Source organism: Lytechinus variegatus, chromosome 5 (assembly GCF_018143015.1).
Source record: "Lytechinus variegatus isolate NC3 chromosome 5, Lvar_3.0, whole genome shotgun sequence".
NCBI classification, from domain to species: domain Eukaryota; kingdom Metazoa; phylum Echinodermata; class Echinoidea; order Temnopleuroida; family Toxopneustidae; genus Lytechinus; species Lytechinus variegatus.
Window position 1 is genome coordinate 33,814,100 of NC_054744.1, and position 54,129 is coordinate 33,868,228.

The window sequence follows — 54,129 nt, forward strand, 5'->3', positions numbered from 1 at the left end:
ATGCCTTCCTATAGAAAGAACACATGATATACGGATAGATGTGATAAAAGAGGCAATTTAAGTGAAATATATACTAAAGTAATGGGGAGAGTTGTTCACAAGTGACATCACACATTTTGTCGCATTGCCAATTTGAGGATCTCCATAGCATTAGTGATTGTGATATTCAAATGCTCATAACTTTCTCATTATTTGTCCGATTTTTCTCAAACTTCCTTTGATCAGTTTCTTTGATTTTTTTCTGTTTTCACACACGCTATCTTATTCCAAAGGTTTCATTCTCCTTTAATGATTATTTCAAACACGTCCTCGTTCTCGAAACACACGGGAGACCCGATGACAATAGATCGTTTATCCTTGGCTTGACTGCTCATAAAGTTGCACAATTCATCAATATCCATTTTAATTTTTTTTGTAGATAGAAACTGTAATCATGGTAATTCGTCTTCGAAACATATATACAATATACGACTTTTGTAATACATTGCGATGATTTATTTCTGATGACATTACAACGAACACTGTAAAAGAGGTGCCAATTAAAAGATTGGCCAGTTATCATAACGTGTAACACCCCACAGTAAATGGCAGAATCGTACGGTTTGTTTATTAAAATTGTCCCCATCATACATGTTTTTATCACGAATAATTTAAGACTGAATTTATTTATGAGGAATTAACCCGATTATACTGAGCTTTCTGTTCATCACATTCTTCACTTCCGAGTCATCAGTCGTGGTGATTTGGAATAATGAAAGGATTATTAATAATGTACCTTTTATTATGTTTTATGGCATCGCATTTTGTAGGCGCCCATTACGACTGAATCAAAAACCCTTTTAATGGATTATCCTATTGCATGGCTGAAATAAACAGACATTAAGCGTGTTAAGGACGGTGGAAAAAGTAGAGCATTTCGACTGCTTCATTTAGAATAAGTCAATCTCATCCTGTTTTTGTGACGTGTTATCTCTTAACTGGCACAAATTCGATTGAAAGCACACTTAGTTTGAGTTATAAAAAGTAAGAAAATTACGGAGAAGGTTAAGCTCTCTCCCCTTTTTAGTTAGAACCCCCCCCCCCACCCCTAACTCTTAATCTATGTCCCCCTCGTACGTCTATCTCTTTCTTCTCTCTGCGCCTGTATTCGGATACCCATCATCATAATTTAGGATATAATGATGACAGTGTACATGGTGTAGCCTTGAATTAAAAACTAACGGTGTGCACAGACATTAGTATCAAATATCAGAAACCTTGTACAAATGGAGACATGGAGTCACCTAGTGCCATTTTGTGATGAAGAATTCTAAAAAGTTAATAAGCAAAAAAACAACTTTGATTTGTTATACAGTGCGTCCCACAAAAAAGGAAATCTGTTTTCAGATATAGATTTCACAATATTTATTATTGAATATGTTTTTTTTTACTAATACTCAGGGCAAGGGTGGAATCTATCAATCTAACATCTAATTTGAAACCAACACCTTAGCAAATTGTTCAAAATACTGAATCAGAAACGATTTGCGTAGAAACTCACGTGTAGATCTGAATCCTTTCTCGTTTCAGGGATCAGTGAGAGCATCTTAAATAATACAAATTAAAGAATGATTGAAGTATATGTATATGTAAATTCATAATCATATTAAGTCATTTGTCTTTAAAAGAGACATGGAAATTCCGGTTTCCTTTTTTCTTGGACGCACTGTACAATTCTCAACTTGATTACAAGTGGTCCTTTGATTTAGTGTGATCGTGATCTTCCGTGCTCGATGATGACGGGCCGTCGAGATAAACGACAATTTTACTCGGTTCCTGAGCACAAACGTCTGCATCGTCGATTGTATCATCAACGACATTGTCGTTGACATGTTTACCGGACGCTTGTTCATTGTGATGTGCATTGCTTGAATTCTTATCAGTGTCTTTGGATGATTGTGAATCCTGGCTAAACTGAGACAGGTGTGTCAGTTCATTCAATTCACCCGTCCCACGTTTGCTTTTCATACCGTGGTGCACACTATTTCCAACAACATCGTCTTCGACACGGCTCTCAAACCCAGACCGTTTCCCTTCGTCACCCCCCTGGTTTCGAATGGTCTCTGCAGCATCGTCCTTCACTTTGACCTCGACAACTTCAACGTCGTTGACCTCTTCCGGTATGTCTTCCTCGACGTCGGAACGGTCGTCCATGAGCTCTCGGTTCAGCAGCATGGCGGCCAGCTTGTCGTCTTCCTGGTGATTCAAGAACAGCCCTGGAGCTGATCGGACCCTTCCAGTGGGTCCCACTAAACCGATCTGACCCCCTGGGAATGCCTCCTTGGATCGCTTCAGGACCTGCTGCCGGTGAGGAAGTAGAGTCGCCACCTTGAGGATGCGTTTCTCCATTTCCTTGTAGCTCATCTGACGGGATCGCTTCCGTGTGCCCAGGAGACTGGGATTGAAGAGGAGAGTGTAAGCGAGCTGCCATCGCATTGTCGCTCGAGCGTGTGGAGATATGCTCTCTGGGCAATAAATTGGTATGAAAATTAGAAAAGAAAATTTCACAAGAAAACTTGTAAAGAAAGAGAGGGGAAGCTATGATATGAAGGGACAGGGATTGTAAAGTTAAGTTTGCTTCATCACCATGTTTATACTGTACATGCCGCTACAATACGACTTTAAAAGTAAGTAAACCGCATTACAGGGTAAAGATGCTGCAGTCACATCAACGAAACCGACTTTGAATATAAAATTATAATAGTATATATATTATTGAGCCTTAGGGGAGACCGGGGTTAGTTGGAACATGGGGTAAGTTGAAACATTGTACTTTTCTTTAACGCCTGTAAATAAATGTATGCAATACTGCCCTCAATTTATTGCAATAATGATTAAAAACTGTTGTATTATTAATATAAATAAATTGTGGGTAGTATTGCATAAATTTACTTTACAGGGGTTAAAGAAAATTACAAAGTTTCAACTTACCCCATGTTCCAACTAACCCCGGTCTCCCCTACATTGCGCACTTTCCACCTTGATAAGATGCTTAAGGCGCTTCAGAGCAGAACAAAAAAAAATTACATGTAATACAACATTGAACAATCTGACAATAATGTAGGTTGTTGTCTGTCAAAAAAGCACTCTATGTTTTCAGGATCGATGACAACTATGCCGTTCAAAATATTTAACGTAAGAGCTTGGTCGATAGGGAGTCCAATTCGTTGGTTTGACGCTTAGTGTATAGCTTCCAAGTTTAAGAAAAGGCCTTGGTCTATAAAATTAATGATCGTCTACACTCTTAAAATGTCAGGCAACATACTGTCCACACAACAATTATTTTAAAAATGTGTCTAACTCTGGGTAGTTTTTAACCAATACTGTGTGATTTTTACCCAAAGCATACATTATTGGTTTAATACTACCCAGAATTGGATTAAGAATCAACCAAAAGTTATTGTTGTTTAGACGATATGTTGCCAAACATTTTTAAGAGTGCATGATTCGGCATCTACTTGGAATCTATTTCAGATGTAAGGATATTAACCTTGAAAATGTTGGTATCATATGCAACTTATATAGTTCAAAAAGGAAAAACGGGATGGTAGTGAATATGTAACATAACGGTGACAAGCATGATATGATATAGATACAAACACAGCCATTCTATATTATTGATAAGTTTCAATATTAAAATGGACCCAACATGACGATGGACGCAAATACCAAGTGGCGCATAAAAACCTCTACATCAACCCAGAAATAATATTTCACTATAACCCCATTCTCTCGTTTTGCCCTTAAACGTGATATCTGCATATGAGTTGTTATGTTCTTTTACGGTGGTTGAATGATCGATCGTCATATTATTGCTGTAGACAAAAAAAGGCTGTGATTTGATTTCGATCACATTAAAAGCATTTTAGCTACAGTGGAAAAACGGCTTAAATAAATAGGGAATGTAAAGGTTAAGGTACATTGTGTTGAATGAATAAAATTGAAATTATTATTGAATTTATTTTAAACGGCAATTTATGTTTATAAATTCGAATCCCATCGCCCACATTCCCAAGGGAGCAGGCTGGTTTAAGCATGGGGAGGGGCACATCCTGGGGAGATGGAACTAAAGTGATATGGTCCGTATGGGGGTGCACATCTGGGGGAGATGGAACTAAATTTTGAAAAATCAGCTGTTGAAAGCAGAATTAAGAAGGGGTACAAATTTCGTTTTGCTTGCCAGTGTCGGAATTCCTCTGCCTCAGCGGGAGGGTGCACGTGCACCCACTGCACCCCCCCTGGTCCTACGCCCTTGATTCCCCACCCCCTTTTTCTATTCTCATTCCTATACCCTGTCTCAATCGCTTCTTCATAAATATTATTTTCGCAAGGTTTCAGAATACTAATACATCAGCAAATCAATCGATTGTGAAACAAAGGGCTCCCTTGCCCTCCCCTTTTTTTCTCTCTCTCTCCGCGACCAGGCCTCAGTAATTTTTGTAATTGGTGTGAATTTCGGAGTCCGGTTGACAGGTTAATTTTTTGCAGTTTAAAGAAGACTGCCTCTGTCCGTAGTATATTCTCATCCTGGTTGATAGCTTTTTCGAGCTCTAATCATCTCGTTCTTTCACGGCCTCATAAGCATTTCAAAGGCTTGAAAGATTAATTCATTTTATTCAGAACACATCTATACACAAGGACAATAATTGATAAGTGACAATTCAAAATCAATATTGTTTGATGTGACCTCATTTAAACCAAGAATAGATGGACATCCCGTGTTCAAACGCACGCACGGAATGAAATGAAAATTAGAATAAGAATATAGTGACCCTCTCGTCAAACGGAATGAAATTCCAATTCTTTCGCATTATGCAATTCGAGATGAGATTTGCTACCACGCGACGCCACATGGAATGGAAATAATTAAAATACCATATAAAATTGACCCGTCGAGTCGTAGTAAGTGTATCTCCAGTGTATCTTCATTTGCATCATTTTTTTCATTTTAACAATTAATAAAAGAATTGGGTACCCCTCAACACCCCCCCCCCCCCATACACGGAGAGTGTTTCATAAACATTTGTCATCTGAAAAGTTGTCAGATCTGATAACTTTCCTCTATTTTGATTGGCTAAGATGTACTCTTGCTTTAAGAATAGAGTACCGAAGTATGACGTCAGTTGCCATGTGTCAAGGTGGGCTGATTCTAAACAGCGTCGCACCTGACTATCGTCTGTACAGTTTGCAAATTACTTTAACTAGCCGGTAAAATAGGTTGCAAGCGATGAAATTCCGTTAGCTGTCATTTTCTCCTATGAGAAACACGCGCTTTCATTCGGCGGGTTCATTTGTTTAGAACCAAGCCGCCATGGCACCATAGCAACTGGGGTCATCGCTATATAGGAACTGCCAGATAGTTACTAATGACGGAGTTTTCGTAGCCACAAAGCAGACGATTTCTGGAACGTTGAGAATCTATTTTCAAAAGCTCTTCATGACAAAGAAGTCTTTATCGAAAATCAGTGAATGAAAATAGCAGTGTCACCCGTGACGCTGGACAAGCGATATATTTTCAATTTTTTGTCAGCACCGAAACTTAAAATGATCTGCTGTCCCGGTTCATCAATATGCGACAAAGACTTCTCAGCTGTTCATTGTCATTTGACGGACATTTCCGGTACATTTATTTTGTTCTTAAATCCGTCGAATATTGTGGAATCGAAAACTCCCTTATGAGACGATGAACCCAATTCAGTGAAGGTAACACAATAAATGAAATTCACTGTAATGTACGAGCAGATGATTCCAAGTGATGAGTCCTCGGCGTTTACGTTTGAGTGATTGAAAGAATAAATGAATGATTGCATGATCGGTGATGTCATAATGCTGTGCGTAGTGACGTCACAAATTCTGACGATTTCAATATGTGAGAGAGTGACTTACTGCCCAATGTGCTCGAAGTGTTATGTGTACTGCCATAGCTGACTATTCCAAACGAGTTTGTCTTTGAATTAGATCGATCTACATGCAAACATAATGACATCACAGTCATACAGAAAAGGGGAAAGAAAAGAGAGAAAGAGAAAGTTTAGCTAAATAAAGCAATAATAAAAAATGCAAGCAAAGGTGAGCAAAAGGCATTACGGCATGACATTGGGTTAAATTTGCGATGTAAAAAGAAAAGCTGGCTCTGACAGACCTAAAAATTAATGGTAAAACGTGTCCATAGGAAAAAAAGAAGAAAAAAAGGGTGAATATATATAAACATGTATACTGCTTTTCCAGATCATAACAATATAGTAAATCATAATGAAAGGATGTTTTTTAATGGTGGTAATTGCAATTTGCCAATCACTATTATCAACAACAACAACAACATCATCATCGTCGTCGTCATCATGTCATCATAATCACCGTCATCACCACCACCATTATTATCATAACTTGTTCATCTCCATCTTCATCATCATCACGATCACCACCATCACCACCACCACAATCATCATCATCTTTATCACCACCACTATCTTCATCATCATCATCATCATCATAATCACAATCATAATATTGGCACATACCGACATCATGCTCCACGAAGCTGTAAGACGCTGCCAGGTCGGAGGCTCCTCCCCTCCCCAGTTTGGCTCGCTTACGACTGATGATCCGGTTGACGAGTATCTGACAGAAGACGACGACCACGGGATGACTGTGCGCGTTGATCATGTTGAGATTGCCGATGTAGGCCTGGTATGCTAGAAGCACATTAAGAAGACAAAGGGATTGCATCAACGGCGATGAATTTGAAAATTTGGTGAAAAATATATGTATCGGAAGTTGTGATGGATTTAACTGCAACGATTTGCAGTGATAATGACGATGATGAAAATGATCATTGGCAGAAAAAGAAAAAACACGTGATGATTAAATTAACACAGTAGCTAAACTACGTTCATATCTTGTTAAGACCAATATTTACTGAATATGTAATGTTGCATTTTGTTCATGCTTTTATTTAAACTGAATTAATCTATCTTGTATTTAATTGTATTTAGTTGAAGGATGAAAATAAATTGATTTGAATTGATTTGAATTTAAGTTGAAGATGGACACTCTTAAAACGTGACGTGAAAAAACAGCGATGACAATGAAGGTGGTGGTAATGATCATAAGAATGATGATGATGATGATAATGATGATATCGCTGGTGATGATAATGAGGATGACGATGATAATGAGGAGGATAATGATGAGGAGGATGATGATGAGGACGATGATGATGATGATGATGATAGTGATGATATTGATGATATCGCTGGTGATGATAATGAGGATGACGATGATAATGAGGAGGAGGAGGAGGATGATGATGAGGATGATGGTGGTGGTGGTGGTGGTGGAGGTGGCAGTGGTGGCATTTATGACTGGTAAGTTGGTTGTGGTGAGATTGGTTTTGGCAATAATGAGGATGATAAAGATGATGATGGTAGTGGTATTGACGATAGTGATGCTGCTGGTAATGAGGAGGAGGAGGAGGATGTTGATGATGATAATAATAATAATAATTGGCATTTATATAGCGCTTTATCAATCTACGACTGTTCAAAGCGCTTCACAATTATTATTACCCGGTCACTGGATTCATAGCATTCCAAGCAGCCTGTAAGGCGCAAATTTGCCAAACCAACCACAATGACGGTTGTTTCCTACCGGTACCCAATTAGCACCTGGGTGAGAGTGGCAAAGTGTGGATTGACGCCTTGCCAAAGGGCGCTAGGCCATGGTGGGATTCGAACACACGACCCTCTGATTACAAGGCGAGAGTCAGAACCGCTACACCACTGCGCTTCCACAATGATGATGATGATGAAAGGAACGACGATGGTTGCATTGATGATTCTCTTGACAACGACGACGACGATGATGATGATGATTCAAACAATCATCTTACATTGGTCTAGATGTTCATATCCCCGCATCAAGATTGGACGATCAATACGACACAAGAGAAACACACCAACAAAAAGACCAGTCAAGATTCGAATCACACAGGACAACATCCCAACAATCACGTTGAGAAAAACCAAGAAGTAGGAGAAGATGTGGTAGAAATCCCTGCAAAAGACATAACGGGTAGTTTTCGCATTTACTACGGGAAAATTCTCTAAAACGCATCGATTCCTTTGAATATGCAAATAAAACCACAATGGAGTGTTGAGAGGCATTTGCCGAAAGTTGGTGGACTGGGCCAGCACATCATCCGAAGATTTGCACTGGACCAACGATTGCAAATACGTCGTTGTATATAGTCAAGAGATTCCGATGCTGTCCCCACCAACATTCGACATGTTCGATTAAGGCCTATCAGCTCTCCATTGTGATTTGGCTTGTATGTTCAATGGCATTGATGCGGCGTTGTAGATAGTGTTCTCCGGAGTAAATGCGAAAAGTCCAGAACACTAATTGACAAAGACTCAAGTTCAGGAGAGTGTTTCATGAAGATGTTTCGTCAGTGATGTCTCACTGACTATTGTTTTAAGATACTGAAATCCTTGCATCTGATTGGCTCAGAGCAAATTTGCCAGTAAAAATCCACAGATTGGGGATGCTCAGTAAACAGTCTCCTGGTTGTTAGTTCTAGTTAAAAATAAAATGGTTTGGAAATGTTATATACAAATTATTATGCAACAAAAACTATGATTGCTATAAATGTATGAAATCATCAATATGCTGATAACCCGAGACAACCTATAATATTGCATTGAGATGATAATATCAAAATATAATAATAAAGAAAAATGCAACTACAATATCAATAAGTTTTACATCTGATTCTGTTTACTCAGGAAAAGTAACAGAAATAATTCTCCTAGTTATCTACATGAACTGGAAACGATGATCCATTATTCAAACTGCCATTTATTGTTAAAATTGTTAATAGAGTATATTTCATTAACACTAATGAATAAAAGCTCAGGATAAAAAGGCGATAATTCCAGTTTACATATACATTCGCAGCTTTTATTCACAAACTTCCGGAAGTCACATTTATTAAAAGAGGTTCACCCCCCCCCCCCCCCTCAGTTCCATTAACGGTCCCTTGGCTTATCTTACCTGTGTTGAAGAGCCAGGGGCTTATCTTTGTCATTTTGATCTAACTTTGGCTGGAGAAAGACCCTTTTAGCCAGAAGAGGTTGACTACCAAACACCAGGAATGCAACTGCAAACAAAGGTCTGACGAAGGAATACAATTATTTCGAATAACTTTTATGTTTAAGGACGAAACTGAACAAACTGCATGTTAAAATTTATCGACTGAGTGCTGAATAAAACATGCATCTCTTAGTCATGCTAGTTTCAACTCGGATTATTGTTGAGCATACTGTTTCATTAACTTTGGTCAAGTTTGAATAAATAACTGATATTATGTAGGTATCTACTCTAGTCTTACTAAATATGTTACAAAACGAGATATTCGAAATATCAATCAGAAGGGAAAATAATCTAGACATCATTCTAAGATGCAGTGGGGGTAGTGAGCCAAAACAATATGGTGGACTCGACATGGCCAAAAGGAAAATAAATCTAAAAGGTGCGAGCGAACCAAAAAAAAAAACACTTTTTGATAACAAAAAACTCATCTTTTTTAGACGTCATATCTAGAAAGCATTATATTCAAATATTTTTATTTCTCATTCTTATTCACCCATTTTTTTACTCGGTCGCAAAAATTTGGGGGAGTCCATGGCCTCAGCAGCCCCCCCCCCTATATGAACGCCAGTGATAAGATGTTTTAACAAAGGCAAAAACGTCGAACTTACACGTCTTTTTTTTTCTTATATCGGTTTTAGACCTGCATCAATTGATAGAAATCGATTTGATATTTGGGGGTGAACCTGGTCTTTGATAAAAATTCGAATCCTACTTACACCACAACGTTGAGAAATCCAGAAATAAAAGCCCAAGCATTCTTGATAAGAGGGATGACCACAGCACCGCTTATCACGTATATCACCACGAACCACATTACGTTCATTATGACATAACCTGAAATAAATATATATTAATAATAATAATAATAACAATAATAATGACAATAATGATGATAATGATAATACTGATACTTATAATAATAATAATAATAATAATAATGATAATGATTATAATGATGATTACAATAATAGTAATAATAATAGTAATAATAATAATGATGATAATAATAGGCATTTATATAACGTCATCAATTTAGAAATATGCTATTCAGCATATTCAAGAAATTAATCCTGCCGGGTACCCATTCACGACACCTCATCTGGGTTGAGTGCAGCACAATGTTGATACATTTCTTGCTGAAGGAAATTACGCCATGGCTGGGATTTGAACCCACCACCCTCTGTCTCAAAGTCAGTGGACTAATCCATATATATATATATATATATATATATATATATATATATATATATATATATATATATATATATATATATATATATATATTATATATATATATATAGAGTAACAAAATATGCTGGAGATAAATGGTAATGCTTTCAAAGCCAATATAGTTTTTATTTACTCGAATTTTCGACGGACCTCCGTCTTCTTCAGGAGTATATACAATGTGAAAATTCGAGGAAATAAAAACTATATTGGCTTTGAAAGCATTACCATTTATCTCCAGCATATTTTGTTACTATAGTATTAGAGAAGCCAATACGTGAAACTTTAATATATATATATATATATATATATTTATAATGTATAACATATCAAACGCCATCTATATCTAAAGTCCTCTCTCATTAAACATGTTAAAGGGCAATGAAGTCCATCCCCAACATAACCTTGATTTTAATGGAAATAGTAAAAAAAAGTAGAAAAAACCTAGCATGAACATGATATCAATGAAAATTTAATCATACTTTGATGTAAAATATGTGAATTTTGACATTTTTCAGCATCGTGCTTGTTTGATTTTTCCCTATGTATTCGAATCAACTGTATGCTTGGGTGGACTTGCTTTTAAAATTAAAAGAAATTAAAGTATGTCACACATTCTTACACATTAACATAACCACGGGTTCAAAAAATATAGGTCAGTTATTTTTTAGAGTATCTTGACAATTGACAATATTTTTCCTTCCCCCGAAGCACATAGTTGCTGATTATAAATAATTTTGAAAAGGGCCTGATTCCATCAAACGCTGCTATTGTTAAAAATTTATATCTTATAAACAACAAAAAACGTTCAAATTGTATACCTGCCACTTTTCCTGGAATAATTTGATTTTGTTTGTTAGTTTGATTAAGTGACTTATGAAATCCTAATTTAAATCTGCATTATTCAATATCTGAAAGGATAATAAAGTAAATCATTCTGGCAAAAAATATTAATATGATATGTTTATTCTCACCTGACAAGTAATACGCAATTTGAAATCCACAATACTGCAAGCTGCCAGTCTGTGGAAGGAAAAAACAAAACACGAAAATGTAGAATATTTTCAATGCTAATACATATACAAATTCTTTTTACATTTTATTCGCTTCCACTCGCGTTCTTTGGCAAGGTATTTTATTTATCTGCATTTGCCACTCTCCACCCGGGGGTAGTAAATTGGTACCGCGATAGGAAGAAAATCTTTAAAATTAATGCAAGAGCACCCAATTAGGGTAGCCGTGCTAAAGCTTGGTTATTTTATGCGGTTCTTCAAAAAACATTATATTAAGCGCTATGTAAACATGATAAATGCTGCATGTCAGTACTAAAATGTACTGACAGACTATGAACAACGGGCCATTGTTAATAATTTGTATTCTCGTCGACAAGGGCCTTTTCACACGTAAATATTGAATCATCATTGTGTTGATGATTGCAATTCGTCCAATCATCGGACCTTTCACACGCTCACTCGAAAACTGATATTTGAATTCGAATTCTCGAGCGAAGGCGGTATGTGTCCTTGGTGACTTAAGGTCGGTCCCAGACGTAAATAATCATATCTGATTGATACACGTCTGACAAAACTCAAATACACACACACACACACTTGTCAATCAAAGCACTGCATAGATACAATGAGTGCATGACCATCATGACCATTGTATTATCTACGGAAGTGCTTGAAAGGACACGTGAGCTCCGCCCCGAAAGATGTTTTAGAGATCAAGCCTTTCACACGTAAAATTAGTACCGTAATTTGAGAGAAACTTAACTGAAATTCACCTCCGGAGTAGAATTTGAATTCATGATTGTGACTAGCTTCGTGATTTTATAGTTTGGTTTCACACGTGCTAAGAATTCTTCATTAGCCTTATTTTTCACTGGAATCATCATTCAAATCACGATTTTTTTATTACCGTGTGAACGGGCAGTAAAGTTGATTGTCATTTTAGATTTAAAATCATTTTAAAAGGATCTAATTGAAAAGTCTATATCAATCAAGGTTTGAGTAGAATTATAAGAAAGCCCATTCAGAGCCCCGCCCATAAATGTGTAAATTGTTAGAATTTGTCGCAATAGTTTATATCTATCTATACACAACAAAAAAAGTAAGTCCCCCCCTAAACAAACATCAATAATTTCCGAACCAATGCGAGTTTTTGATATATTTTTACATGAGCGTGTAGGTAATTTTATAAGCTACCCTATGAGTAAATGTTGTGGATGTATCTTACGTCATGCTTCAGTGAGCACCGTCAGAAGGCAAAAATGTCACTTTTCAAAAGTCACAAGCAAAATATCACGACTTTGATTCCATTGTATTGGAACTAATTCCACATTCTCATCATGAAAACTAGTCAGAAGGCTTGGAAAGGGTACTTTCTAAAAGACGATACAACTTTTTAAGCTAAATTTCACGGTTGAATAAACTCAAGTCCAAATTTGCTATAATTGGATTTTTACACATTTCTTTCAATAAAAAATGCTAGAATATGATGACAGTTATTTTGGGGAAGACTATCTCCAACAATATTCACCGTTTCACGGTTCAATGAACATTTATTGGAAACAAAAAATGCGATTTTCAAATATCGTAGCAAGTATTGCTTCATTTTTCTAACTGAAAATGATCTTTTCTCAACTTGTTTGTTATGTTCATGACCAATTTACATGCTTCAATGATTCAAAGGTGTCAAATTAAACATTTACGCTTGAATGAACATGTGGAATGTGATTAGCTCTTTTTTACGTTATTGGAAAAACTGCAATTTGTAACTATGGATATCTGTCACACAACTCCTTGCACAGTTCATTTGATTTGATTTTTATGAAAATCCCGATGTTTAATGCATCAGTGAGCACACAATATTCGAAAATTATGCAAATGAGAAGAAAGTTCAAGGCCTTGGCCCCGCTCTGTACCGAATCGAATGGTTATTTTGGTGTGCGCACATTTCGGATAGTGTTACTCTGAAGCCATGTGCGAAGTTTCATGAAATAACTGTTGGCAGAAGTAACAAAAACCGTCCATGAAACAAACCCTCATTTCATATTTGTTAAAATTTTGACTTCCTCTCTCATAGACTTGTGTACATTATGGGTGCATATGTTTAAGCATACGTAAACCCCTTATTCAATATGGTGGAACTTTTTTTCAAGACTGTCTTTAGCAATGCCGTTTGGCAGTAATGTTTATCAACATATGGGCAGAATTCTGTGCAAAAATGAAATCGATTTGTTTGTTTATGGATGAGTGAGCACGCATCAAAGTTGGAAAATTGGTATTTTCAATGTCACAGACTCATTTTAAAGGGTAATAAAGTGAATATTGGGGGCAAATTTGGTTTGAAAGGTGTCTTTAATTGCTGTTGTTTTTATCATTCATCATTTCTATCACCAAACACTTTCCGAACTTTAGCCATTTCATGGTTGAGCGAGCACATTCAAAAATTTAGGAATGAATACTCTTTATACTGCATAAATGTATTCTTTTCCTAACAATTTCTCAGGATCAGTTGAATGTATGGACAGATCAGTGGTGGATTCAGAATTTTAAATGGGGGAGGGGCCTATAATCGGGGGAGCCATCAACATTTTCAAATTTTAACATGATCTAACAAGTTGTAAAAGATAATACCCCCAAAACCCTATGATGACACGTCACAATACAGGGGCCGCAGAGCAGTTTTCAAAGTGGGGGGGGGGGCTGACCATGCCAAAAATCACAATCGTATTACATTTTTGTACTTGCTTATGGAAAAAAGTGGGGGGGGGCTGAAGCCCCCCAGCACCCCCCCCCCCCCGCCCTCCCCGCTTCCGCGGCCCCTGCAATACATCGTGCTCACTCAACCATGAACATACGATATCAAAATTTGGTCTGAAATGGTTAAATGATGGATAGTAAAACAGCATAACACTATAAAGTTCACCTAAAAACAATTTTTGCCCAACTTTGTATTTGCACAATCTGAAAAACGACTCTTGTGACTTTCAAAAATGGTCATTTTTAATTCAATCTTTAATTACTCATGCATGACTCAACCGATTAATCTCATTTTTCCCCAGGAGTTGCTTAATGAGTGTATAAATCCACCCATGAAATATCATATCTCAAAATAATTCGGTTCAAAAGTTACAGCAGTTTGATTTAGGGGGGACTTACTTTTTTTGTTGTGTATAATTTGATTTAGATTAAATTCATCCTCAATATCTGCAACTTACCATGCTCTTGACTGAATTTAGAGACGCATCTGGCAAGAATTTCCGATCTCCTTTGTACAGCCTCAAAACGTGTTTTCTGGATTAAAAATGATACAAAATACAAACAGGCCTGGATGAAAATGGCGAATAGCGAAAGGCGAGGGGGCCAACATGGGCGGGGTTTCTAAAAAGCGAGTGAGCTAAACAACAAGCCTTTTCAAAATGTAAAATGTTCTTGTAGAATTTGACAGACTGTTCAACAAATAATATCATGTTTAACCCTTTTTTACTTTCCTTTTCTTTCTTTTTCTGATTAAAAAAAATTATCATAGGACTATCGGGGGGAAGTGTCACTCCAAACCTTTAATGCCACTAATAAAGAGAGAGGAAAAAGAATATCCAAACACTTCTTATTCCAAAATGAAAAGATAGCGATTCGGCAACGGTGTCCTAATCGATACGATGTGAAAAAGATTTTTTGAGAGCTCTGCAACTCTACAAATTACATTTTTGTTGCAAAATTTATTCTGCACCTATGAGGGTTTAAAATTGATTTCTTTTTCAGAGTGTGCAATGGTATCCCTTTTTTGATTGTGTGTTATGATATCTTGTATCATTATTATTTCACCTATAGATTTGACTTACTAGATAACTACAAAATGTACACTCGAAAACAAAATAAATCTGTGCCTTAAATGACAACGTGATAAATACGCATTTTCATGTTAACAAATCTGTCATATATTCTATATTTTGTGAAAAATGATTTTGTACAATTCATACTAAAATGATATTTTGTAAGAATGGAAGAAAAAAATGTTTGAAAGAATGAATCCATGCATGCATGGATGGGTGAGTGAATGAATGAATGCGTGAATGAATAAATGAGTGAATGAGTGAATGAGTGAATGAATGAATGAATGGATGGATGGATGGATGGATCGATCGATCGATGGATGGATGGATGGATGGATCGATGAATGGGTGGATCGATGGACAAATGAATGAATGAATGAATGAATGAGTGAATGAGTGAATGAATGAGTGAATGAATGAATGGATGGATGGATGGATGGATCGATGGATGGATGGATCGATGGATGGATGGATGGATCGATGGATGGGTGGATCGATGGACAAATGAATGAATGAATGAATGGGTGGGTGGATGGAAGGATGAATAAATGAATGAATGAGTAAATAAATAAATTAATAACTAAAAAGAACATTAACAAGGTTTCAGCATGTTCCCATTTTTGTCTTCGCAATGGTAAAGGTGTTTTTTTGTTCTATTTGTACAAGTTAATAAATCTCCTACAACGAATAAACAAATAATACAAATACAGAAGATTAAAAGATTGTTTTACCTGAAGCAGACGAAGATATGTGCAATATACAAGAGAGAGATGGCGATAGACAACGCACAGGCTAGATACCAGGATACTGTTAACAAGTATAAATATGACCCTTTTATTTAATAACTTATAGTGATAGTTGGAATAATCTCAACGAAGAGAGAAAAGGGGAGAAAAAAACAGTTGAAGATAAGAGAGAACGACAATGGTAAAGCGCACAAATAAGTAGCACCCCCCCCCATGTATATAGTTTTAGTAAAACAAAAGATGGATTTGGTATGATTCAAAATAGAAAATTTGTCAATATGCATATGAGAAAAAGAAATGTCATTGTTCACAAAATGCATTATTTAAGTCAGATAGCGTTATATTTATGGCTTCATTACTTTTTAACAGCTTTTATTAAGGACACGGCACGCTGACTACTGCACTAGAAATAAGGTTTTGTTTTCAATGTTAGTATTTTGATTAAAATGATTCTTTGTTAGCATTGTAGAAAATGTTTAACAAAGTCAAGTATATAGGTCCGGTATCCGAACAATTGTTGGGGTGTCGTAAAGCTACATATATATGTTCTTCTGTTGTTAATATAAATTCATGATTCGATAAAAGGGTATACCATGAGCTGCTGTTTCGTAACGATCAAGAGCTAAATACGTCTGATTGGCTGTAGCAGGCGGGATATCTTCACTTATTACGAAGACGGTATACCATTCGCGAAACTTCTTGAATGCATTGCTAAGAGCTTGGTCCAAACCATACGTGGTCCGGATGGCGATCTGTTTTCAGATTGGAATAATAAAACAAAAATGAAAAGAAAGGCCACTAAACATGCTAAAGCAGATCGAAGTTTCTTTAGGTTCCCACATCACTATTCTGTTGTTGCCCCCTACTTTGTAAACTTGTATTTTACATTGTATATTGGTTGCAATAAATAACATTGAATAGAAATTATGATTGAGTATTGTTTTTATTATCTGCGCCCTGTGACATACAGAGTACCGAAGTAGGAAATTAATTTGAATTGAATTAAACTTTATAAATTGAATACAACAGGGAAATCAAGTGTGAAAATCAGAACCGTGATCAATCGATAATCTATGGAGTACCAAAGTGATGACGTCACAACAAACTTTTCACTTGTTTGCATTTCAGCGTTTTTTATAAAATATTATAAAATATTATGGAAGAGCATGATGAAAAAAAACCCACAACCCAAATATGGTGGGAATCGGTCCGTGGGGCCCCAAAATATGACCTCATGAATGCATAATCAGCACCACTGAAGTCAATGTGTATTGGTTTGTTCTAAATATACAATGACTACGACAGGGCTAATTATGTATTTATGAGGTCATATCTGAGGCCCCTATGGGCCGATCCTCACCAAATTTTGGAATTAGGGATTTTTTTCACCATGCTCTACCAGAATATGGTATCAAAAATGCTGAAATGCAACAAAAAGTTTGTTGTGACGTCATCACTTTGGTACTCCATAGATTATCGATTGGTCACGGTTCTGATATCCACAATTGATTTCGCTGTTTCATTCAATTTATCCAATTCAATTCTATTCAAATTGATTTCCTAAGTCTAAGGGGGGAAATCCGGTCTGGGATTTACAAATCAAAAGCATGTATTTAATGATTACGTTTAAAAATACAGACATATAAAGTGAAAATGACAACTATACAGAAATGGTGTATCATTTAAAGACAAAAATGCAATAGAAAAGTTGAATGTCACTCGCTATCGAGTGAATTCAATTCACTCTCTCGGATGAGTTAATTATATACTCGTTTTTTTATACTGTAGAGAGAAAGAAGAGAGTAAGAATTCTGGTCGGTCTGGGGCCTGTTGCATAAAACTTTTGCCACAAAAACAATTTCTGGGATATTAGCAGCAACTCTGGCAAACAAAATTATAGCATTAACACGTACGTAATACATTGAAAAATAATCTTGCAAAACAAAGTATGTCAGAGTTTTTATGTTGTGCAACTGCTGTATAAATAGCAATATGAAAAAATAAATATTCATTACGTCTCATATAATGGCGATATTTACCTGGTATTCACAAAGTACAGCAACAACAAATGTGCAAATGATTCGGGTTGGATAGATGAAGTTTTGTGTTGGTTCGTACCAGTGGTAGGCAATCATTTCCCATCTCTTTGTGTAGATCCTGAAGGAAATATTTGACATATATAGCAAATTCTGGTGATTATTGTTAAATTTAACTGTTTGCAGATTTATTTTACTTTCATTAGAATTTGAGTATATTTAGTTTGCTCAATAAAACTAAAGTAAAAAAAGTAGAAATCCGTGAACTATAATTATAGTAAAAGAAATTGTGTATCAAAGTTTAAAAAGGATTTTCGCCCTTTTTAATTTTGGCTCTCATCGTCAAATATTTATCAGTAATTTGTATTGTCAATCAACTATAGCACAGAGAGATGTGTAAAATCATTTGTCTGCAATCAGTTTCACATAAAAGACAGATCAGATTGGTAGATTATGACCTTGCAAATAAAAAAAAATGCAATGCCTCCAATGCATGTACTAAAAAATCATTCAGTTATAATATCAATTATAACTTTTTGAGGGGGTTGGTAGTGGAAATATGGAGTGCGTATCAAAAAAGGTTTACACTTTGAAAAAATCCTGTAAAATTATACATGTGTAATATCCTAAAGATTTTTCCATATTTTAACATTGGTACAGATCCATATAAGCAAATGACGATGTAACTGTCGAAAAATATTTCCGCTTGAGTGAGCACCACTTACTTTTTAAAAGTTAGTGAAAAATGATTTGCGCAGAACTTTCAAATACTTATGCTAATAAAAGTAGACCTTAATCATGAAGAACACGTGGAATTTAGCTAGTAATATTGATTTGAAGATATCCTTTACCTTTTAAACTTGTTTCCTTGCACAAAACACTTTGAAGAGTGCATTGCGCCCACCCCACCCCCACACACTTATGCCATCGTGACGATATTTGCTTTACACTGAGCTGTGATTTACATGAAACGGCTAAGGCTTGATTTTCATTTGGTTAATCATTGTCAAGTAATAAATGAAAAATGAAATGTAAACCCACTTTAAATGATAAAAACTTAGTGAAAAAATGCTGGAGATGTCTGATATAAACTTTTGTTTAGATTCAGTTATGTCCTCAGATCTAGATGGCACAAAAAGGGTAAAGTTTGTGCTTACTAGGTGTTGAAATTTCAATTTGGGTGGCAAAATTGTTCAAAAATGATTGAATGTATCCATTTTATTTCAATTGACTAAAGATGCAAGAAAAATGTATGATAAATGTTTTGCAGGTTAAGTTATATTTTGCCCTTTCCCCTTGAAACAGCGTGAAAACGAGAATTTCTGCTCAAACAGATTTATGCGAGCTTCACAAAAACGGACAGTGCTCACTCAAGTGTAACATTCTGTCAAAACTTTAACTTTCATTGGATAGATGAGACCCAAACCCAAGATTATATGTAAAGAAATTACCCATATATTGTGTTTTTTTTTAATTCCCTGAGCTTTTTCAAAGTGTAAACTTTTTTTGATACGCACTGTATATGTACATTAATGCCTGTGCATATATCAGAATACTCTTTCCCCTTGATTCTGGTAGTTTCAATGCCCTATAATTAAATCGCACGAGCAGGATGTCCACCCAGCTATGACAGTGCACCCCACGCAATGGGGGGGGGGGGCAAAATTGACCCCCCGCGCCCGTAAGGAGCGTTGCCCCTCCAAAAAAACAAAATGAATAAATAAATAAATAAATAAATAAATAAATAAATGAATGAATGAATAAATAAATAAATGAATAAATGAATGAATGAATAAATAAATAAATAAATAAATCAATAAATCAATCAATCAATAAATGAATAAATAAATTAATTAATTAATAAATAAAAATTAAAACTGAAAGAAAATGTATAGTAAATCCACTTCTGCAAACCAAAATAATGAACTTTGCGCCAACATTATTTGAACAATCTTGGCAGGGGCCGCGGGACCGGGGGGGGGGGGGCTAGGGGCTTCAGCCCCCCCCCCCCCCCCCACTTTTTCCAAAACCGTGTACAAAAACGTAAAAATGACCATATGATTGTGATTTTTAGCATGGTGAGCCCCCCCCCCCCCACTTTGAAAACCGTTCCGCGGCCCCTGCTTGGTGCCGCCACTGCCAGTTCCCCGAGTCTGTCTTGGATGTAAATCCGATACCTGGGAGGGAGCGGTGGTCGGAGGAGAGCTTGCACGTGCTGGGCTTGATAGGATTGCATCAATTTCTCTTCACTCTGAAAACAAAAACAAAATTGATGAATAACTGTTAAAATGAATTCCAAGTCAATCCATGTCAAGCTAATTCCGTGATAATACAAAACCGAAATCACAATAAAAAGGGTGGGTGATGCATTTTATACGTTGTACTTTTTAGGAGTAATAGCTCTTGATTTATTGGTAGTCTGAAAGCACAGACTCATATTTGACACTTCAACCAATAGCAGGTCTAGAGTGAAGACTAGACTCTCTGTGTCAGTCCAGGGACGTGAGAGGAAGACGTCCCTGGTCAGTCACAGTAGTGAATCTAGTCTCATTACTTCAGACTCAGTCTCCATTATGCAGTATGCAAATTGCGAAAAACAGGGGTCTGTGCCAGCAGACTAATCTTTTTGTGCCTTTCCCGGCCCATTTTTTTTTAAATTTCAGTTAAAATGGCTGTCATCCCCACTCCTCAACCCGATATACACTAACTGCCTTGCACTGTTTGCAAGGTAAGAATACGGCTTTAATATCGAACTAAATACTTATCCTTTATATATCTTCTTGCGACTTGATCTGTTAAGGCATTATTACATTCATGGTGATATCCGTGTTTTCCTGATCAATCGAATGTTATTTCCTTAACACATCGGTTGAAAAAAGTTCATCTATCATGTGTATCAAGATATCGACTTGGTTATGAATCTACTTCTTTTTTTATCTATATTTATGTATAATTTACCTTGCGCAATCATTCAGTCTTGGACTGCAATGAAATGCTTTTAACACAGCAAAAACTGTGGTGTTAACCGGTGTACATAAAGGACCACACCAGTTATTTTATACCGGTGTTAAATTGGTGGTGTTAGTTTTACACCTATAGGTGTTATTACAACACCTTTCGTTGTTATTTTACACTCTTTGGTGTTATGTCCAATCTCTAGGGTGTAATTTTAACACCTCAGGGTGTGGTCCTCTATTAACACCAATTGATATCAGTTTTAACACCACAGTTTTTACAGTGAATGTATCATTGAAGACAACTTTTTCAAGATTCAAGATATATTTATTTAATTATTGTATAGCTCGAAGGCTGAACTGCCATTGAATTCACAGTGAAGAAAAAGACATATAAATTGCACATAATTTCAACTTTAATAAAAAAATACACGTTCAATTTTAAAACAATTCAAATTTACAATAATTCAAATGTACAAAGTCAATTCCAATAAACAATTCAAATTTCAATCAACAATGATAATTACCATGCACAATAATAATGCTCATTATAGGAACTATTTTAGTAGAAAATAAAATAATATTTCATGAAATTGAGTGTGAAGCGGAATAAGAGTGATGATGGTTAGAATATAGGGAGGGGGCATAGAATAACAAAGCGTTGCTAAGCAGGTCATTGATGTGCAAGTAAATGGGGGTATTGAATTAATATCTGAAATAATTGTTTTCATTCATAGATTAACCGATTGGTTAATAAATAAAAAAAAGGGGGTGTGACTTGCCGATATCTTGGTGTTCTGTATCTTCTTCATGATTGATATGATGAGGAAGTAAAGAAACCTTATCATCAGAAGAAATGTGAAAATGAGTACCGGAAGTTGGATGATAACAGATTCGTATGGAAACCCCTGCAACAAATTGAGAGAAGAATATTAACCACCTCTTTATTTATCCCTCTCTCTTTCTCTCTCTCGCACTTTCTTTTCCTATATCTACCTACCTACCTACATATATATAATAACCTACCTATTTATCTAACTATCTGTCTCTTTTTCGCTTTCTCCCTTTTTAACTATTTGTCAATCTCTTTTTCTATCTTTTTATTCATCTCTCTTTCACTGTCGTACAGATACGGGTCGCTAGGTGGGTCATTGCCCAAACAAAGTTTCAGGGCCAAGACAAAAAAAGAGAAAATGAAAAAAAAATGTTCTTCTTCATTTTACTTAAATCATTAGTATACACTGTTAAAAAAAACCGTGATTTTACAGAAAAAAAGGAAAATTTTGCAAAAAGCAATAACAGAATCAATCTGTAAATTCATAAAACAGGAATTTTTATGCAATTTATCAGAACAGGTCCGCTTAAAAAGGGGAAAGGGTATTTTATTAAAGGAAATTTGTAAAATTCCATACACCAAATACCAAATTTCCTGTAAGATTACGCAATCTGGTAAGTTTAAAGGTGTTCTCGAGACTCTGCTGCAGGAACTTCTTTTATTTTAAGGATAAATTTTCTAACAGATTCTAACTGATTGTTTATCATCACCATATTGATGCCAGTATCACTATCATCATTATCATCATTGCATCGACACCACCACCACCATCATCGTCATCAACATTTTAGAATTGCCCTCCACTCTACGATCTAAAATAATCATTACACTTATAAATTGTCTATTCTTCTTTCTTAGAATAATTGATTCAATTGTTTTACCTTCCCGCCGTCAATATTGGGACAGGTGATAATGTGTGATAACTGAACAGAAAACCTGCAAAATATAAAAAGAAAAAAGAGAAAATGTAGCGAAGGATTGATGAAAAGTTTTCAAATTATTCGCAATCTTTCTACTTTCATTTTTCTTTGAGCTGTTCAATGAAACCTTGATAAACTTTACCATGATGTATTTTCAATCAAGGATGACAAATGGAAAATTTGTACATTCAATTAGAAACATAAGACCAAGTTCTGCCGTGTAATGGCCTGACAACAAAAAGGTATGAACTATACATATTTATGTCGACAAAAAGAGTTTACTCCGTATGACGTAATTTACCAGTTAGGTGTAAAATTGAGATAATCCTATAATAGCCATTTTACCTATTAAATTAATTTGCAAATTGATATTGATTTTTTTCCTCCAAAAATCAAAATTAATAAACTTTGAGTCGAGATACATGGGAAATAAAAGTGTATATTATAAAGGAAAAATATTTGCTTGTATTTTAAGATAAACCTGGTCGCCTCTCTAAAACAAAAAAGAACGATAGGGTCTTTCAAATTTATTATAACATTGTTGCTAGAATGTAACAGTTTGTTGATGACATTACTTTTTTATTGTTGGTTGTCTCCTTTATTTACAATTTATATTTTTTTAACGAAACGAGCATTTCTCAAAATGTAAAATATGAAATAAAATAAATAAAACATTGCTCTAAACAAGGTCAAACATTTCTTCATTGTAATATAAATTATGCCAACACGGTACATTATGCCCTATCCAACCCCCTCCTCACCCCCAATGAGAAGTAATGTTTGGTTTTATTTTTATTTTTTTTTTTGCAAGGGTGGCGCCAGGGTTTTCATTAGAATAGGCGCCTTTTTATTTATTTTTTTAATTCGGTTTTATGTAATTTTCTCATCTTGTCATCTTGTTTCAATATCATTCTTTCCTTCGTTCGTTCTTTCTTTATTGATTTCCCCCTCTTTCCCCTTCTTTAGTACCATCATTTGAAAAAATCATAAGCCACCCCCCATCCATCGGCGTCATAAGTCATGCAGATGAATTATAATGATTATCGTATTCGTATGACATGTATGTTCACATACCATATAGCTACGTAGATGAAACCAAGGAGGGATCCAACGAAAAGGGATGGCGAAGAGATGCAGGCGAAAAAGGGGAAAAGAACCGTGCCAAGCTCAATAGTCGCAACTGCCCCTAGGAATACTGAAACATGATAAATATCACAGGATTAGCTTTAAGAAACAGGAAGATCCGATTCTGATATTTTCCATTTTCGTCCGACAAGTTGTCAGATCTGACAATTTTCCTTGATTCTGATTGGCGGAGAGGCACTGTTATTATGGCAATTGTCGGCTAAAACAGGACTTGTCGGATAACAGCTACGTCTAACAACTCATTTCGTGAACGCTCTCCTGGTGTTGGTTTCGTTTTTCCAAACGACTGTGCGTCCCAGAAAAAAAAACGAAACCGAGATGAAGCGACGATTTATCATAACTTCATCACAAATACAATAGACAAATGACCTACCAATGTAAAGCTTATAATCTCCTCTTTCACCTGATATTACTTAAATTACTCCTCATGCACGCATGGTGAGCAAAAACAATTTGAAGAAAGGATACCAAAAACTCATTTGGCGGGTGTATCTGAATTTCAAAAAGAAAATCAAATGCCAACTTCAATATCTGCTTTTTCATTTGATACCTTAATCACAAAAATGGTCAAGAAGTAAAAAAAGTTATGTCCCCTCGAAACAATGCTTGTATTTCCACAATTTCATTAAATAAACGTGTTTTCACCGGTTTCCCACTAAGCTATCGTATGGTAAACAAAAGACTTAACGCATTGCTGATCGTCAACAAAACGGAGTGTCGAGTGAGTTTGAACGCAAGCATGTAAAATTTCTTTATTTTATGAAATTATTGAAATTCAAGCCTTATTTCAAATAACCAGAACTTTGTTATTTCTTGACCATTTTCTGTAATTGAGGTATCAAATTGAAAAGCAGATATTGAACTTTTTAAAAATGTGGTTTTCTGTTTGAAACCCAGATACAGCCGGCCCATGACTTTCTGGTTTCCCCTCTAAGTAATTTCAAATGAAAGAAGAGAATCTAAGCTTTACAATGGTAGGTCATTTGTCTATTGTATTTGTGATTAAGTTATGATAAATCATCGATAAATCTCGGTTTCGTTTTTTATATCTACAGTGAAATCCTTGGTTTTGATTGGCTCAGAAGTAGTGTAACTCAAGGTATCATTGACCATCATATACTGCAGTTACAATGGCTATACCGTCAAAAGATATTACGTTATTTGACTTATTTCCAATCATAATGATCGGTTGCAACTGATTAATGTGTGACTGTTCCCTTAATCTCTCATTCAGCATATTCAGTAGTTATGTACCAACCTTTGACTTGCCAGTTTTCATTTATTTATAATTCATCTTAAATATCATGACCATGTACTTGAGGAGATAATGGTAGGAAGTTGAACATGGAAAATGACAATCTAAACTGTTTTGCCTTTTCTTATCTTGCACTTATCATACTAAAACACAAGTTTGATCAGAGCTTAATCCGAAAACAAATGAAAATATAAGCGGAACTCAATGAAGAAAAACAAGTAAATATCTCAAGCAATGATGCTGTATTAATAGGTCAAGATCTCGTGACTGCTCATGTACACTCTTGAGATAGTTGGGCAAAAATGAAAAACTTTTAACCAACCCTGGGAACATAGTACTGTAGACACAACTATTGGTTAAAATCTACCCAAATTGGGTAATAAAACTGAGTAATAAATTCGCTCAGTTTGATAATAATTGCCCAGAATATATATATACAGTGCGTCCCACAAAAAACGAAACCGAGATTTAGAGATGATTTATCATATAGAATAGACAAATGACCAACCATATAAAGCTTAGAATCTCCTCTTTCATCTGAAATTACTTAGATTATTTCTCATTCACGCATGAGTGAGCAAAAACAATTTGAAAAGGGGATACCAAAAAGTCACTTGGCGAGCCGTATCTCGGTTTTCAAAAGAAAACCACCTTTTTAAAAAGTTCAATATCTGCTCTTTAATTTGATACCTCAATTATAGAAAATGGTCAAGAAATAACAAAGTTCTGGTTATTTGAAATTTCTGTGATTAAGGTATCAAATTAAAGAGCAGATATTGAACTTTTTCATGTTTTTAGTCATGTGATTTTCTTTTTGAAATTCAGATACCCCCCGCCAAATGAGTTGGCAGCCTATCTTCGAATTGTTTTTGCTCACCTATGCGTGAATGACAAATAATCTAAGTAATTTCAGATTCTAAGCTTTAAAATGGTAGGTAATTTGTCTATTATATTTATGATTAAGTGATGATAAATCATCTCCAAATCTCGGTTTCGTTTTTTCTGGGACGCACTGTATATTACCAACATACATTACCCAACACAGTGGACAGTATGTTGCCCAACATTTTAAGTGTGTAGCCCACAGCCCACAGCCCACAGTATATGGATTTAAAAACACATGAAACATCCCTATATGGATATAAAGAATTGAAGAAGGAAAAAAAATGATTTGTTTGGGAATTTATCTCATTTGCAGTGCCTATTTACAATATTATTTAGAAAAAATAGATATGTAGGACTTCCCCATATACCGACACTTTAGACTTCCCCATATACCGACTCTTTGGTCTGACCCACGTTCAGAAACAAATTGATTACACTCTAAAAACAAATCAGTCAAAAATGACTAGTTAATAGGGTCAGCTGAGTGCAACTGTTATTCTAGTCATATTTGACTATTTTCTAGTCAAATTTTACTAGAACAGAGTTATTTCTGACCAGAATATATGTCAGGAATATGACTATCAGTGATTGCCATCAACTGTTGCTCCCAGCTGACTACTGGTCAAGTCAATTTGACTGATTTGTTTTAAGAGTGCAGTTTTACCATGGCATGGTTTTACCAACCTTTTTCAGAGTGATACATAGCCCTTCATGAAACATTGCGTTTCTCTTTTTAAACTACTAAAAAAATACAACTTTACTAACTCCTTATTTCATCAGATTATAATATACTTGTGACGTCCTGTCGTGGTATATCAACAACAAAGATGAAGTATATAGAGCAAATGCATACTCTTAAAAAAAAGAAACGGAATCTTACTTTTGAGCCAAGGTTCCACTTGGCCTGTTTTGACATATAAACTGGTGTAATCCCCTGAGAAGAGATCGAAGATGATAGAGGCTGTGGCGCCGAAAGCCAAGGCGTGTGACCACCTATGCTCGTGGTCATCCAAGAGGTTGATTGGGCTAAGGGAAAGTATATTTTTGAAGAATAATATTTTCAAGGATAATCTATCTATTCATTTAATATCATAATCGTCATTCATGCGATCATTTATCCTATTTCCCCCATCAATGAACAGACAAAATAAAGTTTGTTACCTCCACGTCTGTGTGGCTCTCGATCCGATTCAATTAACCGATACTCAGATGCTGTCATACATTGAGCCCACAAAAAGAAAGTGATATTTTTAACAAAATATGAGTTATTGACGTTTCATGATTTTCCTGTCGTCTCCAACTCGACCAACATTGAATTTTAGGGCATACAATCCTGCTTATATAAAGACAACATTTATGACGCTGACGTCTGAAAAAGAGCCACAGTGTATTTCTTAAAAAGGGGCATTAGGCTAGATGCAACCAGAAATCATTCGAGTGTTTTTGGTCTGAAGATTTGCGTATTGAAAACAGATCACCTTTAAGCTGATATCAACAGAAAAACAATCAATCTTGCTTTTGAGGGAGTTCACTTCGTCAAACATTATTTTGATTCTCTTAGACAAAAAAAGGGTTGAGATTTGCCTAATCAAGCATGTCAAGAATGTGACAAGCTATCCCCTAAAATGGGAAAAGAGTTATCAACTTAAAAAATGGTCGACATGAAATTAAAAGGGGGAGGCCAAAAAAAACGCTCTCAAGTCTGACGATCAAAATTTTACAATTTTAGGGGAAATTTACCTTTCCCTGCGATTCCATATGACCCTCGTTTACTTACAAGACAACGGCGAGTTGTTTAATACCAAATAATGATCTGAGTCGATAGTTGTACATCTTCCCAAAGAAACTCAGAATTAAGAATATGATGAGCTGGCACAAGATAAAATAAATAAAAACGCAAACGAATGAGTAAAAAAATCGATCGATCTATAAATTAATAACAAACGGTGAAACAATCAATGATAAATGAATGACAGAAAATTTGAAAGTAACAAAAATTTAGAAGCAAATAAAAGAAGAAGGAAGTAAAAGAATGGACAAGAGAAAAAATGAGAATAAACTAAAGAGTTAATTTTCTAAAAATGAGTTAATAAATAATTAAAAACTAATTGATATATAAACAAACATTAATATAAGATTACATAAATTAATTGATTGATAACTAAATAATCAACGACAATACACAGCCAGGAGCTATTGATTTATATTCATATTCAAGTTTGTTATAAAAAAAATCGTCAGTGATCACAATATTTTCACATATATCATTACATCACAAAGTTATGAATCCAATAGAGATGTATTATTAGTATACTGTATATCTCTATGATGAATCCATAGTTCATAACCAACTACGTACATATCGTTAATTTGAAGAAAACAAACAAACATTTTTTTACGGAAGATTTTTTTTCTGCCCAAAGGTAATAAATCCATAGTCCATAACCATCCACGTACAAATCATTTAAAAAAATAACAAATGTTACGGATGATTTGTTTCTGCCTAAAGGCCCCACCCCCCCCCCCCCTCCACCCGACCACCCCTCCACTGATCCCACTTTTCACCATCATCATGTGATCTGAAACTCCCAAGTAAATTGTTATTTCTTTCAAAAGCTTGCTGCAGTCACACCATCAGCAAAACCGAATCCAATTAACCGACTGAGGTTATGAAATGTCGTTGGAAATAATGTAATAGATGTGGTCGGGATGAGCCGGTGTGACTGGGGCAGTTAGGTATCATTTACCGATGGTGGTATACAACAATGAATGAAGAGGGTCCAGTCGGGTCCACGGGTACAGTTTGTGGATGCTGTCAGCTGTATGTTCATGTCAGGGTGAGATGGGGTACCGTTCCCGCCATGATGCAGGCCGTTGAAGACCCCCATTATTCTACTAGCAGACATGATCTGGAGAGAGATAGGGGCAACAGGGGAAAATAAAATATGATAAACCAAAATAAGATGGAATACTTTTACTTATAGATGCAGTTTTACTCTTTATTTGCATGTTTATATAGCATTATTTATGGTATTGATCATAATAACGTTTTATTTACCCGGAGTAACCACTTCAGTTAGGAAACTGCAATACCAGCAGGCCACTGTAATCATAATTACTCTAATTTAACTACTGAGCGCCTAGCAAGAAGGCAGAATGTCCTACCTATCATTCATTCGGTAGCACTATTGCCGTTATCATCACCTCAACAATCTATCGAACTTTGTATTTTGATATTATTTTCTCAGAAAAAAATATTCATGAACTTGTGCTTATTAGATATTCGTCATAAAGTTCAAGGTTTGTCCACCTAATTTACATGCAATATAATTGGCATTCACTAACACCTTGGTCACATTTTGTTCTACGGCGGCCGTACGGCGAGTCGAAAACAGCCGTTCTAACATTTTTTTTGTACCAGATACATATAGGTGCATGCTTTTTGGTTTGAATAAAAGTGAATAAAACGGCTGTTTTGGACTAGCCGTACGGCCGCCGTAGAACAAATGTGACCAAGGTATAAAGGTTTTTTTTAATCTCTCGGTTTATAATAGGAAACGTGGCCCCAACCCCTATTGAAGCTTGCGGTAACTTCCTATCCTTTTCCCGTATTCAAATTCAAATTTTAAAAAAATGTTAAGATTATATGAACATCTTTTAATATTCATAGCTTACTAGGATAAAAAGCAATGTTCGTATTTCAGAATCTTTTTTAAATGGTCTTTCTTATTCGAACATGTCGAATGAAAATTTAAATTCATCGATTCAGGTTTATCATTGAAAAAAAAAACACTCGAAGAAATGCGATAAAACAAGAGGAAAACACATATCAAAACAAAGACAGAAAGTCGCCAACATCTGCGTGAAATTAAAAAGAAATACAATTAGTTATGAACTTTCCTGGAATTATCCCAGTCTGAATGGCGTGAGAAAATTAATCACCTTCGCCCCAATAATATATTTTTTTAATTCCAAAATGAGGGACAGGGAAGCGTTTTATAACCAATTGGCTATACGTTGGCATAAAAATGACGGTGACGTAAGTATAATTCATTATGATATGCTAACATGATCAGACTTTTTTTCAAATAACGTGTCTTTGACATGATCGATGATTTCAGAAATCTGAACAACTCACCGTTCATATATACTGCAGTATCGCTAAACGTTCATTCCTCGTTGTGCGTTATCATGGCCTACAGTTCAAGAATATATATTATGAGTCACGATCAAATGCTTAGGACTTTGCCTTCACTCTACAACAATCGTTGCACAAAAATGCCTCTGTTTGAACTTGATGTGCCTATACGCATTTAAATCAGGTGACAGTCATTGAAACTGGACCACAATATGCAACATGATGAACTGTGACATCCGCAAACATAATGACATATTTATATATAAATCACTTGGAAAGTACCCCAATCCTGTTCTTCGAAGATTACAAACTACACAATGAAATACACAGTAACCTTTGCGATTTGGACGTGTGATTTCAGACTGTCGGCAAGTTTCGTTTCTTCCTTGTATGATAGTTAATGAACAACGGGATTAAAGGCTATGAGGCGATAGATAAGAAGATATGTACAGTATGCGTATCCGGTTTAGTATTTACTCACCATTGTCAACAAGATAGAGTTGTGCTGAAGATGATGGGTTCACCCTATCCAACGGGGGGGGGGGGGGGGGGGGGCTGCTGGCCTGAATTCTGATTCCATTTTTTTTTTGAAAAATGAACTATGCACTTTCATAGAATATGCCATAGGCGACATACGTGTCAGTTTTCGACTGTCAGTATCATATGTGACCCCCCCCCCCCCCGCCGCTCTGATTCAGTCCAAACATCTTCCTCCCACTCTCGTTGCGAATTAAATATTGTGGACATGAAGCGCGTTTTTAGTTCCCCTTAATAATCAATTTGATAAAGATAAGCATATCCTTGGTGATCACTGGCGGACAGTCACAGATGAGGGGGACACCCCCCCCCCCATTGCCACTTGAAGAAAAAAACGAAGGAGAAAGGGAAAGAAAATGAAAGAAAAGGGGTAAGATATGATGTAATTTTTTTAGTATCGTGTCAAAATTTATCACGAAATTAGATTTTCATTTAAAAGGTGAAGATGTTTTTATATTTCCTATAACTGTATTTGAATTTCCTCTTACTGTAATGCTTATTGAACACTAGAAGAATTAACTTTATTCCCTACATTGCACTCACGTACCATCATCTTTTCCATGTATCTACTTACGATTATTTTTCATGTTCTGTTTGTTATTTTTTTAAACGTTTTTATTAAGTATAACCATCTCATACAGTGTATCATATCAGAAACAAGTTTAATAACCATGATAACAGTATAAAATAACAGTGTACAGTGTGGATAAGTTACATTTCCTTTAATGTAATTTGTTTGTTATATTGTAATTTTTTTTACTTACAGGGCCCCCTGGAAAACAATGCAAGACTACTGATGGGGCTACCTTGTATAAATAGCCATGAAAATAATAAATGAATAAATAAATACATAAATGATATTCTCAGTTGCTCGCTTGGTTCTCTTGGGAATTTCAAGAGAATTTTGTCACAAGCGCATACTGTGCACCCTATATATTTTTTTGGCTCATTATTATACGCTACTGAATTTCGTCCTCTCATTTTCTGCTCGTTGTAATTTAAACTTTAAAGTGTCCCTTAATTTTCCCTCATCCATTCCCGTGGTATGTACGGTTCCTATTTTCATACGATGTTTGGCGCATATGCATGTAGGTACAAATCCATACATGTTCATAGTATAGATTTCATACAGAAATAGAAAATGTCACAAATTCTAAAAATGTAAGTGAAAGTAATGCTACCACTGAGCGAATTCAACTACACTTTCCAGTATCGTATAAGATTGTATTTGTCTATTTCAGGCATTACAAGATGACCATCTTGCATGGGCTGCTGTCATATAATTCGAAATTCGCTGCGGCCCCACCCTCCCCGGATCTCCGCTGATGGCATCCACCCCAACTCCTCCTCCCCCACCGCAAAAATAGAGCCATATCACAGGACGTTTCTCCACAATTGCGAAGTCTTGATGCCAGCCATCATCACCAGAAAAAAGGGTAATTACGTAATAGTCATGACTCGCGCATATTCGTGACATCATACTGATTAAGATCGTATTGAATTATTACGTCAAGGAGAATGCGCGTAACTAATGCGCTTAAAGATAATAAAAATGATGGGTTTCTATGTCAACAGTAGTCTATCGTTTTTCGAGTGACTTACTACTATCTCTTTTGCTATATTCTTAAGGTTTCGTTTGGGTTTTCAACTTCTCGAGGATGATATTGCAATCAAAACTGTTATCAGTATGGGGTGCAATCAAATCCAAGGTTATAGTTCTAAAACCCGAGAAAAGTAAAAGATGCTTCAAAGAATTTCTTCGATATAAAGTACAATCGAAATTCCATGTTGGATTCAGGCCATTCAGACGTCAAAACAGGGTAATTAATGAAATGATGGAATAGTGATATTTCTTCTATTAAAATAATCATGGTTAACAATCTGCCCCAAACATAATGTGGAATAATTTTCCAAAATCAACTTTCTCATGCATAGGCCTATCCCAATAATAAGATGTTTCCGAAATAGTTTCTGAGAATCCTCATCTTTCCTATGCATCCGATGTGACTCAAATGCCATTAACAAAATGTAATTATCACTCGGACAATAATAATTTCGTTTAAATCAAATTATATCGCCACCATACATGTATTGTTTAAGTCTCATTTTCTTATTTTCCCTCATCTTTGCATCGTTTCTTAGGTGATGCCAATCCTTGTCCAAGAATCAGAGGAACCTATTGTGACGTCAACAATTCAGTTGGCCCAGCCTGTTGCTCCAAATACCACTTCGCATTTGTCTCATCGTCACGCCATCCCAGCAAAAACCTTCGCATCAGTTGATGTCTGTAGGAATCTTCCTCGCTGTTGGGATGAAGTCGAGATGTCCAAGGCTTTTGGAAAGCTTGGTCCAAGTAATGATCTCTTCAGATCAGTGGGTCCAGCCGGGAAGGATGGCAAAGATGCGGATAAATGGTATAACCAAAGTGACGTCGATAGGGCGATTGAGTTCATCCTTTGTCCACCTGCAGGTGAGAGGATGATTCAAAATTTGGACTTAAGAAGTGAATGAGAGTAAAGTAATGAAAATACGGCCATGTTCCTTCGTTATTTTTTTTCTGTTGTTTATTGTAGTTTTAATTAAGGATTTTTACTTGCTTGGGTTCATTTTGTTCTCTTTTAAATCATTGTAGTAAAACAAAATGATGATGAAGTTTATTTGTTTTCTTTTTTTATTTAAGGGCCTAAAAACATTCAGTAAAATTGATTTAAGTCTTATAAACCTCCCCCTCTCGTCATTTTTCACACAGATGTAATGACATTGGATCATTCTACGAGTGGACCCCCTCACATCTCTTATCAAGTCCAAGAGTTTCCAGACATTCCAGGACTTGTTCCCAGTCCCATATACCTCAGACCAGTCTTCAAGGAGGAGGTGTCGGCCAGGAGGACGGTGCTCATTCTGCATCGTGGAGTGACTTTGATTTGAGTGGCATACGGGCTTCACTCTCAACAAGTTCATTATCACAATCATTTATGGTTGTAAATCATCGTAGGACCATCGAATTAAATGGGAAAGTGTTTCGTGTGGACATTGTGATGAAAAAAGAAGCCCGCTACTGCAAATCAAGATTTAAAAAAAATGTATTGTCTTTATTTTCCTGATTCGTATGGAATAAAATGCCATAGACGGAGAACAATAGAAAAGAGTTTGATGTGTTCATGAGAGAGAGAGAGGAGGGGACGGGGTGAGAGAGGGAATACGGAGTAAGAGAAGAAGGGTTGTAAACTTCCACACTGTTTCGTCTCCATTGCAAGTTCATGAAGTTAGTCAACTCACTTCCCTAGTCTAATATTGACAATTATTCTAACGTAATTCGGTCTAATATCAGTTTGTTCGATAACCAGTTGGTCTACATCATTTTGTGCATTTACTATTTGGTCTAATTGTTATTTGGTTTCATTACTGTTTGGTCTATAGTCAATCGTTCAATTGCCATTTTTTCTATAACTGTTCGCTCTAACATGTCTAATACCGATTTGGTATACGTTATCATGTGGTCTAATTGCCATTTTGTATCCTTTTGTTGAGTCGGGACCGTGGATCGATATGAAGATAACCAGTGGCTAATGTAGTCCAGCTGCTTCATGGAGGTGCTGACCCAGTGGGGGAGGGGCGAGGGACCCTAACGTTTATACTGTTCCTATATTTCTTGTTTATGAACATTTGTTTTCTAAATCAAGTCAGGGGTCAGAAGGTAGTCAGTAAGCTATATACATAAAGGCGTAGAAAAGGGGAAAACAAAAAAAAACCAAGTTGGACAGAAGGTCTATAAAGATGAAGTGATGATTAGACCAAACGGTAGTTAGAACAGGGGCCTGATTTAAAAAAAATGCATTTAATATCAATTGTGAATCTATGGTAAACACCAAAGGAATAAGCAGTTTCAAGGAGGCTGCACTCCCTGCCATCAGAACGATGCAGCCTCATATAGATCCCACGTGATTTAAAGGCAATATAGGTTTTTACTCGCACTCGGCATGCTCGGCATAGCATGTTATACAAATTGCTTAGCTCCATGCTGGTCTTACTCTCTTCATCACCATTTCTACACTTCGGGGTGGGGGGCGGGGGCAAAAAAACAGTTTTGAGAGGGGCAAATCCGGATACAAGCTTAGCCCTACTGACTTGAAAAAAAAATGTTTGCAGTGGGTCATGAAGACGATATCTCACCAAATCAATATTGCGAGCACGAAACGCGTGGTGAAAACTTTTATTATCCTGATGAGACCATAACTGGACGTTCTAAGCTGGCACTGATCGTGGACAGGAAGGGTTTCTAAATAATTGATGAAAACGCATAGTGCCAGCTGAAAATTGTTGATTTTATAAAAAAAATTATGAACATGCAGGAGATGCGTACCTCACTAAAATTAAATTTCGGGGGGGGGGATGATCCTTAGGCCTACTGGGGGCCCGATTCCCCCATGCCCCCTTAGTGCCGCAACATCGATGAAGTACCAAGTACAGTTTGTGTCATGTACTGAAGAATTGCAATATTGATCGTTAAAGGTCAAGTCCACCCCAGAAAGATATTGATTGGAATCAATAGTGAAAATTCCAACAAGCATAAGTGTTGAAAAATTCGCTTATCGAAATTTCCCCCTTATTTTCACGAAATAGTTATATGCACAACCTAGTGACATGCATGAACCACATTACGTTCATTATGACATAATCTGAAATAAATAAATTAATAATGAATATATGTATATATGTAACTACAGAAAATATTTTTTTAAATAGAAGAGCAGGGAAATATATTTGGTGTATATTGACTTAAAAAAGGATATTTTAGTATCATTCCAATGCCTTGAACATGATTATGCAAGCACCAGGCATGATGAACACACTATGTAAAACAAATTATGTTTTCTAAAGTTATGGAATATAATATAGTATAATATACAATCATTTATTCTCCCCCACTACGTTTCTCCTTCATTTTCTTTCTCCCCCCCGCCCCCGTTTTTATTTTTTTTCTTGAGCTGATTGGGGAGAAATATACCCTCCCGTGGTTACGCCACTAAAGAAGAGAAGTGTTGATAATCAGACCACAAATCAAACATTTTACAGAGCAGTACTTTAAAAAAAAATTTGTTAATAAAACAAAGTATGATGTCAGAGCTTAAATTTGTCTTGTATATTGACTTCAAAGCTCCATATCAGCTTATAATTGAACAAGATGTGTATCTCCACGTAGCAAAAGAAATATAATATGAAAGATTTTTTTCCAAGTCTCAGGCCCTCACCTCAATTTATTCACTCGTCTTATTCGTAGTTTTCCTCTTTTTTTTCTCTTTCCCTTTCTTTTTCTATTAAAATTGTTCCCTCTTTTTCATGTTACTGTATCCGCCTGAAATATTAGACCACAGTTACAAGCTCTCGAAGGAGGCTCTTATTCCCTCCACCCCCTTAATGTATTATTTTGATTTTCTACGCCAATATGATTAGACGAAATATTAGACCGCAGAGTTATTAATTTATTTGCATAGAGGTGTATATCTCTATTTGTTTATTCGTTTATTTACTACTACTACTCTGTTAGACCGGTGTTGCTGCCCTCTATGCACGGTCAATGGTCAGGCCATGCTAGCTTGCGCGGAGACTAGGCCTACTGGATCTGGAAATTATGGCGTCGCTGGTAAAGCCCACATTTTTCAACAGATTACCGGCTTATGTAGCAGGAATTTCAAGAACGGGTCAATTAAGGTGTAGATTTACTATGATGAACCCTAATTTATTTACTTGTAAGTATTGATAACATTGGTAGTGAGGTAAGATTTTTGGTATTTGCGCGCGGCTTGAGTCTGAGCAGAATCATCCGGATTGAGTCTAACTTGCCCCCCGTGCCTGGCGGCGTAGCTCGTCTTTGGCAAAGGACTAGTACAGGGATTCTCAAATGGTGGCGCGCGCGCCACTTTTGGCGCACCGAGCCTTGCGGAGTGGCGCTCGGGAGCCGGTATAAAAAAAGTTAAAATAAGGACAAAATTGGGGAGAAAAAATGTATCTATTAGTAACCTGGAAACAATGATTAGATGATCATTTTAATACAAGGAGAAAACAAAAACCCTTTACATGACACTTAATTGCTAATTGATTTCCTCAGATTTTGTCCAATTTAGCACTCGATAACCCCTGGAGGATCGATGGTGTACTCCTTTTTATATATTCTATGATGTACAAAGTTTAAGTGCCACACAAGGGAATTGAAATCCCCGTTTTTCATGTTTGTAGGATTTCTATTTCAACGGCGGGAAATTTTGCATTTCCAGGGTATACGATTTGGTTAAGAGTTAAACATCAAATAATATGATATTCAAAGAACATCGTGAACATAAAAGATTATGAATATGGGACATAACAAGCAGAAACTTTGTTTCCGGAGCCGATTAAAATCCGAAGTTGTAAAAGTGAAATACATGTATGCTCAGATGTATTGCCTGCCGTGATTGCCTGCATGCACTCTTGCTTAATAAGAACTGAATGAATGATACTGCACGCGAGTTGTAGAGAGAGAGGGGCAGTTTGGGGCGTTAGTGCAGTGCAACGCCTGATTTTCAACCCTTGCAAAATCGGGGAATAACTTCAGCCACTGGCGTACAGATGGGGGTTATGATTGGGGGCCCCCAAGTGTTTCACGGAAAGGGAAAGAGTGGAATATTATTTTCTTAATATGTAAAAATATAGATTTTTGTATTGAAAAGTTCAATATTTTTGCTTCAGCTGCCATATCTAGCCCCCTCTTTTTTTTCTCATTACGCCACTTGCTTCAGCCAAAAGATCTGGTACAGTCTGAACTAGTAGTATCATTGGTATATTGTGAAAAAGTCCCCAAAGTCACTGGTCATTTTTCTTTTAATGTTAACATTGTGCAGTTTGTTGGCATTGGTATTTCTTCTGTTGATATTAATTAGAGCCCCTCTGGGCAATTAAAAGGCCTTATATTCCAAAACTTCTGCAGGCTCTGCCCCCTCTGCCCCTCGACCCCACCAGGGGCATCTGGACCCCTGTGCTGATACATTGCTGGTTTGCATAATGGATAGTGGAGCATTACCGATTCTCAACAAGAAATATGGCGCTTCAAAAAAAGTAATTGAGAATGGCAGGACTAGTAGTAGTACTAGTATTGTAGTGTGACCTTAATTCGTGCGTTACCTAATTTTGCGCACATGCGAATACCTCAATACCTAATTGATATTTAGAAATACTGATATCACAAACAGAAAGAGTGACTTAAAATTACCTAGCTTTAAGGTGTAGTAATTTTCTTGAAGCCTTGAAGGTAAGGTCTCTTAGTCTTAATGCAGGGCTCCACACTAACGCAGTTTTTCAATTTTTTACTGGTCCGAACCTAAAATCTACTGGTCCCAAAAAAATAAAGCCTTTTGTATGGTAGTTGTTACCCCCCCCCCCCCATAAAAATAAATAAAATGAAGGAATGAAGGCCAAACAGGAAGGAAGGAAGGTAGAAAAAAGGAAAGGTAAAGAAATGATAGATGTGAAGGAAGGGGAAAAAATAAAGAACTAGAAAAGGAAAGGAAGGAAGGAATAAAGAAGGAACAAAAGAGAGAAAGAAAAGAAATGAAAGAAGGAAATGAAGCAAGCAATACAGAAAGAAAGAACAAATCCAGAAAGTAGTAAAGGAAAGAAAGAAGAAGCAATAAAAAAAGAAAGGGTAAAAGGAGAGAACGAGAGAAGGACAAAAGAAAGAGTGAGAGGAAGGAAGGGTTGAAAGAAGGAAGAAAGGAATTAAGGAAGAAATAAAGGAAAGGTAAAATGATAGAAAGAAGGAAAGAAATGAATGAAGGAAGGGAAGGAAGGAAAGAAGCAACATTTAGAGAATATTTATTTTATTTTCATTCATTATAATAAAGAGAAATATATTTTGAGAAGACGGGGGAAAAAACTTGTAGATGTTTACGTAGCCATCTTGCCTTCTTTTTTAGTACTATAGCTAAGCTCCGAGACGCTTATAACTTAGAGGGCAGCAGACTTTATATATGCATCTTGTAGTTTAGCTACTAACTAAGAAAGCAAGATGGCTATGTAAACATCAACAAATCTTTTCCCATCTTCTATATTTATCTTTTTTCAATGAATATTTGTTTAAAAATGTCTTAAATTAAAATCTAGCACAGTTACATGATTTAAGGCTACATGTAGATCTTTTACAGGGAAAGTAGAAATCTCTGGTGCGAAAATTGCAATGTTGACTGCGTATGGACATGAATGGGGCATAATCCCTGGCTCCGTGGAGAGTAAGCATGTACGTTAGTGAATGATTTTTACTCTCTAGGAGCCTAATGGCAAAGGGGGACCCATTATGTCTGTGCACCTACAATCTAACTCCAGAGTAATCATGATTTTTATGATAAATCATGATTTTCACAAAAAGGCTTACCTTTAAAATCCAATGTCATGACTCGATTACAGATGTGATATGTGTGATGTCTCGTTCTAAAGCTACAGTTAGTATCAGTTCTCATAATCAATTTTGACATTGGATTCCCCCACAAAAATTTTCAGTTGATCTTGTTCCTTGTAGTCTTATGAGTATAGTGTGCTAACAATCTCATTAAACTTTGAGATAAATATACAATTTTGGTGAAAAAAAACCTTGGCTAGTCATTTTTCACTTTCAGATGGAACAAAACAATGGTGCCTCATGTCTGTGCACCCATTCACTTTAGACCTCGACACATGATTCAGGATTTGAAAGGCTGCAATCTGAGGCCATCACATGAAATGCTCAGGTTTCATTTTTTTTCCACCATTTTTAGTCGTATTTCTAATGAATAGGTCTACCCTTTATCTTTCTAATTTATTTCATATGTAAACTAAAGTTTGTGGTTATGTCGTATCTTATACTAGAATCGTGCAGATATGTGTATGCGCAGAAACTTGGGGGATCTTACCATATATAGACACTGTACACAGCACTTGGAGACGCATAGTCAATCTATGCAAAATTATCTCCAATATCTCAGACTTTTGTAAAGAATTTTGGTATCCAATTTCAGAGACATCCTCCATTGGAGACCAATTTCCTTTGGTTACATTTGCTGCAAAAAGGGGATTTGATCTAGTCTACATTTAATTGGCAGCAAGTGGAAATGACAAGCAAATTGCTGATGAAAATTTATTCCATTTCAACGTCTACTTGAAAAATGCATCATCTAATCTCTTTTTTCGTAAATAAGGACCTTTGCCATCATCCATCCATGGGCTTCTGACCACAATGAGAAACTCTTAGGTGGAAAAAATGTTCTTCTCCAATGTTGATGTATCTTTTATCCTATTCAAATAAAAATTTTGGGAGATTGTCTCCCATATAGGGCCTAGCCTATATATAAACTTTAAATATTGCTTCCAGTATTGACTATTGAATTATTCATTTTACTATCTCTTTTCAATCCAGTGAAATAAACACTTCTTTCTGATACTGAAATAATGCTGATTTTAAATGTCACTATTGATTTCAAATCATTGATTTTCATTTATCAATAAAGCCAAACAAACAGTTTGCTTTGATGCCTATAAAGTAAATTGCTAATTTGAATACAATTTACTTTTATTTATTTTTTCTTAAAAATAAGTCTTACTGAATCATTAATTTTCCCCAAATCCAGCCAAGCGAACGCTCCTTTCTGATGCCTACCATGCTGACTCCCCAGGGAGTCGAGAAGTGTATACATTATGTATGCGGGCATGCAAGGATTCGATGACCGGAGACGTTGTTCCGATGTGTTAAGTGCTATATAAACGTGGATGATTATTATTTGTCAAAACCTACAATTTAAGGTACGATCTTTGAGGAATTGTGTACATCAAATGTATTTATAGTGTATATTTTTAAGAAGGTTAATATCAAGGACCATATTCATGAATTTTTAAAGTTGGTTTTGTTATCTCTTTCAGATGAAATGAAGATCAACCTAGACAGATCATTTTATGATCTGAAAGAACCTGTCATGTCTGTTGAACTTCATAAGGTAATGTTTTTAATAATTATTATGCAATATTTTAATAACCCTTACAACACTAAATTATTTTGGGCTGTCCTGACCCCCAACCAAAATTATTTGCACATTATATCAAGCACATTCGCACAATAAAGAGATTCATTTGAAATTAGTGATGTGCTATTCCTATGATTCAAGCTACAGCAGCATCTTCCCCTGCAGCTGATACCTAGCCGATGTTGTGTAGCTTCTTGTGTTTCAGATATCTCATGTTTAGTGCTGTTTTATCTTCAAAATCATTGCTTTGACTGTTCAGTCAGATTTTATCAATAGTGTCCCCATACTCACGGATGATTTGTTGTGTATTATCACACGAGGTTCCTTGGTAGAGAAGTATAATTTAGCCAATTTTTACTTAAAAGTTAAAAATCAAAGCCATTATTCGCTGGCCTTAAGTCAGGTACCCAAATTTTATTCTTTTGAAGTGAATTTTTATTATCCTAATGAAATTTTAAGAAATAGTTTTTGGGCATTTATATACAATTTTTCACCAAGATTAGACTTGTGAATAAATATGATATAGAATTTGATTTTTGTTATGTCACAAGTTATGCATAAAGTTGTGTGTGGCTTAAAACGGCTTGATATTACTCTTCCCTGTTTTATTTTCCTCCCACCCCAGTACATTGACAATGTGTATGACAAGGAAGAGCTAGATGTTGCTGAAGGTTACTTGTATTGGTGAGTAGCAAAAAGTAATATATTTCCTTTTTAAAAGATGAATGAAGTCCATGGAACAGTTTAACATATATCAAAGCAGAAAAATGAAAGAATCAATAATCAATAGATATTTGGTTAGAATTGACCAAACAGTAAAAAAGTTAAAAGCATTTGAATGCCAGGAACACTACATGCTGTGGAGATGGGCACATTGGCAATACAAGCAAGATCCTTTTTTTGCTCATACAGTACTAATGATAGGACAACCAATTCACCTGTGATATAATGTAAAATCTATATTACATGCAAGGAAGAATCATTTTCTTGGCATCTCATTTCAATTCTCTGTCCACAAATTTCAAAGACTGCTTCACAGAAAAGTATTCTTTGTAAATAAACTTTTCATACTCTTCCTCAGCTATAGATATTAATTTCAAGTCCATTAACTTTGCAGATTTGCAGTGCAGTCACAGGTGAAATCTGATAAATATTCATGATTTTGTATCATATATCTCCCTCCCCCTCTCTCTCTTTCTTCATCCCTCTCTTCCATTCTGTATCTCTCTTTATTCCCATCTCTATCTGCATCTCTCTAAGCAGTTACAGACATTCACCTGTAGCCCATCATCTAAGACCATCAACAGTCCATTCGTGGCTAAGGCTATGCATAGAATTAGGCTATCCAAAAGATGCTCTGAAAGTCCTCCAAAACAAGGTCAGTACATATGTTAAGAAACATTGCGGTTTAGGCTCCCATTCCAAAGGACGGAAACCCTTGGAAAGACCACTGAAAGAACATAAAATTGGCAAGGTCTTTCAGCAGTCTCCAAGATCACTGAAATTTGTTGTTTTGGTGGAATGGTTTTGAAAACCACAGAAAGACTGATACTTCTTCTCTGCTGAACTTACATGTAGACTAGTCTTACAGGGATCATTCAATGGTCTTTTGATAGTATTTCAATGGTCTTTCAGTGATAGTATTTCATTTTTCAATGGTCTTTCAGAGATCTTTTATGCATTAATTGATTTTGGGGCAACCTTTTTGCCTGCCTTGCATTGGTTGTATGAGAATGATTCTTTAATGATTTCAACCAGTCCTTCAGCGATCTTAAAATTTCATCTAAAGATGGAAAGACCTTGGAAAGTTCATTGAAAGACTGCAGAATGAATATTTTGATCCATTACAAAATGTTTTGGAGCCTATGGAGACCATGAAATATCTGTCCAAATTCATGTAAGACATGGGAGATCATCAAAATTTCATTGAAAGTCAGTTTAAAATCAAGCAGGTTTTATGACCTTTCAGGGCTCGTGCTCTCAATTACTGCTGAGTGTTGAGCAAGTTGTCTATAGACCTCTAGAGGTCTAAATTGTCATTGAATTTGCCTTTTACCCATAGATTGTGTTTTTCTACATATACTGTTGAACATGGACATTTACCATTCAAAAGAAAGAATATATTGCCAAGCATGTTTCATGTTATAACAATATAATAGTACATGAAATAATATTAGTAATAGTAAAATGTGGGGTTTTTGTATCATATACTTTAAATTCCTTTTCTTTAACATTTTGGTAGTATTGTTTCATCTTGCATTCATTTCTTGTTGAGATGTATGTAAGCTACGAATTGCATGTATTTTACGAACTATTTTATGGACGACTGGTTTCACCATCATGGGCTACATGTAAATGAATGAGAACCAGATTACAGCACCCAAGAAGGTATCACCAGTTGTTTGTATAGTCGTTCGTAACGTATGAAACACCCACCTTGTCAGAGGATTTTGTAAGCCAGTGAAACATGATGTTGTGATGGTATTCACTTTCTTTGTAGAGAGACTATGGACTGTTTCCTGAGAACTACACATACAACCTTCTTCTAGATACATTCTTGAGAGCAAATGATATCAAAGGTAGGTCTGCTAGTTTGATAGTCGATTATTTGCCAAGTGTACAAGTTTTTGTCTGGTATATATGTGACGTTCCACCCTTAACCCTATCTTAACTGGGCTATTTCAGACCAGTATGTACTGGGGGGGGATATCGGATCTCGGCCACTAGTCGCGCGATCGCTGCAAAAATTTGCACGGGTGTAGAGCCGTATGTAAACTACAAGACTGTATGGTAAAATTAAAAAAAGTTAATTGTTTATATTTTTAATTAAAAATTTTTGCGATAAATCCGCCGCTCGAAATTTTTTCACCACGTCGCTCGCTGACTTTTTACTTTTAAGTCTCGCGCAACTTTTGAGACCAAAATTGTGACCCCCGGGTACGCGGTTCCGAAATTACGCAACATTTCGTAAGTGCATGCAGACCCAAAATTACTCAAAAACGTGAATTTGTGTACAAATCCAATGCAAATAGTATTTTTAGCCAAAATTTATAAATGTATCATTTTTCCTTTCCCTGCTTAAAATCAATTAATTTTATCTTGTTTATGGTCAAAATAAAGTCCCCGACAATTTCCATTGAAAAAAACAATAAAAAACAAAGAAATACATAAGAATTTTAGAAAACAATAGAATACATAAGAAAATAAAAATGTTTTTTTGAAATTTTTGAAAAATAAATTTGATCAGATGCCTATCTAGAGTATGTGAAACAAAAATTAGAATTTTAGGGGCATTATTTTATTAATTAGAGCAAAGTTATGATTTTACGCATAAATTAATGAGCAATGAGATTTTTCGCAGAATTTGATATTATAGTCTTGTAGATAATACCATGGGTAACGCGCATGCCAATTTTCGTCGCGATCGCGCGATCGACCCCCCCCCCCCCCCCCCCCCCCCCCCAGTCTTCTTAGGCATCAAAATAGCCCAGTCTATTTAGGTTTAAACCAACAGTAAGTCACCAAAAAATGATTTTTGGGGGAGATTTTTGGTAAGTTTCTAAAAGAGCAGAGTTTTAGCTTTGAAATGCTATCTAACTTGTAAACACTAAATGATAACCTACATAAGAATGTGATAAATGTAGAAGAAATTTAGTTAGAGGTTCAGAGAGTAAGAAAAAAAGATTGAAATTTGGCTTTACTCATTCATGAGATGTGTACACTGCAATCTTTGTAAAACTTCCAAGCAGTCCTTCAAAAAGACTGTCGAAGGAACACTTGAATCTTTTCTATTTAACTTTACAATATCAAAGTAATGACATAAGATATTCTTAAACATCCAAATATGCCATCTTTGTGGGATATAATACACAACTATGCTTGATTGTGTAACAGGTGCATGTGATGTTGCCGTGGTAATGATGAAAGAAGAAACATTAGAAAACTGTCCTCTGTCGCAGCTCCTTTCTCTCTATGCCTGTCATAAATACTTGAAAATGGGAGATATTCCTGAGGTAAGTGGGTGTTTTTTCAAAGTCTTTTGGTCCTGTGAGGTGAAGATCGATGCATTTGTGTTTTTGTTGTAGCAAGAAATTTATCCAAATTGTGCTGCACTTGACCCAGATGAAGTGAATGGGTATCGGTAACTAGTATTTATTCTTAGACTACCCTGAGCGCTGCTAATAAAGTGGTAGGTCTGGCTTAAGTCGGGGTAATAATTGCTCTTTGTATCCACTGGCAGAATGCACTATACATTCATCTACCGGGTATTTATTATGATCACTTTGTTACATTATGTTTTCGTTCTGATAGATCAAGGTCAATGCCTTGCCATTTTTCCAAGCATAAATGATGTGGGCTGAAAATTTTAGGATATCGTTTTCATTCATAGCTTGCTGATATGCAATCACTCAAGTTTCTTATTGTTCAAAGGGTTCTTAAAAGAGAAATAAAATATCACTAATATTGAATATAAGGAAGTTTGATCGAGGCCTTGATCATTATTTCAATTTATACGCTTCACTGTACATTGTCATACTTTATGAGATTCAATTGAAATTGATAAAATGAGAGGCCAATGTATTTGATTCTCCATTTCTTAACTGAACAGATTACTTTATGTCGCCTAAAATTTGATGTTTCCTTATTTCTGTGACAAAGAGAGGAATTGGAATATAAAAAGTAAAATTCAATTTTTTCAAAAAAGTTAAAAGATAAAAATAACATTTAAATGTCTCTACCCATTATGTAAGTTTGGCGGGTTAAAAAAGTACTTCAATCGAATTCATATTATTGAGTTTCCATCAAATCGTTTATAATTATTTCTTTTTCTAAGATGTAAGTATTATAATGAAATATTAGTGACAAATGTTTGTCATAGAAAATGTGTGATTACTTACAATTTGACAAAATAGGCCTGGCATTTCAACCATCTATTGGGTCTTTTTCCAATCAATAATGATTCATTGTCCAACATGTACTAATCTGTGTTGTTGATAATCATTGTGTTCAACTTTTAGAATGTTAGATTTATTTATCGTACAGAACGGGACGTTTCATAAAGCTTTCCGAAAGTTAAGAGCGACTTCAAGAACGACTGGTGATCCTTTCTTATGCGCTAAACCATCGCCAATGAATATACCATTTACAACAAGAAGGGATCACCAGTCGTTCCTAAAGTCGCTCTTAACTTACGAACAGCTTTATGAAACACCCACCTGATCTACTTGTAAATCAGCAATGATGTTATAATTACCCTTGGTTTTATAGACCTCATGAAATCATTGTTTGTCACAACTACAGGTACTTAGCTGTAAGCTTTGTTTGATTTGCAGATTTATAAAGCTATTTCAGCTACAGGTATTGCCATATCACCCATTTGATGATACAAATGAAAATAATTTGTCCAGCCATTTCCATAATGAATCTGTTTCTCTTTGGTTCCGTCAGGATGAACAGTGGGACATTGGAATGACCATCGCCGATGCCAGTCGTGGAGTAGGAGGCAGCCTCTCACTCAGCTATCACGCTCTGGGTTGTGCTATGACCGGTGATATGAACAAAGCTATTAGATGTCTGCAGAATGTGGCCGAGACAGATGGATCAAAGATTGCGCAAGAAGCGGTGAGTATATTTACATACAGTGTTGAATTCTCTAACATTTCTGTTGCAGTTGCACAGATAAAACAAATTCCAGGCCGATCTAAGATTTGGCGTTATTCCGAATGCCCTACTGGACAATCGGTCTGTCTGCGGCTCATAACACAAAGCTTAGCAATCATCCTGTAATATTTTTTACGATTGATTGCATTGACTAAAATATACAACAATTGGTTAAATTCAAGGGTATGATCAATTGCTAATCTTTGTGTTATGGGACCCTGGAATTGGTTTTCATTGGCATGACTGGGTTATTATTGTAAGAATACTAAAGAGATACAAGTGAGTTGACTGAATGCTCAAGCAGTGATAAAAGGGCCTAACGCCAAATCATCCAAGATACCTTGCAGTTCTCCGAGATTCATGTGATTTGCACACTGCAACTTGGAATCTTCAGTATCTTCAGAGTCAAAGGCTTGATTTAACTTGGTCAAAAGTCAAGAAATTTGTTTCTGAGGGAGTGAGAAATCATAGTGTATCCCATGTGATTGCAAATGATCAATGTTCGCTATACATCGCAGTCCACCTAAAATTATAGTGACAATCCCTGCAACCTTTGTAGTTGGTGACCTAGTTTTAATTTGAGATGCTTTTCCCCTCATATCTCTCTGATACAAATAAACCATTTGTTACATACTCTGATTAATGTATTTTCTATTTTGATTTGTTCATGAAAATGATGCAGATATCAATAAAGGAAATGAAAGTAGGACAGTCCTTTTACAAATTACAAGAATTTTGTATTGTCATAATTCGTTTTAATATTTAATGGACATGGTCAGTATAATAATGTTTATTTTTGGATCACTGAGAGCATCATGTTTTCTGGAAATCTGCAAATGTCAGACATACCCACCGTTCCCTTTTTAGAGTATTTGTTCCTCTATTTTGCTATGAATACACCAATACTTTTTTGTTAAATTTGTTACTTTTTTGTATAAATTTCCGATCTTGGAGTATGTATTATACACCGCGCGTGATACTAGTGCTAATCCAACAGTCCCAGACTAGTAAAAATCACTTTCGGGCCAGTAACTTGTTGCATGAAAAGAACAAGTAAATTCTTGCCTACGAGCACATGTGAAGGGTGAATTATCAAGTTTTCAAGAAGAGCAGGGGTGTGAGTGTTCAGATTTTTATCTGACTTCAGATATTTTTTTTTTAATTTTCAGCTTAATTTAAGCTTTTTGGGGGTTTTCCTCTGTGCAAAAAGTGTGGGAGCTCTTTATATTTCAGACTTTTTCAATACTCTTCAGCTTTTTTCAGATCTTTTTATTTGTGACCACTCACACCCCTATTAGAGTCATTAGTCATTTCAAATGTTTTTTTCACCAATCTCACTAGAACAGGCTGGTGATTGTTACATTGAGACCAATTTTAAAACATTACTCTTTTTTGTCAAAAATACTTCTATTTCCTTCTAAGAATACTTATTTTGTTGTAGAAGGTTGGCAGGTCTGAAATGGTCTTTATTTTATATCACGAATGTTCACTGATTATATGACTTATTTCAATATAGCTTGACCGTATAGCTGCAATCCTACAACAGATGGAAGATGAGAATACAGAGCTCTTAGGTTTATTTGAGGTAAGAATCTGTATTAGGAGACAATGTGGTAGAGTTGACAAATTATATACTTTCCGTATTTAACAAATTCAGAATAGCACTGAATGAATCTGAAGCTCAACCAACCAATAGAATAATCCCCCATGATATTATATACATTCATGCATTGTTTATATATAACACATAAAATATGTTATATAAGATTTGATGTGAACATGCAACTGTGGTTGATAATTTGATAGTAGCATACTAGATAAGAAAATTTGCAGCTGCAATTAGGTGTCATACGATACAATTTGATTAAAACCACAAGAAAAATTGTGTTAACGAAACTGCTAATGTTTATGTTATGATGAGAGCCTGTTGACAGTCTAATGATGGACTGATAATCAACTAATGCTGGACTGATGATGGACCAGTGACCAACTGATGAAAGAATGATAATGGACAGATGACTGACTGATATCGACAATGGACTGATGTCATAATAATGATGGACACATGACAAACTAATGATGGACTGATGACAAACTAATGATGGACAGATGACAAACTAATGATGGACTGATGACAGACAAACCAGTGATAGACTGATGACAAATCAATGATGGACTGATGACAAATCAATGATGGCCTGATGACAAACTAATGATGGACTGATGACAAACCAATGATGGACTGATGACAAACTAATGATGGACTGATGACAAACTAATGATGGACTGATGACAAACTAATGATGGACTGATGACAAACCAATGATGGCCTGATGACAAACTAATGATGGACTGATGACAAACCAATGATGGACTGATGACAAACTAATGATGGACTGATGACAAACCAATGATGGACTGATGACAAACTAATGATGGACTGATGACAAACTAATGATGGACTGATGACAAACTAATGATGGACTGATGACAAACCAATGATGGAATGATGACAAACCAATGATGGACTGATGACACGGTTTATTTCCAATTCGTATATTGCCAATTCCTCCAACTGCCAACTCATCTATTATCATTTGGTCTACACTGTTAAAAAAAAACTGATTTTACAGAAAAAAAGAAGAATTTGCAGAAAGCAATAACAGAATCATTCTGTAAATTCATAAAACAGGAATTTTTCTGCAATTTAACAGAACAGGTCTGTTTAAAAAGGGAATCGGGTGTTTCAAGGAAATTTTCAAGATTCCATACACCAAATACTAATTTCAAGATTACGCAATCTGGTAAGATTACAGGTGTTCTCAAGACTCTGCTGCAGGAACTTCTTTTATTTTAAGGATAAATTTTCTAACTTTACCATCAGTTCGTCCACTCTCTACATGGTCTAATTGCCAGTTTGTCCACTCACCATTTCGTATAATAACCAGTTGGTCCGATAGCCATTTAGTCTATATACCATTTGGTCTAATTGGACTAAGTGTTAATTGTGCAAAAAGAATTAAATGGAAATGGATATTAGACCAACTGGTTACAAGACAAAATGATGATAGAAGAAATGGTAATTAGACCAAATGGATAGTAGACCAAACGGACGAAATTTTGATGAACGGAATGGTATTAGACTAAATGAAAGTATACCATGTGGTGAGTGGATGAGTTGGCAGTAGATGAATTGGCAATTTAATGATGAAACACAAATGATCCACTGATGACAAACCAATGATGGACTGATGACAAACTAATGATGGACAGATGACAAACTAATGATGGACTGATGACAAACTAATGATGGACTGATGACAAACTAATGATGGACTGATGACAAACTAATGATGGACTGATGACAGACAAACCAATGATGGACTGATGACAAACTAATGATGGACTGATGACAAACTAATGATGGACTGATGACAAACTAATGATGGACTGATGACAAACTAATGATGGACTGATAATAGACTGATGACAGACAAATAGATGGATGGATTGACTGTCAATCTGCATAATGCATGATACCACTCAAGCTAGTGTGAGTTATATCTTGTCGGAAGGCCAATTTCCTCATTAAAGCTAGTTGGGCAGCCTTATAAATGATTCCAACATTACTGCTGTTGAAATCACTTGTTGGTTGAAAACACAAAGAAAATGATTCAGATCAATTTTTACATCGTACCACAGCCCATCCTACCATCTTAGACCAATACCAAGGACTTACTCCTGGAATCAGGGATTGTCAGTTGCTCCACAACTTTGTAATTGTCCGTTCTGAAAACCTTTAAATCTGAATTAAATACTTATCTTTTCCAGCAGCTTGTCTGAATAGTGTGTGACTCATTGTGGGAGTCAGCTATTTCTAATGGGCCTCTACAAATCACGTTCTTCATCATCATCCTCTCTGACAATTCCTTCTCACCTTGTCTAGTCCAGAGAGTGCCTTACATTTGTAAATGCCCCATTATGAGAAAGCCTCATGCAAAGCTAACAATATCTATATTATTATCATTGATTACAGACCACCACCAAGACACTCTCCAACCAAGGCAAAGTGACGGCAGACACTCTAGATTTGCTCCTGGAATCAGAGGTCTCCAAGCGGCTCCCCGACCTGGAGCGTAAAGACACTGAAGAATACACGTCCATCCTCGAGACATGGCATGCAGAACACATGGAGGCCCTGGAGAAAAAGAGGATAGCGGAGCTTGAGGCAGAGAGGGAGGCCAAGGAGAAACGCCTGGATGAACTGCTAAGGGCCACAGGAGGCATCACATACTGGGCGGAGAAGATTGAGGAAGCCAAGCAAAGGAAAGCGGCTGCTGAAGGGAAAGCAGAAATTGAGCATAGGTAGCAGATGAACTGGATGATTGATTGCCACTTGACTGTCATTGAATGAAGAACTATAGATGGCTTTGATACATGACTGTTATTGTGGATAAACCATTTGTTATGCAATGGATCATGCATGACTTTGCAAGATCAATTATACCTTATTTACAAGAAAGAGCTAAGAAAAGTTAACTGACTAGATGGATAATTATGAGTTGCACTAAGGATTGATTTAAATAATTGCTACTAATAATGCCAACCTTTTTCAGTACCTAGTCCAAATTTGATAAGTAGAGAAATATCGGACTAGAATAACAGGGAATACAAAAGTCATTAAGTTGGCTTAAAGCAATGTGTCTCTTTGTGCGCCTGGTGCATGATGATGTCACTGATGCCTCTGTGCTGATGCAATTAGCCGTTACCAGGATGCACAGGTCTGCTACCTGACTGTCTTAGGTTTACCCAGTTGTAACCTTGGTGTAACATTGTGCACAAGGGTATGACATGGTGCACTTGGGTATTACAGTTTGTATTTGGATGCACCAATATGTAACCTGGATGAACATAAATTTTATCTGGTGCATTTGGCATTATCTTGGTGCACCTTGATTGGTATTCCTGGTCCACCCAGATATAACTTGGATATATATGTACCTGAGTGCTACCTGATGCATTTAGCTGTTATTCTGGGTACACCTTGGATGTTAACTTGTGCGTTACGTATTACATGGTTGCACCTTGGTTGGTATTCTTGGTGCTCCCAGATATAACTAAAATGTGCCTGGGTGCTACCTGATGCATCTAGGTGTTATTCTAGGTGCACCTGGATGTTAGCGTGTGCATTAGGTATTACATGGGTGCGCCTTGGTCAGTATTCTTGGTGCACACAGATATAACTTACTTGTGCCTGGGTGCTACCTGATGCATTTAGGTGCTATTCTGGGTGCACCTTGGTTGGTATTATCTTATACTTTCTTTTCAATAAGCAAGAATATATTTTGAAAATTGTTACAACTTGCATTTCATATTTTCTTTTCACATTCTACCCATACATGAATTGCACTTTCCTACAAGTATCCTCTGGTGCCAAAAACAAAAACAAAGAAAAAATCTCTCTGCTCAAAAAAATGCTCCAGAGATAGATAAGATTATGGGAATGATCCATACATATGTTGAGTCAGCAACAGATTTGCTTGGCATATCTGTTCTCAATATGGATGATGCTCAGTGAGTCAAAGACCAAATAAATGTTTCTGCAACTACTGAGAATTATTTTTGCATGAAATTTCATCCTTGGTTGCAGAAATAAGTCAATTTGATTTATGATCTGAGCACAGGAAATTCATTTGCAATATCCTCTATTGGGTATCAAAAATGTGAAAAATATTGTGCATTTACTGCATTTAAAATATACTTTACTCTTTGAATACATAGGAGGCGGTGCACTCTTATTGGTTGAAGTCTTTGAATGCTAGTTCTTACAAGATATCTGATTGGATATTGTTTAAAGTGGGTTTGGATTGGCTGACTTGTCACACAAGTTGTAGTGATTCTCAAACCTATTGGTTTGTAAACATTTTAAAAGTATTCAGCATACCACCGAAATCTGCCCATGGACATTCTTAGATAAATCTGTAATGTGATACCCTCCACATTCCCCCTGCCCCTATTGAAATGAATGTTAATCATGCAGAGGCAACTTGTCCTTTTGTGTCCAGCAGATTTCTAAAAATAATAATCAGTTTGGTCCATGATTAATAAATGACCAAAATTACAAAATATCAAATCTTCTTTTGATTTATGTTGTAAATACCTGTCAATATATCGTCGTAGGCACCACGAGCCGTCCTCTCTGGAATAGATACAGTGTGCTATCACGCCTCGCGATTTCACCACGAATTGTCCGCTCTGTTACGATGCCCACTGTAGCATAAATAATTCACTTCAAGAAAATTTAAAGATACGGGATGAAACTTTGGAACCTGAACTATCAAACGAAGACACCAGTAAATAATTTGCTCTCCTTGTAGGTGCACTTATTGCTGGTTTTAAAAAAAGCTTTTCTTTAAATGCGTTTTCTGCAAAACTAACTTTCGCATTGAAGTGCGCAGAGAGGACGGTTCGTGATGCGTGCGATGATATGTGATGAATAATGATGGATTGAGATGAAATGTAGATTGATTGCTTATTTGCATTTTTGACTGACGGAGTGTGAGGAGAGAGCTCGAGACGTGTCATCAAAGTTGTCACTGCAGAAAATTTGTCCTTATCTGACAGTTACCATGGTAACAGTGAAGGAAAATTTGTTCTCGTCCAATCAAAACCAAGTCCGTTAACAAACGAAATGCCCCACTGGAAGCTATGTCAGCACTAACAGATAATTATTTAATTTTACTTCGATAACTGGAAGCGACCTGTGCTTCTAAGCCAATCAAAAAGCAAAGATTTTACTGATATTGCCTGATTTTATGTCGGTGCTGACAGCTTTCATGAAATGCCCCCTGAAGTGATTTTTTTTTAAAAATGACAAAAAGTGAACAAAGTTGAAAAATGCAGACATTTTGAGGTCTATCTTTTATCATATCTCCCAGCCCTTAGTATTAATGTATATATTTTTATCATGCCCTCTTTCCCTAATTACAAAAGGCCTTTACTATTTATACTTCTATTTTGAAGATGTGATATAAAAAGTTGGGGGAATGATATGAAATAGCAGGGGCAGCGCTATGACATTTTTTTATGGAGGAGCAATATAGAATGCGACAGTCAACCTTTTCCTCATATTTTTTTGGGGGGGGCATATTACAAGCGCAGATCCAGGGGTGGGGGCGAAAGGTTAGTGCAAAAACAAAAGAAGCATGGCTCTGTAAACATTGGGAATAATGATCAGTTCTTTACTTTTTTCTTTTTTTTTAATTTAAACTTGTCAAGTTTTTCAGGAGGCAAAATTACCTTCATTTGTGACAGAGGTTCTTTTTTTGCATGTCAAATTTTTTTTAAACGGTGACCTTTATTTGTGACTGAAGCTCTTAGATAATATTTTTTGAGGAAACGAGATGCTCCTAGCTAGAATTCATATGAAATAAATGATCAGGGGCAGCGCTATAGCATTTTTAATGGAGGAGCAATATAGAATGCGACAGTCAACCTTTTCTTCTTATTTTAGGCTGGGAGGGGGCATATTACAAGCACAGAAAGGTTAGTGCATGCCCCATAAAATTTTCAAAAACAAAAGAAGCACCTCTGTAAACTGATTTGATTTGGAAATAATGATATTTTCTTTATTTTTTAAAATCTTTTTTTATTCATTTTTTTATTTATTTTTTTTTTTTTGCTTGTTAGGTTATTCAGGGGGCAAAATGACCTTCAGTTGTGACTGATGTTCTTT

General features: G+C 36.0%; 2 protein-coding genes across 3 annotated transcripts; one reads left to right on the plus strand and one right to left on the minus strand.

The window, feature by feature from the left end:
- Nucleotides 1-489: 489 nt before the first annotated feature.
- On the minus strand, nt 490-30,558 carry LOC121415973 (stimulated by retinoic acid gene 6 protein-like). 2 transcript variants are annotated; one of them, XM_041609384.1, is made up of 19 exons: nt 30,175-30,558; nt 28,784-28,945; nt 27,814-27,905; nt 26,917-27,062; nt 23,825-23,945; nt 22,712-22,766; nt 21,778-21,903; nt 20,219-20,292; nt 18,045-18,162; nt 16,598-16,757; nt 15,991-16,066; nt 14,645-14,720; nt 11,394-11,442; nt 9,909-10,026; nt 9,094-9,213; nt 7,931-8,094; nt 6,561-6,734; nt 5,926-6,003; nt 490-2,504 (listed from the first exon to the last, which is right to left on the minus strand). In XM_041609384.1, exons 2-19 carry the CDS (start codon nt 28,940-28,942, stop codon nt 1,726-1,728), a joined length of 2,685 nt encoding a protein of 894 aa, XP_041465318.1. In that variant the 5' UTR covers nt 28,943-28,945; nt 30,175-30,558; the 3' UTR covers nt 490-1,725. The 2 variants fall into 2 exon arrangements, with proteins under 2 accessions (XP_041465318.1, XP_041465319.1); XM_041609385.1 differs by lacking the exon at nt 5,926-6,003.
- A 5,761-nt stretch (nt 30,559-36,319) lies between these two features.
- LOC121415974 (28S ribosomal protein S27, mitochondrial-like) lies at nt 36,320-51,838 on the plus strand. The gene is made up of 10 exons (XM_041609386.1): nt 36,320-36,461; nt 40,344-40,399; nt 40,611-40,706; nt 41,359-41,417; nt 41,997-42,111; nt 43,234-43,312; nt 44,628-44,746; nt 46,182-46,355; nt 47,911-47,979; nt 50,431-51,838. The coding sequence occupies exons 1-10, from the start codon at nt 36,344-36,346 to the stop codon at nt 50,761-50,763; spliced, it is 1,218 nt and encodes a 405-aa protein (XP_041465320.1). The 5' UTR covers nt 36,320-36,343; the 3' UTR covers nt 50,764-51,838.
- Nucleotides 51,839-54,129: the final 2,291 nt, after the last annotated feature.

Excerpts from the sequence above, each read along its gene's own strand:
- LOC121415973 (XM_041609384.1), bottom strand. The coding sequence starts at position 28,942 with ATGTCTGCTAGTAGAATAATGGGGGTCTTCAACGGCCTGCATCATGGC. Across the intron at positions 16,067-16,597 it reads TTACGAAACAGCAGCTCATG|TATCCTGGTATCTAGCCTGT; the intron begins GTATACCCTTTT and ends ACTTGTTAACAG. Across the intron at positions 10,027-11,393 it reads AATTGCGTATTACTTGTCAG|GTTATGTCATAATGAACGTA; the intron begins GTGAGAATAAAC and ends TATTTATTTCAG.
- LOC121415974 (XM_041609386.1), top strand. The coding sequence starts at position 36,344 with ATGGCGTCGCTGGTAAAGCCCACATTTTTCAACAGATTACCGGCTTAT. Across the intron at positions 40,707-41,358 it reads TGTCTGTTGAACTTCATAAG|TACATTGACAATGTGTATGA; the intron begins GTAATGTTTTTA and ends CTCCCACCCCAG. Across the intron at positions 41,418-41,996 it reads GCTGAAGGTTACTTGTATTG|TTACAGACATTCACCTGTAG; the intron begins GTGAGTAGCAAA and ends CTCTCTAAGCAG.